The sequence below is a fragment of the Gymnoscopelus microlampas genome (assembly GCF_963454915.1).
Source record: "Gymnoscopelus microlampas genome assembly, chromosome: 9".
NCBI lineage: Eukaryota > Metazoa > Chordata > Actinopteri > Myctophiformes > Myctophidae > Gymnoscopelus > Gymnoscopelus microlampas.
This window is the reverse complement of record NC_139946.1, coordinates 44,292,418-44,356,521: the sequence shown is the minus strand read 5'-3', so window position 1 is coordinate 44,356,521 and position 64,104 is coordinate 44,292,418. Positions and strand designations below refer to the sequence as shown.

The 64,104-nt window shown below is 41.6% G+C and overlaps 3 protein-coding genes and 1 long non-coding RNA gene across 5 annotated transcripts in view; 1 reads left to right on the top strand and 3 right to left on the bottom strand.

The window, feature by feature from the left end:
• The first annotated feature begins 4,399 nt into the window (after positions 1-4,399).
• Positions 4,400-30,496, top strand: aspm (assembly factor for spindle microtubules). Of its 2 annotated transcripts, none has more exons than XM_084066342.1 (26): positions 4,400-4,779; positions 6,771-6,914; positions 7,054-8,605; positions 8,852-8,926; positions 9,083-9,184; positions 9,292-9,444; positions 10,146-10,385; positions 10,885-10,952; positions 11,089-11,230; positions 11,948-12,078; positions 12,543-12,718; positions 13,555-13,700; positions 14,246-14,331; positions 14,516-14,728; positions 15,576-15,780; positions 16,879-17,021; positions 18,124-18,252; positions 19,365-19,559; positions 20,060-25,777; positions 25,912-26,061; positions 26,342-26,533; positions 27,108-27,300; positions 27,463-27,617; positions 28,541-28,717; positions 29,190-29,359; positions 30,193-30,496. In XM_084066342.1, the coding sequence occupies exons 1-26, from the start codon at positions 4,492-4,494 to the stop codon at positions 30,293-30,295; spliced, it is 11,046 nt and encodes a 3,681-aa protein (XP_083922468.1). In that variant the 5' UTR covers positions 4,400-4,491; the 3' UTR covers positions 30,296-30,496. The 2 variants fall into 2 exon arrangements, with proteins under 2 accessions (XP_083922468.1, XP_083922467.1); XM_084066341.1 differs by having other exon boundaries at positions 16,873-17,021.
• An 18,780-nt stretch (positions 30,497-49,276) lies between these two features.
• On the bottom strand, positions 49,277-60,073 carry LOC311052264 (complement factor H-like). The gene is made up of 11 exons (XM_084067150.1): positions 60,062-60,073; positions 59,803-59,967; positions 59,456-59,635; positions 57,689-57,856; positions 55,947-56,120; positions 55,666-55,851; positions 54,005-54,202; positions 53,006-53,188; positions 50,927-51,109; positions 50,542-50,718; positions 49,277-49,508 (listed from the first exon to the last, which is right to left on the bottom strand). Exons 2-11 carry the CDS (start codon positions 59,909-59,911, stop codon positions 49,303-49,305), a joined length of 1,764 nt encoding a protein of 587 aa, XP_083923276.1. The 5' UTR covers positions 59,912-59,967; positions 60,062-60,073; the 3' UTR covers positions 49,277-49,302.
• Positions 60,074-60,417: 344 nt separating this feature from the next.
• Positions 60,418-61,754, bottom strand: LOC311051231. Its single transcript, XR_014601394.1, has 3 exons — positions 61,633-61,754; positions 60,726-60,914; positions 60,418-60,581 (listed from the first exon to the last, which is right to left on the bottom strand). It is a non-coding gene; the product is annotated as an uncharacterized lncRNA (long non-coding RNA).
• A 43-nt stretch (positions 61,755-61,797) lies between these two features.
• Positions 61,798-64,104, bottom strand: part of LOC311051548 (complement factor H-like) — a gene marked incomplete at its 3' end in the record, with an annotated part of 4,653 nt that continues 2,346 nt past the window's right edge. Inside the window, exons 3-5 of the mRNA XM_084066123.1 lie at positions 62,985-63,090; positions 62,518-62,584; positions 61,798-61,815 (exon numbers count right to left, since the gene is read on the bottom strand). Coding sequence (XP_083922249.1) covers positions 61,798-61,815; positions 62,518-62,584; positions 62,985-63,090 — 191 coding nt within the window. The remainder of the gene's footprint in view (positions 61,816-62,517; positions 62,585-62,984; positions 63,091-64,104) is intronic.

Below are 64,104 nucleotides of genomic sequence, written 5' to 3'. Positions count from 1 at the left end.
TCATTTTTTGGGTGAACTCCTCCTTTAATATAATTTCCCCACAAGATTGTATTTGAAAATAGCCAATCTACAAGCTCACAGCGACGCGTTGTGAGCTTGTAGATCTGCTATTTTCAAATAGCTGATGTATTATCTTAAAGTGCTAACGTGGCCCATAGTTGCTTCTTTTGGGCTGGTTTTCCTAGACTTGGTTGCTTGTTTCTCTCACAGAATCTGGCAACACCGCACGTGACGGGTAACCTTGCGTCACCAGTCTGTCTTTACGTGGCTGGTAATTTATGCGTCGTCGCCACCAAACGGCAACAGCAGACCTATAAGCTCACAGTGCGTCGCCTCCAGGCCGCGGTGTGAGCTTGTAGGTCGGCTGTTTTCAGCCCGCGAAACCGTCGTGCGACGAAGTATAAACCGGGCTTTCAGAGCACAGTCGGGGGGAGGGGGGCATAGTTAGGGGGGGAGGCAAACAAAACATCCGTTTGTGCGACATGTGGCCTTTAGGCTAATTTGTACTTTTAAGAGCAGTATTTTGAAAGTTCTCCAAGATGATTGTATTTTATATATTATTATATATATATTATATGTATTTTATTTTTAATATATTTTTTTGTTTAACTTTGCACGCAGCCAAAAACAGTTCTTCCATAAGATACATGAGAATGTTTAATTCTGCAACCTAAAGGCTAAAGTATTGTACTCTGTAAGATAAGTAGGCCTAAGTATAACTTTTAAAGTAAAATGTTTTTTTTTGCTTTACTGGAGTATTTCCAATTTTCAGTACTTTTACTTCTACTCCACTACATCTCAGAGGCAAATATTATACTTTTACTCCTCTACAAGTATTTGAAAACTTTAGTTACTAGTTACTTTGTAGATTGTGATTATTATTACATAGCATACATTAACCACTTCAGCCATATACATTTCGGCCATTTGGAAATATCAGATCTACAAGCTCACAATGCCTTGCGATGTAAGCTTGTAGATCTATTTTCAAAAGTTTTTTTAATACATTTTAGACTTATGAAATGGGCCATTCTGCAAAATGAGTACTTTTACTTTTGTACTTTAAGTACATTTTGATACCAATACTTGGGGACAAGTATTGGGGGACAGTCACAGGAATGTGGGAGGAGGGCATTCTTGTAAAAGCAGAAAGGCGCACAGCAGAGGAGAGGAGAGCATGGAGAAAAGAACCACAGCGGGGGATAGAAGAGGGATAGAGGGATGAGTACGAGGATCATGAGAGTAGAAGAGGGGAAGGATGGGTATCCCAGGCCTACTGCCATAGACATGCAAATGCTCACAGAGGAGAGTGATTGACTGCTTTAACAATACAATTGTCCTGTACTAGTAGTCCTGTTGAGAGAGCAGATGGATGCATGCCAAGATTGGGCCTCAAAGTCAGTGGCATTGATGTAAGAAAAATAATAAGATTAAATGGAAAAATAAATAAATAGAAGACACAAACAAGGCAAGACAGTACATAGCCTACTATTTAGTTTTGGGGGTTTGTTTTATTTATTTGCACACATAGCAGGAGCAAAGCAACATAGTCAGCAACAACGAGATAAAAACAGACTGTGCAGCTGAGATTGACAAACCCTATGGGGTCAACACTTCCTGTTGAATGGAATTGAATGCCTGACGACAGGAAGTGATTCTCATAATTCCCTAGGAAACTTGTGGATACGTTTGGTTGCAGTGTCATTATGGTGATGTCAGTCATATCCATATAATTATGGAGCAAGCGGTCATAGACTCACTTTGTCCCAACATTTAGAGTATTCTGAATATTGCAATAACAGGAGTTTTGTGAAACATTTTCCTTTCAATACAGACCCAATATTGTTTTATTACACATGTATTTGACTATTCGTAATCGACTGTCAATGCAGCATAAAGTGCCCCTCCATAAAGTGCCGTGACCCGGACTCAAACCGGGGCTCCTGCGGCCACAACGCAGAGTACTACCCCTATACTATCACGGCGAGCTACCCACAGGCGTACAATTGTGCACTGAATATTACCTATATAAACTACTTACTTAATCATATTACAAAAAGTAAAAACCAAAACATCCAAGACTGACATCATGGACTCAATGATGTCAGAACTATAGGCATGTTAGTTGTCTCCATATATAGAAGTCTATGATGTCAAACTTGGGTAGGCCGGTTGTCTCCATATACTGTATGGGGAGGGATGTCATTGTCCATATATGGGAAGGTTGAGATTGAATAGGTCACTAAAGGTCGGGACTGAATAGGTCATTTATTCCCCTATATGAGTATGCTCTGAATGTTCTCTACACTTCACCTTAATTCATAACAAAAATGCAATACAAATACAAAAGTAGTCAGAAAAAACAATATAATTAGCAACCTATTAAAACATAGAATACACATTACACAGTATAAATGTACAATTCAATTCCACCTTTATTTCAGACTCAAGGTCCATATCACTATACCAAATGACAAAATACACAACCAATAAATGAGATAAAAAAACAAAACGAAACATGAAAAACATCAAATCAGTCCAACCTACAGCCAGCCCACATAATATGCGCACAGTCATAGAGGCTGTTGCGCCAATGTCTCCAAATCATGGAAGAGAACCGATTAGAACTCTTCACAGGGTTGATTAAAATTGGAAGGGAGGGAACATTTTCATTTCAATACAGACCCAATATTGTTTTATTACGCATGTATTTGACTATTCGTAATCGACTGTCAATGCAGCATAAAGTGGCCCTTCATAAACTGCTGTGACCCAGACTCGAACCGGGCTTCCTGCGGACACAACGCAGAGTAAGAACCCCTATACTATCACACCGAGCTACACCAAGGGGTACAATTCTCTAAGGAATATTACCTTTATAAACTACTCACTTAATCATATTACAAAATTTAAAAGCCAACATGTTTCGACCAAACTGGTCTCCATCATGTCAAGACTATCTCATAGGCCTACTTTCTTGCCATGGTGAAGAACAGTTTGGTCGAAACATGTTGGGTTTTAAATGTTGTAATACATTATTAAATCACTGATACAGAATTGCTATTAAGCATAGGAAATAGGCTATATTTCTGAAAAATGGGGAAATTAGTGTTTAATAGGTAAGGACTATGATAATGTTTTGTAGCTATGAGGGAGGCCTCAAAATGTGTAAGAAAGTTGGGACATTGATATAGTATGACATTTTTTTAAACAAAAACAACAACATCATAATTGTAATATAGTAGTAGGCTATTAGCCTAGTAGTAATACTACTACTTCTACTACTAATCATAATAATGTAGTCCTACTTTATGCCAGATGCAACTAGCTATATAAATCCTACCAACACCAACACCACACATCCCTGTCCATCTCCTGAACAATGCTGCCCTCAGCTGGTCATGAAAGGCAATTGTAGAAAGTCAGCTCAACAACACATTACAGTAGATTATTAGACCATAGCTATGTTTTTAGATTAGATTAATGTACTGAAGTGGATCACTTTGGTATATTTAACTTTCAATGGCAGTAGGCTAATAGGCATAACTGTTGAGGTGGACATTAATTAACGGAATATATATTTCTGAAGCATTATTATGGTCCCATTTGATGTCAACTGATTCTGAATTATTTCATAATAGCTCAAATAGGGATAGCTGCAGTGCCTCACTTTGTCCCAACATTTAGCATATTCTATTTTCAGTACTTTTACTTTTGGTAGGCCTACTTTAAGTACATTTTGATACAAAATTACAAATACTTTTGTACTTTTACTCAAGTAAATTTTGAACACCAGACCTTTACTTGTAACCGAGTACTTCTACATTGCAGTATTGATACTGTTACTTAAGTAAAACATTTGAGTACTTTTTCCACCACTGTAAGTAACTCAATAGACCCCTTAACAGACGACGTCATACTGGCTGCGTGCAGCCAGTATGCGCGCAACGAAACCCATTATATCAGGTCTCGTTAGGACGCGTCTCACTAGCCAACACACACAAGAGGGGGTTGGGGTGTGCTGAAACCAGTGCACCCCGAAACAGGTTGGGAATTGATTGCGTGAAACAATCACCTGTGCGTCCAGGCTCAATGTTAGTAAACAAATAATTATTACACCTCCCAGCAACACACACACCCACCCACGCAACGATCAAGCACGCAGTAGACGCAAACAGCAACGTAGTGACGTAGACGTTACTTTAAACGCATTGAGAGTTTCCGATAGGCTGATAAATGAATGTTGTGTACGCCGTTCAAGTCGTTCTGTGTTCCCATTGGCCAAACGGAACATACACAGCCGCTCCTCCAGTGTGATTGGCTGACTTCACAACGGTCTCGAATTCAAACCGTGAAGGAGCCTGGTGAACGGTCGCATGGTTTAAACGGGACCAAACAACACAGTCACTCAGTCATAGTGTTTCGTCAGTCAGATATGTAGCGTGTGCTACAGACTACTTTCGTGCGTTTTTAAACATTGTTCGATAAGAAATGGCTCTCGGTGAGAGTTCCACGAGGACTCGGAACGGATATCTGGACATTATCAGTCCAATAAGGAAAGACCGCAGCAGCGACAAAGAGAATGATGTTCCAGTGCTGAGTTTGCTGCAGTTCTCCAAGGCTCCGTTCGTCACGTTCGGCTGTGTGAGGCTGGGCTCATCCAGGTCTGCCTTTCTCAGGGTCGACAATCCTACCGAGGACGATGTGGCCCAGGTTAGGGTGGAGAAGATACCGTCCTCCAAGGGCTTCTCTGTGGATCACAGCTCTTTTACCATTCAGGTAACGTTAAGAGGAAACCTGGGTTGGATGGAGACAGTGGAGTCAGTGTTCGTTCGTTCGTTATTACATTGCTCGATGCCAGCCGTTGCCATTTCCGCTTATTATAAGCAACATTGGGCTTCCTTTTCTGTGAAGTTGCTTGTAGATATTGTTTTTTTGATTGATTGAATACTTTATTAGTAGTTTGCAAAAAAAAGCACAGGAAAGTACAGTTCAATACTATGTCAGTTTAGGATTTCAAACTGGGGCGTGTTTCTTATTTTAGGCGTGCTTCCTAAATGTCGTTAAACAGTGGTTTTAAAATATTCTCTTGTCAAGGACCCCCCAAATGAATGTATTTGTCCACCGACCCCCCCCCCCCCCCCCCATCTTAAAGCATTTAGTGTCCCATGTACCAGATAAGTGTTAAAATGTTAAATATATAGTTTAACATGTATTAAATATAAATATGTTTTTGACATTTTTAAACAACAACATCATAATTGTAATAGGCTATAGTAGCCTAGTAGTAATACTACTGCTACTACTACTACTACTACTAGTCATAATACAATATTCTACTATATTTAATATATATTATTTTTTCCCCCCAAAGATATTTTTGGTGAAATTAGCAGACCATGGCTAATCCTAGTTCTTAGTCTTAAACCTGTATTTTTAAAATATTCATGTCCTTAGCATGCTGTTTTCAAGTCGGTATCTAGCCCTGAAACATAGTGGGTATCTACAGTAACTGGCAAGCGAGTGCCAATATGTGTTATTGATGTACTCAGTTATGACTTGTAACACGTATATATAGCAAACTAACTATTTAAAACAACTGGCTAACTATACAACTGGCAAAATGACCCCAGAGACCAATAATAAATATTTACACACAAAAGATTGTGATTTATTCCCTCCCAGTGCCTAAAATAAGTGAAGAAGTCTAATTTCATTGTGTTTACAACTTTTTTTAGGATCAGTTACCATTTTGGTGTAATAATAACTAGACCTTGATGAGATCATGCAATATTGCATTGAGCAATAGTAGTGGGAGCTGGGAAATGTGTTAAAATAACAATTTGTGACATAAGGTGATAAGTTGTTTTTGTTTTGATGTTTGAGAAATACAGCCAAGGCAGGCCTTTTACCCCCCCCCTACCTGTTGTCAGTCAACACATAATGCTGATAGTAAAATACCTGGCTGGCACTAAGAGCTCTTTATACATATCGTTATGGTTCAAATAAATGCTGTGTGTAGTGGTGGTGTGTTTAGGGGTGCAACAGTAAATCGAATTAATTGATTTAATCGAGTATATCGATGATCAATAATTTGATAAAATATCGATCCCACTTTTGGGCATGTCATTAGCCGAACATGTCATAAATAATTGCAGATCTACAAGCTCACAATACTTTGCATTGAAAAGTGTTGTGAGCTTGTAGATCTGCTATTTTTGCTTGACACCAATGTGCAACAAAGTATAAATGGGACCCAGTGGTTAATTAATTTGTTCATATACACACACACACGCACGCACGCGCGCGCGCGCGCGCGCGCGCGCACACACACACACACACACACACACACACACACACACACACACACACACACACACACACACACACACACACACACACACACACACACACACACACACACACACACACACACACACACACACACACACACACAGCTCACAAGTGACGTTGTGGTACAAAACTGTATGTAAGATTCTCTCAGCTATTACAAATTTACCTCTATAACTAATGACCGCTGGACTTATTGGACCTTTAACTGAGATTATACAAGTAACTTGAGCTCACTAAGGCAACTTAACTTCATAATAGTAGGAAGGAACCACAGCTGAGTTGCTCCACAGCTATAGAGTGAGATAAACTAGTGACTGGCCAACCCTTTCCCAGTGAGTGAGACCTCATTACATTTGTGTTCTAGAAACTACAATTTGGCAATAACAACACCATACCTGTTTGTTTTATTTTGGCAGCCTGGAAGCCATTTCATTCTGACAATAACCTGGACACCATCTGAAGAAGGTGGAGTTCGAGAGCTGGTCATCTTCAATGCAAATGGCGTCCTCAGACATCAAGCTGTTGTGCTTGGGAGAGCAGAGGCACCAAAAAAGAAAAAGGTAAAACAAAATGCTTAAAAGCAGGAGACATTTTGGCATGTGAAAAGTCCATTGATTTTAATCACACATTGCCATATTGCCATTACCTGGAGCATGTAATTTAAAACGGTATCTCATAATTATCTCTACTGTGTTTCAGAAAAGTTTATGGGATTCAATCAAAAACAAGAGGGCAGGTGACCAATCAGTCACTCCTAGAGGACAGAAAACGGGGACCACCTTGAAGATTGCAGCCAATAAGACCTTCCAAGTTCCCCGGAACCAGCAATACATGCGTGGAAAACCCAGGAGCCCACTTTCTTTGCTCAATGAGGGAAAGACAGTGCGAGCGAGGTCCCTCTCCAAGTACAGCCCAATTGAAGACAACTCTGGGCAATCGGCGCAGCCGAGGGCTTCTAAGCCCGCTCGGAGGCGAAAGTCCCCGGTCCTGTCAGACCAGGACAACGTTGAGAATAACTCTCCTGTTGTTCTGCTTGTCCCTGTTGCCAATCCCATGGAGCCTACCAACAGTTCAGCTGAGCCTCATGAATTGGTAAGCACACCTGAGCACAGAGTGATCACCAGAGTGCTGAACAGGACACTTTCACCCATTGGAACACCAGAGAGCTTTAAAAACCTAATGCCCCGCATACGGTCACTTGAAAGCCCTCTTGATGCCGTGGCTACGGAAAGTGAACTTGTTTCACCCCAAACTCAAATTCTGTCTGTCAGAGATGCTCTGGCCATCATCGACTCTGACCTGATTCATCTCAATGCCAGTCCTCCCAATGCAAACTCCAGTTATTCAGATTCATTAGAATCCTTGAGTGGAAGTTATGGCGGTGGCTCCGAAAACGATGCCCTTACGTCTTTGCCTGACAGCCCCGTGGAGTCAGAGTCCAGTAAGCCACGACTTACTTTCTTTGTGAACAAAAAGCCAGGCACGACTAGCCAGGTTGTTGATCCAGAGATCCAGGTTGGTGATAACCTAAGAGTCAAGAAGTGTTCTTTTACCTCGGCCACCGTGACAAAGGTCAAAGCCCCGGTTGCAACAGACGAGAGAATAGTAAAGAAGTCAAGACGAAAGCTCTTGGAGAGAACCCTTGAGCTGACTGATGACTGCGGTCACTGTGAATCCAGCCCAGCCACCCCCGACCTCCCTGTCATAGAATGTGACAGCAGCAGAACTGAGGAATCACCCAGCCCTCTACGTGAAAACAGACGCCCGCTATGGAAGTCAGAATTCAGCGGCATGACTTCAGCCTATGATGGTTTGCCTGCTCCCGCAACCTTCCAAGTCACATGCTCCCCGACCATGGCACCCGGCCCTATCGCCTTTCCAGTCAGTTCTTCAGTCCTCTCAGTCCCATCTGACAATACATTCACCGTCACATCTCCTCCATCCACGGTCCCATCCTCTCCTCTTCCCTGTGATGCGCTTAAGCAATCTTTAATAACCACTCCGCCACATCTTATGTTTGCTCCTCTGTCCGTCCATGAAGACTTGACATTCCCAATCCACAGCCTGACTGTGTTGGACATGGCGGTGAGGAACAAGAAGAGGAAGAGTGATGAGTTCTTGCAGGGGGAGAAGGTTGAGAATGTTGAGAAAACCGAGAGAGGTAAAAGGAGAAGAGTGGCGGCTGTTATGAAGGAGAAATCGGTGCAAGAAAAGAGGAGCGTACCAAAGAGACAGGAGACGAGAACAGCAGGTGAGGAAATGTGGAATGGATTTGAAAGACGGTGCCTAAATAATGATTTTATACGCTGTTGGTGTTCATGATCTCCATTGAATCTTGAAATCCCTGATTTCAGATGTTCGATTTGTTAAATGTCTTGTTAGAAGAATTGAGACCCTTATTACAAGAGTACTGAGTGGTATAGCTATAGTTGGCAAAACTATTTTATTTTGCAGTCCCATGATGAGTTTTGCATTCTGTTTTTTGTTGTTGTTGCAGGTTCAGTGCGTTCAGTGCGCTCTGTAAAGACCGCACAGCCAGTGGCCCCTACCCAAGCCAAGAACCTGTCACAAGGTGTGTGTGAGGCTCAAATCTGTGATGTTAAGATATCAATTGTTCCATAGTATGAATCTATTTTATATTAGCATGAACATCATTTTTTTGTTTCATGACAAAGATATGAAGGACAGATAATTATATTGGAAAATGTTTTTCTGATTGCGTTCATAGCTTCACATTCTTTGAAGTCATTTGGTGTGCGGCCTGTGAAGACAGCAAGAATTGTTGCAGTGGCACAGTCTAAGCTGACCTTCATTAAGCCTGCACAAACAGGTATTTGATGTTTATTATGGGCAAAATTATTATTACATCAGTGTGTTTTTTTGTGTGTGGATTGTGATTTAAAAAAAATAAAATGTTCTTGCATGATTTTCTTACAGTCATACCAAGACACCCAATGCCATTTGCAGCCAAGAATATGTTCTATGATGAGAGGTGGATTGAGAAGCAGGAGAGAGGATTCACTTGGTGGATTAATTATGTCCTCACCCCAGACGACTTCAAAGTAAACACTGAAGTTGCTAAAGGGAAAGGTAACATTAAATCAACATGTCTATTTTTACTTTGTTTGACAGTCTTTGGCCCATAGGATTGGTTTCACAAGCTCTGTTCCTATTCCAGTTGTGATTTCTGTTTTTCCTTGCCCTTTATTGAGGCCATTTAGTGCTGTCACGATCACATTTGTACTGACTATTTGATGTAGCCCTGTATCTGTACTTCAGAGCGACCTTATGTGCCATGCATTTGGAACTGGCTTTGGGTGGTGTACACATGGACATGCGTGCGGCCTCCAATTTTAATTCCAGCCACTGATCAACCAATGATTCGCGTGACTTTCATGGAAACCTGACCTGTTTAAATATGCCGTTTGCTGAGTTCATCCAGTGAAAATGTTGATATAAATATTAACAGCCTTTTGTCAGCTTGATACTTCATTTAAAAACTGTCTTAACTGTCAAATTTGCTATTTGGAAATCTAAAATGGTATCACTTTTTTTTTTGGGTGGGATTTTTGGTGCAGGTTGTAAATGAAGTATCATGCTTGCTTACTCGAGGCATTTTATCCTCATTAAATTAAGAAGCCCTTAACCATTTCCAACACAACATATATATATACTGAAGTTCAGCTGAGCCTCATGAATTGGTACACACACACAAGTAATCGTGTGTGTGTGTAGCTTTATAGATCTCAGAGCTCTAACCTTTCCCTCTCTCTTGTCTTCATCTCCTGCAGTGAATGCTGTGTCTCTTGCCATGAGCAGCGATGAGGCGTTCAATGTGCCCAAAGCTCCTACCAAAGAGGAAATGTCGTTCAGCACATACACCGCTCGGCGAAGGCTGAACCGCCTCCGTCGTGCAGCTTGCCAGTTGTTCACATCGGAGGCCATGGTCAAAGCCATCCAGAAGCTGGAACAGGAAGTGGAGGCCAAGAGGCTGTTGATAAGAAAAGACCGCCACCTCTGGAAGGACATCGGTAAGTGGATGAAGTATAGGGCTGAGTGATCACGATTATTTCAAACATTTGCCTCGATTAATGAACACATTTCTTTTTATCTACAAGCTCACAACGCGTCCCATCTCGACGCATTGTAAGCTTGTAGATCGGCTATTTTCACCATTTTGTACGCCATCATTGTACAACAAAGTATAATGCAGGGTTAAGTGGCTATTCAGACTAATCGTTTTAGTCGATTTATAAAAGATTTAGCAGGATTCTTTCGTGTCGATTCATTGATATGAAAAAAATAGTCGGTTATTGTTTCTAAATATCCGTTTTGATATATTTCCTGTTAATTGCCCAGCCATAAGATGAACATTACTTTATTCATTTACTTTGTGGTCTTATAATTCATTCTATTTGAGCAGACTCCATTTTAATTGGGTGTGTTTGACAAGCACTGCAGTAGACTGAAGCCCCATTTTAAGGCCTGTGTAACTAAGGTTGTAATGTTCTGTGTTTGTGTCTTTCATAGGTGAACGGCAAAAAGTTCTTAATTGGCTGCTGGCGTACAATCCTCTGTGGTTGAGGATTGGAATTGAGGTATTCGCACACAGCAATGTTGTCGTGTTTTACTTCTGTTCTCTGAACTGTGTTTCAAACAAGGTTTTCTCCCTTTTTAATATGTTTAATGTTCATTGACATGATTCTCATCATTTGCATCTTGGCACACCTTCAGACTATCTTTGGGGAGCTGATCTCACTGGAGAATAACGGTGATGTCTTGGGTCTGGCCGTGTTCATCCTCAAACGACTGCTGTGGAATCCAGACCTTGCTGCTCAATACAGACATGCCAAAGTGCCTAACCTTTACAAAGATGGTAATTTGGAAACGATTGTATATGTACTGTCTGTGTAGAGTGAAAGAGCTGATACAAGCACTGTAAAAGTATACTAAGATCTTTTCAGTAGTGGAAAAAGTACTCAAATTCTTTACTTAAGTAAAAGTACCAATGCTGCAATATAGAAATACTCTTGTTACAAGTAAAAGTCCAGCATTAAAAATGTACTTGAGTAAAAGTATTGGCATCAAAATGTACTTAAATTATGAAAAGTAAAAGTACTAAAATGTTTGAAAATAGCAGATCTATAAGCTCACAACGCGTCGCGATGCGTTGTGAGCTTGTAGATCGGCTGTTTTCAAATAGCCTAGGTATAAAATAGGGCTTAAGTGGTTAATGTATGTTTCATAATATCATAATTTATATCTGAAAAGTAACTAGTAACTAAAGCTTTCAAATAATTGTAGTGGAGTAAAAGTACAATATTTGCCTCTGAGATGTAGTGGAGTAGAAGTAAAAGTACAGAAAATGGGAAATACTCCAGTAGAGTAAAAAGAAAAACCTCAAAATTCTACTTAAGTACAATACTTGAGTAAATGTACTTAGTTACTGTACACCACTGGAGATTTTTACATTGTTACTCTAGTTCATATATAGCCCAATTCAATAAACTCCTCAAAGGCACCGCTTCCTTCACACAGGGTGTGATTTTTACATTTTGGCTTCATTGATGCTCATTTTACTTTCCTTGGTTAGGCCACGAGGAGGCGCTGTCCCGCTTCAGTCTGAAGAAGCTGCTCCTGTTGGTGTGTTTCCTGGACAAGGCCAAAGAGTCTCGACTGATTGAACATGACCCCTGTCTGTTCTGCATGGACGCAGAGTTCAAGGTAGAGCAGCACCCCCCACACGCAAGCTGACAACATAAATGTTTTTTTGCAATCGGCCCAAACCTTTGTAACCACAACATGAACATGTGGTTAAAAAGTGAAGCTGCACCACATGACCAAAATGCTACCTTTAACCAATTAAAACCGGGAAAGCAGCATCTGCGTCATTTTAGACTTTAGCGTTGGCTGTTCAAAAATAGCAGATATACAAGCTCACAGTGTGTCACTTCGTGCCGAGCTTCTACATCTCATATTTTTGAACATTTTTTTTAATATTTTGAAAGTGAAATCCTTTACATGATTGACAGATCAGAATGGGTCAAAGCTAATGATGTTTGGTAAGGTTGCAATCTCCTCATAGCTAGGTAGGAAGGGATGGTTTGAATACTGTTTCACATGCTTTTTTTCCCATGCTGCTTCGTTTTGCTAATCCCCACTAATGTGTGTTACTGTTGCTGCTACAGACGAGCAAAGACCTGCTCCTGGCTTTCTCCAGGGACTTCCTGAGTGGAGAGGGGATCCTTCCTCGGCATCTCGGTTACCTGGGATTACCAGTGTCCCATGGTCAGACACCCCTGGATGAGTTCGACTTTGCTGTGAGGAACTTGGCGGTTGACTTGAAATGTGGAATTCGTCTAGTGTAAGTGAAATGTACTGTCATGTCATAGAGTCTCTTTGGGGCAAAGTTTCACACATGGAATTAGAAGATTATGTAGATTAGAGAACACTATTCTTCATTGCTTTCCACAAATACTGTGGCTCTCTCTTCCAATGATTATAGTAGCCTTCCATTGTGTTTTGGTTGTATGAAAACGGTAGGGTATGAGAAATTGTATTGATACAAAGCCATATACAGGGAAAACGTCTGTAGTACGGTGCTCTTTAGTCTTGTGCAGGAATAAATAAATGATGTATGTTAATATTGACTAGTCTGAAGTTGAGGTTGGCAGATGAAAGTCTGGACTGCAAACTGCATGCAAACTCTACACTAGCCATACTTCACAATAACGGCTATGCTTCAGTGCCTGAGCAACCGTAGGTTTCATTAGTATAGTTAATAACACAGACAATGAGAAAATAACATTTGATTCACACTTTAATTCAATAAATAGATTAATATAGCTGTCAATATAACTGAACTAGTGAGGGTGTGTGGTTTTCCACTCCGTTTTGGTGTCTTTGTGCCTGGATAAAGACTAGTATCTTCTAAGCTGTGAAATTTTACCACAGCAACTGAGTTTAGTGCTCGACTTTATTTTGACATCATGGCTTATCGCCCTTTCTGTAAAGAAAGAGAGGTCTTAATGCTCCCAAAACAATTTACGAATAGAGCGGTAATAAAAAAACGTTTCGGCCTCTAAGGCCGTCGTCAGGTATCACCCTCTCTGTCCATATCTCACTCACCTCACCCAGGGCTGGTTATGAAAGAGCATTGTGTTGTTTGTAGTTTCACTTTCATGTGGGCTTTACCTCTAGGCGTGTGATGGAGCTGTTCATCAAGGATTGGAGTCTATCACGTAAGCTGCGTCTTCCTGCCATCAGCCGCCTACAAAAGGTCCACAACATGGAAATTGCACTGCAGGTGCTCAAAGACAGAGGTGTTGACCTTAAGGACGAATATGGTAATTGGCATATTTTACTCCTTTCATAGAGAGTAAATGTATTCGTTTTATTGTCATGGTATTTGTATTTATTTATTTTTGCCACATCTCTGGATAGCGCTCATTGACTGCATCTGTCACTTCTGTGTGAACACTTGTCATTTGTCTGTAAACACCATTTGTTTAATTTGAAACAGCTGTTGTTTGCCTACCAAGACAAATCTGCATAATGAAAAGAGTGACTTGCTATACACAGTTATTAAAAAAAATAAAAACAAATCACACATTGTTCAAAGAGGGTATTTGTGTGCAAGACTACAAGTGTGCCTCAGTATAATTGTACATTATTATGGATTATGTCACACAGTTTAAAACAGTTCGGAATTTTTACTTTAATCTTACACTGAAAATAAACTTAAAAAAAATTAAAGCAACATTTAAAATACATAAAATTGAATAGACAAGAGTCATTAGAATTTTCCATTGAAGGGAAGGAAATGCAAGCAATATACCAACTGGGAATAAAACGATGCTATCATTGATTGTCACAAAATGTGTATTTGCAGGATCTGCCATTGATTCCAGAGATATTGTGGATGGACACAGGGAAAAGACATTGAGCCTCCTCTGGAAAATCATCTTTGCTTTTCAGGTGTGTACCCAATTCTGCCCACGGGTATTTAAAACAAATGGATTACACATGTAAAATCCCACTATCCATTTCAGTTTGGGTAGAAGAGATGTTCCTCTCACTCCTCTAAGGCACATCTCCGGTACAATGTAGCAGCTATAGCTACTAGTCATTTATCATATGTGTCCTCACATTCCTGCTTTAGGTGGAGGTGATTTTGGATGAGGAACAGCTGAGGGAGGAGATCGATTTCCTGAAGAGAACCTGGAGCACTAAACAGAGGCTGGCCTCTCTGAGGGCTGATAAGGGCCTAACGTTGAGCAGTCCAAAGGTCAGGACGCCATACAAACACAGCAGCACCAAGATCGCCCTTCTGATGGACTGGGTTAATGCTGTCTGTGACTTCTATGGCCTGAAGGTGAGAAGAATGATGACTCTTGGCTCATAGTGAGCATGCTGTGCACACACTTTAGAAAAGGGGTGATTTTTCTTGCTGTAGACCTTTTAATATGCTTTTGTACTGTATGTTTTGATGTATCCTCTAAATCAGGGATGCACAAACCTTTTCAGCAGTGACCCAGTCACCCAGTAATTGATCCAAGCTTATTATGCGATTGACAATTTATGTTTACTGCTGATAACAGCCATGTTTCTATCAGTTATTTATTAATAATATTGATATTATTATTCATTGTTTTATTTTTAATTAAACCTTTATTTAACCAGGTAGACCGCTTGAGATATAGAATCCCTTTATGAGTGTGAACTGGCCAAGATAGCAGCATAACGTACACATGACATAAAAGGAATAAGGCATTTGTTCACTCTAAGTGATTGAGGTTTCTCCCGTAGTGTACTTAGGAAAAAACAAGCAACATACATTTTGACCAAATACAAGGTCTTCAGGCAAACTAATGTGAAGGTTTTTAATGCATACCAAAGTCTGTTCTTAAAAGTAAAATTGCAGATGATGTGGCCTGGTGTGTTATGTTCCAACTTTAATACACTCTGTAGGTAGAAAACCTACATATTATATACTTGTATTAAAAAACCCAGGAAAGCATCTGTGTCATTTTAGATTTTTGCGTTGGCTACTCAAAAATAGCAGATATACAAGCTTGTACATCTGCTATTTTTGAACATTTTTGAACAATCTTTAAGTGTGAGAACTAGTACTGATTTGTAGACTCGGCCTCAGGTCTTAATGTGGTAAAAACAATACAAAACGACAAACTTATGTAACTTGTTTGTTCCCGTCTGTGCAGGCAGAGAACTTCACGGTGTCATTCTCAGATGGCCGTGTCCTCTGCCACCTGATCCACCACTACCACCCCAACCAGCTGCCGGCGGAGGCTGTCAGTCAGTGCACCACTCAGACCGTGGAGTGCTCCCACCGGGGGCGAGTAGAACTCGACTCCTCAGGCAGTGACTCGGACAGCTCTTTTGACTCCAGGCAGATGGGCCAAGATGGTAAATGTTTATAGCAGTGGTTTTCAACCTTTTTCATGCCAAGGACCCCTAAATGGATATATATTTGGCTGCGGACCCCCATCTGAAAATGTTTTGTGCCAGGGACCCCCAGAAGCAAAGATTTGAGTTAAAAAGTTTGCTTTAAAAAAATATATATATTCAAAGATAAGCACATTTTCAAGATTTTTCAAAAATACCAGATCTATAAGCACTCGATGCCGCACTATGAGCTTGTAGATCTGCTATTTTTGAATAGCCAAAGCTAAGTGGTTAAAATGATTGTGACGCTATGTTAACTCATTTTGCTGGGGACCCCCTGGTACCCCCCCAAGGACCACTGGTGGTCCCCGGACCACTGGTTTATAGGGTTAGAATTTACTTTATTGTCACGTCATTGGTTTACAGGTGTAAAGAAGTGGGTTACATTCGTTTTGCGTGAGCGCCATCATTGTTGTTTTCCAGAAAGGGAGAAGCAGACAAAGGAGGGGGAAAGAGAGCAAGAAAAATTCAATAAAATCAAACATTTAATATTTTCAGTATGTCAAAGGGAACACAAAAAGATCTCTCTCTCTCTAATTATCTATTCATTACATGGGATGTTCTCTGAACTAACTAACATAGTATGACTGTTCAGTGGTGAATGAATATGTTGATATAATCTGTTTCCCTCCCTTAGAGAGAGATATGACAAAGCAGTACGGTAAATTAAGCCTTTGTAGAGTTTATCAAGCTTACTGATACTGACTTGGAGACAATAGTCCAATAGTTGGTGTGTAGCAGGTGTCAACTACCAGTTTGCAGTTAATGGTATTGGTGATAATAATTGATCACGAGACTGTGAGCTCCTCTGAAATCAGTGCTTTAACCTGGAAGGATTACAATGCAAGAGAGAGACTCTGCTTCCTTGCTAAGCAGTACCTTTACAAACCACACCTTGACACTGGGATACAGCCAGTTACATCGTAGTTTGATACACATTGAACATGCTGTATGTGTGTGTGTGTGTGACTTGCAAATTGTCTTTACCAATTGACTACTGGGGAAAAGGGATATCCTTACCACCAATGTTTTATTTTCTTGTGTTCTACTCAGGTCCAGAATCTCCCTCTTTGGGCTACAAAGAGCTCCTGGAAAATGAGAAAAACAACTTCAAATTGATAAATTCTGCCGTCACTTTCCTGGGTGGAGTACCTGCCATGATAAACACAGCTGACATGTCCAACACCATCCCCAACGAGAAGGTGAGAGTGGCTCAAGACTGCCAAGACCATATCAAAGTCAATCACTATTTGCAACATACAATACAATACATGTGCCCAAAGTTTAATTGGGGCAGAAGCACATTAAGAAGCAATATGGTAATTGGTAACCCAAATACCACAGTACATACCTGGGAGAACACAAGGCTGTTCCCCCGGTCTGCTTGCCATGCTCACCAGTCGGAAAAGAAAATGAGAAGCTTCATTATATTTTGAGCATAATTAAACACACAGGGGTGACCGTTGCCATTTGGTACACCGTTTCAGAAACCAGTTTGAGCACAATGGGCTTATGCATCTTATCAGCGTGTCCACTCCAACCCTGACCTTTAAGCACCATGGACAGCAATGGTGTCGCAAAATGCAAGCCATCCAAGTTTGAAAACCGAATTGATTATTACGCTTTCCTTTTACTAAGAGTTGTAGGCATTGGCTTTTTTTAATAAGACAGGCAATAACAGGCTAAAGCACCCAGGTCGTCGTATGCGTAATGTGGGCATTACGCATACACATGCATTGTATGGACCGGGCAACGGCGAGCATGATGATGCGTGGCATCAGCGACACTGGGGTGCAAATGAAATAGGAGAGAAGGCTAGCTGATGCTCTTTCTTTTTAAGCCTGCAGCATTTAAAATCTGCCTGCTCTGCTCACATGCTCTGGTGCAGGAGCACAGTGAACATATGTGATATTATGAAGGAGTTGTGTGAGTCACGTTTAAAAGACACAGTTTGTAATCTATGAACCAGCAACTAAGTTTGGGATGAGAGGGCACAGATTACACTGATACCTATGGTGATGTACTTACGGTATGCAATGGAAGTGCAGACGAGGGGACGAGGGTCATGAGTAGAACTTAATTAGATATTTAGGGCATACAGTATTGGTATAGATATTGCAGGGGTTTCGTCTCAAAAGTAGGTGAAGGTTATACAGTTGAAGGGTCCCTGTTTACCATGGTAATTAAACATAAAACAAAATATGAATAACATTAAAGATTTTTTTTCATGACGTGATACATTTTGTTTATGTGAATAATTGAGTGGCATTGCTTCCTTATCACCACATCCGTGTTGTTTTCCAGGTTGTGATGTCGTACCTGTCGTTCCTGTGTGTGCGTCTCTTGGATCTGCGCAATGAGACCAGAGCTGCTCGGGTCATCCAGGACGCCTGGCGAAAGTACAGGCTGAAGAAGGATCAGGAACTTTACCAGGTCAGTTAATCACGTTGATGTGTTCAAAGAACAATAAGAAACACCCTCATTTCCCCATACTGGAGAATACACCACAAAAAGAAACAAAGGCTTTTGATGTTTACCTGCTATCCTAGTTGCTTTGTAGCAATGCACTATGACTTGTTTTCTTAGCACTCTGATAACTCACTTACTCATAACAATTTAACCCAGTGGGTTTCAACCCTTTTCATATCAAGGTCCATTATTTATTCGGCATTTGAGCCATGGACCACCATTTGATGAGATTTAGCCTCTCAGACCCAAAACTTAGAATATTTTGTTGTCGTTTGATAAGATTTTGTCCAAATTTCCATGCTGTATTGATGTTGGTACCATAGGAGAGATAACAGGCAAACTTTGATCAAAATAACAATTCTTTAATTACGTAATGCAGATGTTTAGCAATAATTTAACTCTTGAGAGCGTAAATTGAAACCAAATGGACCCGTAAGGGTCGCTCTCAAGGGTTAAAGATCTATAAGGGTCCATTTGGTTATACCAACTCTCCATCATTTAGCTGGGGACCACCTGGAACCCCCTCAAGGACCACTGGTTGATAACTGATATAACCTATTAATGGTTCATGGTGCTTACTCTTATCAGGGTTAGGGTTGAATTTAGCCTGGGATGCCTAAATTGGAAACATAATCTGAACACTTTCAGGAAAGAAGTGTTTGTTGCCTTTAATTCTGTTGGAGGAGATGTACTATTTTTCTTAGTTCTAAAGTTTTTCTTTTGGTTAATGTATATTGTTACAGCTAACGGTATTGATTTTCAGTAAGTGGTGAATGTTAATAATCATAGACATGGTTTGGCTGCATATATAGTGCATTATGTGTAATATGTGCCCCTTCACTGTTAACGTATCTCCTTAACAATAGTGTGCCGAGGTTTGTAGTCCTAAAACCCAGAATAAACCTGAAGACTTTCTTTTTTTATGGGTTTTTGTTTAGATGCCTGAAATAAGGTCTGTGGTTTACACAGTCTTTGATTTTCACATTTTGTTCTATGACATAAAATACATCAGTAATGGACCGTTCGCTAAAGCCCCACCTAATCTTGCCTCCATCTTGTTCCTTGACCTCATACAGGAAAGAAACGTGGCTGCAGTAAAGATCCAAGTGGTGGTCAGAAGCTTTCTCCATAGGCAGAAAGCTAAAAGGCACTATTCTGCTGCCATTGCCATCCAGGCAAGATGGAGGGGTTATGCGGCCCGCAATGCTCTGAGGCTGAAGGAGGAGGCTCAACGCCAGGCTCTGAGATGCAATGCAGCCACGGTCATCCAGGTAGGTTTTTATATTCACATTTTGAAGGTAAAGAAGAATGTTTTGAGATGTAGGAGTATCCAAAGAGACATTTATCTTCACCCAACAAATCTTTTTAAACCACACATGAATAAAGTATACATTTTTGTTCAGGCTTGTGTAATTCAGTTGATCTCAACCTGGTGGTCGAGACCCCATATGATTTGTTTTGGGGGGGGTCCCCATATGACAATTTCAGCACTTTTAAGACCTTTTTAATACCTAAAAGAAAAAGACCATTACTGCATCAAAAGTAATCAACAAACTATACTATAAAAACTGGTCAAATATTTGCCAAATTGTCAAATAATATAAGAAAGAGGATAGCCGATCTACAAGCTCACAAAGCCTCGCAGCGTGAGGCATTGGGAGCTTGTAGATCTACCTTTTTCACAATCTTTTTAACTTTGAGTATCAACTATAAGCTAATCGTGAATAAGTTCAATAGCTCATACTCTACAATAATTATTTGTCCACTGCAGGCTCAGTGGAGGATGTACACCGCTAGGAGGGCCTACCAGCACCTCAACTATAGTGCCATTGTTGTTCAAGCTCATTGGCGGATGAGGAGGGCGTCCTCTGCCTATGCCAGAATGCTGTGGGCTGCGGCAGTTATTCAGAAATACACACGAGCATGGACCACAGCGAGAAGAGAGCGGCAGCAATACATCTCACTAAGAACGTCAGTCCTCCAGCTCCAGAGGAACTACCGGAGACGGAAGGCCCAGCGACTGGAGAGGTTGAACCAAGCGGCCACGGTGATACAAACCGCGTTCTGGAAATGGCACAAGGAAAGGACGGCGCGCAGAACTGCTGCTGCCCTGAAGATTCAGTCTTGGTACCGAATGCACACGTGTCTCCTTCGTTATGCAAAACTCAAGAGGAGTGCTCTCGTCATTCAGGCTCACTACAGAGGTCACACGCAGAGGCGCTGCTTTCAAAGGTTGAGGCTTCGACAACATTCTGCCATCGTCATCCAGAGTGCCCTCAGAGGGCATGTTGTCAGAAAAAGGCTAACTGTGATGAGACAAGCTTCTGTCGTGATCCAACGCTGGTTCAGGGCCTCTGTGAAAAGAGATATCGACAGGAAGAATTTTGTTAAGGCGAGAGTTGCTGCTACCGCCATACAGGCAGCATATCGTGGCCATGTTGCACGGAGACTACTGAAAGAGCAGCACCAGGCAGCGACAGTTATCCAGACGGCTTTCAGGAAGTTTGCAGCTCAAAGGCGCTACCTGTCCTTGAAAACGGCAGCCATGGCCATCCAGAAATGGTATAGAGCGATGGCATTGGCTCAGAAGAAAAGGAAGGAGTATGAGGTTCTCAGGCACGCTGCACTCTCTATACAAGCTGTTTGGAGGGGGAGAGCCGACAGGAAGAAGTTAAAGAAACGGCACCAAAGTGCCACACTCATACAGGCCCATTACCGTCGGCACAAAGCACATACACAGTATAAGTCAAGAAAAGCAGCAGCCATAGTGATGCAGAGGCAGTTCAGAGCTTACACGGCTGGCAAGGTGATGAGGGCAGACTACCTGCGGGTGAAGGGAGCTGCTGTCATTCTCCAAGCAGGGTTCCGAGGCATGAAAGTTAGAAGAGAGCTGAGGGGAAAACGGCAGGCTGCTACTGTTATTCAGTCTGCGGTGAGAATGACGAGATGCAGAAAACGATACTTGCTCCTCCAGAGTGCAACCATCATCATCCAAAGCCGATACAGGGCTCTCCTGGAGGGCAAAGAACAACAACGGGAGTACAGACGGCTAAGGCATGCCACCATGAAGATACAAGCCGCCTACCGAGGTTTCAGAGTTCGAGAAGATCTAAAGCAGAAGAAAGACGCTGCCACTGTCATTCAAGCTCACTTCCGAATGCACAAAGTGCGCGTGGCCTACCTTGCCACCAAGTGTGCTGCTGTTGTTGTGCAGGAGCGCTACAGGGCCCAAAGGCTTAGAAACGAGCAGATGCAGAGGTACAGAACCATGAGGTCTGCTACTGTCGTAATCCAGGCTGCATACCGTGGTCACAGAGCGAGACTTGAGGTGGCGGAGATGCACAGAGCCGCCATTGTCATTCAGAGAAGGTTCCATACTCTAAAGGACCGAAAGCGCTTTTTAGCGATCAAGGGTGCTGCCGTTTTCTGTCAGCAAAAATACAGAGCAATTAACCTGGTAAAAAAAGACCTGTTGAATTATCTGTTGATGCGCAGCGCAATAATATCCATCCAGGCAGCCTACAGAGGGATGGTCGTCAGGCGGCAGATGCATACCGAACGCATGGCAGCAATAACCATTCAGTCCCACATCCGAAAGTACCTGCAGAGAGCCCACTACAAGAAACTGCAGTGGGCTGCAAACACAATGCAAGCACGTTTCAGGGCCAATAAGCTGATGAGAGAGGAGGTGCATGCTCTAAATACTAAGAAGAATGCAGCTGTTATCTTACAAGCTGCTTTCCGTGGTATGAAGAGCAGGCAACAACACAAACAAAAGCACCATGCAGCTACTGTTATCCAGAGAACCTACAGAACCCACTGTGAACACAGACGCTATCTCACCTTGAAGTCCTCCGTCATCACTATTCAGCAACGTTATCGAGCCACTCTGGCAGCCACGCAGCAAATGCATCAATACCAGAGAATGAGAGATGCTGCTGTCTGTCTTCAGGCAGCATACAGAGGTCACAGGGCAAGACTGGAGGTTGCTGTTCGGCATCAAGCAGCTACTGTCATCCAATCTGCATTCAGAAGTCACAGAGAGCAAATCAAATTCCAGGCCATGCGCCTGTCTGCCATCCTCATCCAGAGATACTATAGGTCCTGCATTCTTCAAAGACACGAGCGAGAGCGATTCCTGGAAATGAAACGCTCTGCCATCATCCTTCAGGCTGCGTTAAGAGGTCATCTTGTGCGATGTGAGCTCAACAATATGCACAGGGCAGCAACTGTCCTTCAGGCCAACTTCAAGAGGCATAAGCAACAGTCTGCCTTTAGGAGGCAATGCTGGGCTGCAAGTGCAATTCAGGAGTGGTTTAGAGCTCAGAAACTGAGAAGCATCCAGGTGAAAAATTACCAACGAGTCAGAATGGCTACCACCACATTACAAGCGGCCTTCCGTGGCATGAAGTCCAGGCAGATAATCAAACAAAAGCACCATGCAGCTACTGTTATCCAGAGAACCTACAGAACCCACTGTGAACACAGACGCTATCTCACCTTGAAGTCCTCCGTCATCACTATTCAGCAACGTTATCGAGCCACTCTGGCAGCCAAGCAGCAAATGCATCAATACCAGAGAATGAGAGCTGCTGCTGTCTGTCTTCAGGCAACATACAGAGGTCACAGGGCAAGACGGGAGGTTGCTCGTTGCCATAAAGCAGCTACTGTCATCCAATCTGCATTCAGAAGTCACAGAGAGCAAATCAAATTCCAGGCCATGCGTCTGTCTGCCATCCTCATCCAGAGATACTATAGGGCCTTCATTCTTCAAAAACGAGAGAGGGAGCAATTCCTGAAAACTAAACACTCTGCCATCATCCTTCAGGCTGCGTTAAGAGGTCATCTTGTGCGACGTGAGCTCAACAATATGCACAGGGCAGCAACTGTCCTTCAGAGAAGGTTCCATACCCTAAAGGACCGAAAACACTTCTTGGCGATCAAGGGTGCTACCGTTTTCTGTCAGCAAAAATACAGAGCAATTAACCTGGCAAAAAAAGACCGGCTGAATTATCTGTTGATGCGCAGGGCAATAATATCCATCCAGGCAGCCTACAGAGGGATGGTCGTCAGGCGGAAGATGCATACCGAACGCATGGCAGCAATAACCATTCAGTCCCACATCCGAAAGTACCTGCAGAGAGCCCACTACAAGAAACTGCAGTGGGCTGCAAACACAATGCAAGCACGTTTCAGGGCCAATAAGACAATGAAAGAGGAGGTGCATGCTCTAAATACTAAGAAGAATGCAGCTGTTATCTTACAAGCTGCTTTCCGTGGTATGAAGAGCAGGCAACAACACAAACAAAAGCACCATGCAGCTACTGTTATCCAGAGAACCTACAGAACCCACTGTGAACACAGACGCTATCTCACCTTGAAGTCCTCCGTCATCACTATTCAGAAACGTTATCGAGCCACTCTGGCAGCCAAGCAGCAAATGCAACAATACCAGAGAATGAGAGATGCTGCTGTCTGTCTTCAGGCAGCATACAGAGGTCACAGGGCAAGACGGGAGGTTGCTGTTCGGCATCAAGCGGCTACTGTCATCCAATCTGCATTCAGAAAGCACAGAGAGCAAATCAAATTCCAGGCCATGCGCCTGTCTGCCATCCTCATCCAGAGATACTATAGGGCCTGCATTCTTCAAAGACACGAGCAAGAGCGATTCCTGAAAATGAAACGCTCTGCCATCATCCTTCAGGCTGCGTTAAGAGGTCATGTTGTGCGATGTGAGCTCAACAATATGCACAGGGCAGCAACTGTCCTTCAGGCCAACTTCAAGAGGCATAAGCAACAGTCTGCCTTTAGGAGGCAATGCTGGGCAGCAAGTGCAATTCAGGAGTGGTTTAGAGCTCAGAAACTGAGAAGCATCCAAGTGAAAAATTACCAACGAGTCAGAATGGCTACCACCACATTACAAGCGGCCTTCCGTGGTATGAAGAGCAGGCAGAGAATCAGACAAAAGCACCATGCAGCTACTGTTATCCAGAGAACCTACAGAACCCACTGTGAACACAGACGCTATCTCACCTTGAAGTCCTCCGTCATCACTATTCAGCAACGTTATCGAGCCACTCTGGCAGCCAAGCAGCAAATGCACCAATACCAGAGAATGAGAGATGCTGCTGTCTGTCTTCAGGCAGCATACAGAGGTCACAGGGCAAGACGGGAGGTTGCTGTTCGGCATCAAGCGGCTACTGTCATCCAATCTGCATTCAGAAGTCACAGAGAGCAAATCAAATTCCAGGCCATGCGCCTGTCTGCCATCCTCATCCAGAGATACTATAGGGCCTGCATTCTTCAAAGACGAGAGAGAAAGCAATTCCTGAAAACTAAACACTCTGCCATCATCCTTCAGGCTGCATTAAGAGGACATCTTGTGCGATGTGAGCTCAACAATATGCACAGGGCAGCAACTGTCCTTCAGAGAAGGTTCCATACCCTAAAGGACCGAAAACACTTCTTGGCGATCAAGGGTGCTGCTGTTTTCTGTCAGCAAAAATACAGAGCAATTAACCTGGTAAAAAATGACCGGTTGAATTATCTGATGATGCGCAGCGCAATAATATCCATCCAGGCAGCCTACAGAGGGATGGTTGTCAGGCGGAAGATGCATACCCAACGCATGGCAGCAATAACCATTCAGTCCCACATCCGAAAGTACCTGCAGAGAGCCCACTACAAGAAACTGCAGTGGGCTGCAAGCACAATGCAAGCACGTTTCAGGGCCAATAAGCTGATGAGAGAGGAGGTACACGCTCTAAATACTAAGAAGAATGCAGCTGTTATCTTACAAGCTGCTTTCCGTGGTATGAAGAGTAGGCAACAACACAAACAAAAGCGCCATGCAGCTACTGTTATCCAGAGAACCTACAGAACCCACTGTGAACACAGACGCTATCTCACCTTGAAGTCCTCCGTCATCACTATTCAGCAACGTTATCGAGCCACTCTGGCAGCCAAGCAGCAAATGCAACAATACCAGAGAATGAGAGCTGCTGCTGTCTGTCTCCAGGCAGCATACAGAGGTCACAGGGCAAGACGGGAGGTTGTTGTTCGGCATCAAGCAGCTACTGTCATCCAATCTGCATTCAGAAAGCACAGAGAGCAAATCAAATTCCAGGCCATGCGTCTGTCTGCCATGCTCATCCAGAGATACTATAGGTCCTGCATTCTTCAAAGACGAGAGAGAGAACGATTCTTGAAAATGAAACGCTCTGCCATCATCCTTCAGGCTGCGTTAAGAGGCCATCAGGCGAGAAGAGAGATAGCCCGACAAAATCAAGCCGCCACCTTGATACAGTCCTGCTGGCGATGCTCGGTCCAGAGGCGTACTTTCAAGAGGCAGAGGGAGGCAACTGTGGTTCTACAGCGGAAGGTCCGGGCAGTCTGGCTAGCTAGGACAGAGCGTGACAACTACAACCGCATGAGAAGTGCCGCCATTACGCTACAGTTCTACTGTCGACGCTGGATTACAAGACGTCAGGTAACAGTAGCAGTCACCCATATTACACTGAATTACTTTATTTTTCTAAATTCTACTTTAAATGAAAACTGGTTCTATGACTTTGACTTGTGTATTTTTTACTAATTACATGTAACTGTACTATGGTTTTCTAGGTACAAGAGGCAGGCGAGGCACAGAAGAGGCTACGTTTTGCTGCAGCGGCCTTCCACCACCTCAGTGCCATAAGGATCCAGAGATCCCTGAGAGCCCACTGGGCCCTGCAGTCTGCAAAGAAACAGATCCACTCGGTCATCGCCGTACAGGTATGTCTATATTTAAATAGGAGTTCAGCTCAGTTTCAGTATAAAGGCGGTTACACACCGGCGAATATACAAAAAATTCGGACTCGTTCCGAATAATTAAAAGACGCTTTTTCGCTTCGTTTTTTCCCGCTCCATGTAAGCTTGCATTGACTTTATAAGGTTTAAAAAAAAAACATATTATTCGCATGAAAAAAAACGCCCCGGTGTGTAAGGACCTTAAGAGTTGCTCCGCGACGATTCCAACTCTCAAGACTTCAACTTATTTTCCTTGTCTCGCCAGCGATGGGTGCGAGCGAGGCAGGAGAGGACACGTTTCCTGGCGAAGAGGAGGAAAGTAGTGATCGCTCAGAGAGCTGTCAGGCGCTGGTTAGCCCATCGCCGCCATGCTGCCGCCGTCATCCAGCGTGCCGCCAAGACATTCCTTCTCCTCAAGCGTCAGAGGAGGCTCCAGAGTGGCATTATCAAAGCTCAGGTACTACACTAGGGATGCCATTACATTTTTGTCATTACTTCCAACCTCTCCCCACGTGCTCATTGCTCAAGTGCCAGGAGGATGAGCTGACTTTAGCTACCATTTACCATAATTGCTTCATGTGTTCATTAAAAGAATATAAACCTTTAAATGAATTTAATTAGAAATATACAGAGTGGCATTTGCTTTGAAACAGATGTAATACAGGTTGCACACAGAAGTGCATAACAACGTTTGAAGCAGCACATATTCTGTAGCTTGTAGTAGAATAGTGTATTTTCAAGGGATATAATCATAGTGTCTGATAGATTTCACTGTAAAGAAAACACAAGATGTCTCTCATAATACTCTTGTGTTCAATGCATATTACTTATTTGCTATTAATTACAGATTGTTTTGGCAATTACACTGCCTTTAGATTTTTGAACAGTTCAAATAATTGAAGTCTAAATGATTTGATACATTTAATTGAATATGCTCCCTTTACTAGTAAATCGCAGCAAAATATGTTGTGCAAAGTAGTTAGAAATGTTCCCTTGGCTTTTCTCTTTATTCTATTCTACCTTTTCTCAAGGCTCTGTGGAGAGGGCATCGCTCCCGCATGCTTCATGACAATCCCAAAGTGGTGAAAGTGAGACACTGCCTACAACGCGTGTCCACTGGGGTCCGAGAAGAAGACAAATTGCGCAACAAGACATCCATAGCGTTGGAATACCTCCTTAAATATAAAGACTTTGCTCACATTCTGGAAGCCCTACAGAACCTGGGTAAGGCCTAGCCATCTGCTTTACTGGCAATCCGCTAAAGAGATTAAGTTGTGTAAATGTATTGCAGGACACCATCCAAAATAATCCTGGTTAAACCTCCATGTTCTGGGTTTTTGTACTATTTTTTATTTTATGTATGTTGTATGTATTTCATCTGTACAGAGACGGCGACCAGACTGTCACCGGAGTGCTGTGAACGCCTGGTGGAGAGTGGAGCCACAGTGAACATCTTCATCCTCATCCGCTCCTGCAACAGGAGTATACCGTGCATGGAAATTATTGCTCACTCCATCCAGATCCTCCTCAACCTCACCAAGGTACCTGGAACAAGGCTTTATTACATACATACACACTTTTGATTACAAATGGCTTGTAATAAGTGCTGGAAACATTAGTGTGGTACCTAGTTCGGGGAAAACTACTGCTTTAGTACACTAATTAAGAGTGTTTGTCATGGCTTGTAACATCAGCTTGCATAAAAGTCACACTTCCAATCATTGGAAGAATGTATTCACATTTTACCTAGAATATCATGTTCCAGCTCCAGGTGACCTTTATTTTAGTCTGTTCATTCCACTGTTCTGTTGTTGGCTGGATGTGACATTAAAGGGATTTTTTGTGCATCAGCGCATTCTGTCCATTGTGAAACACTATATTCCCCTTCTCAAAATGGCCATCTCAACAGAAAAGTGACATCCCCAATGTTCAATGACTAGATAGACGAAGAAGAAACATATTCAGAGCTTCCTCTCTGCTCTGTTACACTTCCTTCAGACATTCAGTTCCACTTTAATGAAGCCTGTGTGAAGTTTCACATAGGACAGACATTCTGGCACTCTATATTACTATTCTCTACATGCAGTGAGCAGTTGTCCTTTTCTTTTTAACCCAGTTTGCAACAACTTTTATAGTGTCGCTGTCAGGTGGAAACCTTGTATGTCAAAAAACATTACTTTTCAATTAATAAAATAATGATAATCTGTGTTCCACAGAACCCAATGTAGTTAATATGTCATAGTATGAATTTTCCAAAATGGAGAAAATGTCAATTCAACTATTTTGTCTACTTTTGCGTGATACTGTCATACGCTAAAGTATAAAATAGGGCATTCATTTATAAGAAAACACAAAAATATATATCTATAAAAGTATGAATATGATTCTACCAGACAGCGACAATATGTTAACCCTTAAAACATGATGCAATGTACTAATTTTCAACCTTCACCTTCTACCTCAGTACCATAAGACCACAGAGGCAGTGTACGCAGTGGAGAACTCTGTAGAGACACTGCTGGACCTGTTGCAGAGATACCGGGAGAAGGCTGGTGATAAGGTGGCGGACAAGGGAGGCAGTATTTTTACCAAGGCCTGCTTCCTCCTGGCTCTCCTCCTTCAGGACCGGCAACGGGCTCAGGTCTGTAGCAGCCATCCAGTCCATCCATGTACAGCAGTGCTTCTCAACCTTTTTCATGTCAAGCATCCCCAAATTAATGTTATTTGGCCATGGACCCCCATCTGAAATTATTTTGTGCCAGGGCAGGGACCACCAGACAAGATTATTGTTGATCAAGTGTTTCAAAAATATTGTTCAAATGTTTTCACGATAATGAAAAAAAAAGCGCTCACTATATGGCGGCTATTTTCAATTAGCCGATGTATATAGCGTTATAAAACTGATCATATTAGCTATAGCTAATATGCTATAGCTATATTAACTTTTTCTGGGGACCTCCTGCCAGACCACTGGGTCAGCAAAGTAAAGGGCTTTAGTGATTTAAAATTGTAATCTTCAACTCGATTGAAACAAGTTACAATTATATTATGTTTGATTTTTTTGTGTTTTGTTGAATGATGTTTTTTAACGTGCGTTTTTGTGCAACTTTTAGGAGGTTAAGACGCTCCCCAAGGCTCTGGATAGGATCTCCAGCATCTACCGTCTCACAGCCCGCAAATTTAAAATGGATGCGGAAAGGACGCTCGTCAGAAACAAGATGAATGCATCCATCAACGGGAGTTTCCTGCAAGCGACGCCTCGCAAATCTCGGCCTGTGCCAAAGTAAGTGTGTGGCTGTTAGGGTTTGGATCCTGAACTGTGAGGACCTGGAATCGGTTTCTTCATATTTGGAACCTTTTCCGGAACCAGTTTTATCACACTGTCAGAGCCGGTATAAGGGCTTCACGTCTGCTATATGCAATTACAATACTAGTGGTTCTCAAACATTTTTAATTTAGAAATAAAAGACCATCATAACTCTGAGAGTGTACAAAAGGAAACAATTCGGTTCCATTTGTACGCTCTCAGAGCTACAGACTTGATAAGGTCAGATAAGGGTTCATTTGGAACCCCCTATACCGGTGGTTTTCAACCTTTTTCATGCCAAGGAAATTGATATACATTTGGACACGGACGGACCCCCATCTGAAAATGTGTTGTGCCAGGGACCCCCAGAAGAGAAGATTTGTGTTTAAAAAAATGCTAAATTCTTTTTACGAAACATTTTACGAAAATGTTCAAAAATAGTAGATCTACAAGCTCGCAGCGCGGCACGAAGTGACGCGCTGTGAGCTTGTAGATCTGCTATTTTTGAATAACCAACTTATACAATATGGATAAAGGGGTGAAAATGTATTAACATCTATTGCTGAGGAACCCCCTCAAGGACCACTGGTGGTCCCCGGACCACTGGTTGAGAACCACTGCCCTATAGGAATCGTAAAAGGGAACAATTATGGAATCGGACCGTTAGGGGGGAATCGTTAAAATCCTAAAGGACCCCAACATATAGTGCCTGTGTGCTATTAACTGTGTTCGTGTGTGCGTGTTGAACAGAAGGAATATTTTCAATGGTGAATTGATGAACCCTTTTTTTTCTCTCCTCCATTTTTCAGATTTGGACCAGACTGGGTTCTCGGAAAAAATAAGCTCAAAGATATTGTAGATCCTATTCGAGCAATCGCGATGGTGGCAGAAGCATTTTCTATTGTGCTGTAAATATGTTGTTTTTCACTGTTTTAAATTGCATAATGTTTTTTTTTTTATATGCATGCAAGTCTCCTGCAGGAGGCACGTCTGAGTCTCCAGACATAAAAACAGATGATGATGATTGTAGTACTGGGAAATATACTATGACACAGTATTGTGTTTTTACTGGTTTTAAAGGTCAATAAAGTTACGCAAGTTCTTTTTTTACTTGACTGTTCTATTATTTGCTTTTGCCTGTTTATTTATCATACAGGCATTACTGATGATTATCAAAAAATATTTTTGTGAAAGCACCAGTAGACATTACAATGTCGTCATTATTGTGATATATAATTTATATATGTATTTATATATATTTATATATAATTTATTATATGTAATATATAATGAAGGCTTTTCTGCCTTCACTTATAGTTTCATAGTAGAGATGTACAGGAAACGGGGAGAGAGACATGCAGCAAAGACTGTCGGGAACGGGACTCGACCCCACGGTGCGCTGTCAGGCTTATGACCCTAGGTGCCCAGACCTCTAAAAGTCAGGTCCAGGCCAAAAATAGAGTGATATTTGATTTAGTCTATTACCCAGTCCAGTATTACCAATTTTTGTATAATTATTTCTCTCAGGGGCTTTAGGGGTACAAAGGAGCAGAATCTTACTGCCTGCAATTATGCTAGTGCCAGCTGTATTGAGCATGCATGATGTTGAACTTTGTTATTATAGTGTGCGGTTCATTGCTGTGGCTTTTGGCAAGGTTTTGATTGACTTGTTAAATTGACTGCACAGTTCACTCAGTTTCTCTTCAAATATCAATAGCATAATGGCCTGATGTGTGTGCGTATGAGAGAGCCATCTCTTATTTATGTTCGAAGTTCAATGAAGAGTGGTGGCTTTCTTTCACTTCTGCGCCAGCACAGCTGAACGGTTGCAACGAAGAGAAGGTCTGTGGAAACGACACTTGCAGCCCCTCCAAAACCTCAACTACAAGTTGTGTGTATCTGTGGTCATCCGTGGCAAACAAACTGATCAGGGAAGAATATCCTTTATGCTATTAATAGATTATAATTGTGTGTGTGTGTGTGTGTGTGTGTGTGTATGTGTGTATGTATGTGTTGGTGATTGCTATTGACTACAGCCTATAAAATAGTATGGTTTTAGCTTTTTCTAAAGACTCATTTAATCATTCAAGAGGCTGATAATAAAATGTATGGTAGGAATATACAATAGACAAACCATCAAGCAAAAATATATATTTACTTGAGATGTAGGCTACACAAACTTTACTGGGGACTCTGTGTCTGGGTCATAATCAGTCGCTTGAGACAGATTGCCACAGTTAGCCTTCCTTCCGTGTGTGTGTGCTCTTAACAGCAAGTCAGTATGTTGCCTTGATATTTGATCATGTGCCTCTGCCGTTGGTCTTAAGGCATGGTGAAAAGGGGTGTACTGTAACAATTGAATTAACCTGGTTAACCTAATATTACACCAGGTGTTGTCTATATGAATTGATTAATTAAAATTGTTGATCATACTTATTTACTATGACAAATATCCAGCAAGATCAAAAAGTTAGTATTCTAATCAATGTGATTCTTGGCAAGAGCAGTGTGCAGGATATCACATGGCTTTTTAAACCAGTAAATCTTGGGAAAGTGCAATGGATATCAACAATGACTATTCATTTAGGTATTTTCCTTTCATTTTGAACAGAGACAAAAATTGTTGAGAATAAGAGACCATGTTTTATTCAGATTGCTGCAGAGAGTCCAGGTTTATGATGTTACAACATGATTTGTCAAATTATTGCTTATTAATTTAATTGCTGTCGGGCAGAAACCTCTTATCTCCATAGTTTAACTTGAACAAGAAGGCAGTGTTAACGTACCATCAATACACTTCTGACGCAGAGCAATGTTACTGGTCTGGCCACGGAATTTACAAATAAATGTAACGTGCATATTATGTTCTAGATACAGTTTATGTTCAAGTGAATGTCTGGATTGAATATTGTTCCGGTTCATATCTTCCTCATCCACAGTGCAGGGTTCTGTAACGGATTAAAGACAAGAGAGATACAAATTTATGCTTGACGAGCTGCTTGAAAATCACATGGTAAATAGTTTGTAATTTTTTAACATTACAGTATAAATTGGCATCTATGGTAGGTCCATGACCCCACTCCATGGACAGCATTAAAGGACCACTTCACCCATTTTCAACCTATCTTCAGTTTGTAAATACACCAAAGATGCGATAATAATCCATTTCTAATGGATAAAGCCTTGGCCTGGATGAGAGGTCATCAGGTGGTACCCAACCTTCTTAAAGTGTTTCGACCCTTAACCACAACACTCTCCAGTTGGCGGGTCAGCAGTGATTGGCCAAATCACTACCCCTCTCACCCAGGCTGCCAGCTATTTTCCTCTCTCTTATGCCAGAGCCAACAGGAGGCTCTCTCTGCCGCTTCTCCCAACCTACCAACGGCTGTTTTCCTCAAGTGGCCTCTCAGACCGACCTTTGTCATCAGATTCCACACTGATTGTGCTGGGAATCCTCGACATCCAACCTCCACCGTCAAGTCATCAGCCATGCTGTCCACCCCTTGTCCCGGCAGTCCTGGACAAGTTGTTGGTATTTGGTTGTCTTCCTCTCTGCCGCCTCCTCGCAGCCCTCCTCCCACGGGACAGTTAGTTCCACCAGCATGATTTTCTTTCCCTCTGGAGACCACATAATTATGTCTGGTCTCAGCTTGGTGGACAGTACCGCCTCTGGGAAATGGAGCTTCCTCCCCAGGTCAACCTCCATCTCCCAACCCTGGGCCGACTGCAAGAGGTTTTGCTTGGCTTGGCCTTGGCTGGATGTTTCTTTCTCCGCTCTTGCTCCAAGATCTCTGTGAGCAGTGCCAACACCTTGTCATGGCGCCACCTATATCTTCCCTGGGTCAACGCTGTCTTGCACCCTGAAAGAATGTGCGCCATGGTTCCTTTACCGCCACACAACCTGCACAGCGGGTCCTCCCTCATTCCCCACCTATGCAAATTGACTGGGGTCGGTAAGGTGTCGTACACTGCTCGGAGCAGAAACGAGATCCGAAAAGGCTCCAGCCTCCACAGTTCACTCCATGTGATGGTCCTTTTGGGAAGTTCCCACCTTGTCCAGGCACCTTGGGTTGCGAGCTCGACGGATTTCGCTCTTCTTCCTTCTTCCTCAAGGTTGCGAACCTCGTCCTGGATCCTGGTCCTCTTTTCCCTAGGAGTGGACTTCGACCACTGCTGGAAATGTGATGTTCCCAGACCCTGTCTTTTAAGGCAGAATTAATTCCATTTTCGTTTATGTTTGGAACACAGTTCTTATATGACGTGATCTAAGATTCCCGAATGGGGATTTCAACACAAAAAATAATGCCACGAACCCGTGAAACAGCGCCCTCTAGTCGCAGTGACGTCAGACTTCGGTGCTCTATCTATATAATGGTGATAATGGTCACATCGTCCAGCCCTAGGCTGGGTGCAGACTCTATGATTCCTCATTGAAATCAATATAATCTTTGAATATACAAAACGTAACAACAGATTCCAACATATTTTTTTAAGACAGAATAGTGACTTACTGAGGCATTTCACATCTCCAACCCATTGACCATTCTGGCAGGTACGAGATCGACCTTCAATGACGTAGAGGCTCTGGCAGACATATTCAACGATCTCACCATAGTCATACTCGGATCTTGGCGTGTCTTTGACGTCTCCGTCGTCAAGATGTGGTGGTGCTCCACAGCTGTTGGTCTCTACAGTATGACGACATATGTTCAAAAACATTTTTTTTTAACGTTACAGAACTTTGGGTTTAGCGAAGCAAGAAACACGTTCAACATACACAGAATATGTGTTATTTTACCCTCTGTACGATGCACGATCAATAATTCCAAAAATGCCCAAATGTACGATAATTTCGCCATATCACAAAAAAGTGTGTGAATTTACTAAATTCCCTGGCTGTTGATTCGCGATCCGATTTGGCTTTTCAAAATAAGATTTGGCTTTTCAAAATAAGGAGTCTCAAACAAGGTTGTTTCCTACACTAAATACGTTTTTTTGTGAAATTACATATTTACATGTGTGATTTCTCTTTTTTGGCTGTGTACGATCTTTCAAATACGATCATTTTAAGCCTCCGGTACGATAATTCAATATTCCCCATCTGGCAACACTGAATATACACATTATTTTGGTGAAGTTCTTCCTTGTTTGAGCTAGCTCACACACACACACACACACACACACACACACACACACACACACACACACACACACAGTTTTCCAACCAGTGATGAGACCAGATATCAAAAGAACAGATTTTACCTGAACAAATTGGAACTTTATCACTCCAGTTTCCATCTGCTAGACATTGGATGTCTTCATTCCCTTGAAGATACAGTATACCGGAGCACCGAAACTGTAACTCGTCCCCTTTCCATAATAGTGAGGTTTGGGGTTGGTTTGTTATAACCAAATTGGCAGGCAGTTGTGGAACTTCACAAGGAACTGTTTTGGGGGAAATAGTCATCAATAAAAAGTCGGTCAATAAGTATATGGTTAAGATTAAGGGACACAACGTCTAATTTATGTTATGTCCAGAACACACCATGATAAATTCTGAGATTAAATACAACCCCTTTGAGCTTCACATCTTACATTTGTGCCCAGATAACGTGCTGTTTAACATTCAAAACTGGAGCTGGACACAGATTTGCATGTTGCATTTTTGTGCCACTGCACGTTACACATTGTCTAAATGGGGCCTGTAGAATTCATTGTCTAACTCCACAGGTGAGACTACACAATATTAAGTTGGAGAGGGATGCAGTATTTGGCAAAAATTTAAGTGAAATTTGATTTGTGATTGAATATGATGATTTCACTATTATAATGACCAATGAGTGGGAGAGCCTAGTGCAAATTTGGTGCCTCCTACCATTGCCTGATAACTCAGGCACATTTGTCTATCACTATTGCTTTATTGCTAAGACTATACTGTACCTTCACAAGAAGGGAATGCCTCGTTCCACTGTCCAGTTCCTTCACATGTCAGCTCCGATATACCATTCAGTCGTTTAGGAGGGGAACAGCTGAATGTTATAGTGTGGTTAACATGTATAGGGCCATTGTTTACTGGCAGATCTTGAATATCAATCTCTCCATCTGCAGGCGGTTGGGGGCAGGTCACATCTAAAAAACATGAAAGACAGTTAACCAGCTATACAAATATGGCTACACCTCAGCATGTCTAGAAATGTGGACAAATCACATGGACTATGGAGCTGCCTTGTGGAGAGAGAGAGAGAGAGAGAGAGAGAGAGAGAGAGAGAGAGAGAGAGAGAGAGAGAGAGAGACACACACACACACACACACACACACACACACACACACACACACACACACACAGACAGAAACAGACAGACATACACACACACGTAAACAGACAGACATACACACGTTAATACAGGCAGCCCACGCTGCCTGTATTAGCAAATGTACTCATTTTTTGATCGGCCATTGGAATGTTGGCCTTAACATTAGGTGCGGTGTGGCGCATTGTGTGTCACAATGCTATCTTAGGTACAGGTCACTTAAAAAGTGATTACAAAGCGACCACAATACGATTGCTACAGAAGATGACACAATTTAGTGTTGTCACACCTGACCCTAGATTTAACACATTTTCCGTTTGACACAGATAAAGCACAAAGTCTTATTCATAATATGTTTTCCAAATAGTACAATTGATGGTAACTTACCTTCACATTTAGAACCTTGATGATACCAGCCATCAAGAAAGCACCTTAATTTGAAGAATCCCACAAAGCCAGCATGACAACTCACTCTGACTAGTGCTCCATGGGGATAGGACGCGTCCAGACCAGATGTGTCCAAATTTGAGTCATAATAGGAACTGCTTAAAAAGTCTGCAAGTTTACAATCTGAACAATACAAATAGGGGGAAAAATCATATTGTGTGCACATTTTACACATTTCTACAGTTTTAATGACAAAACAGAATATTAAATATAAAATAGTAAAAACACATTTATTCTGATTTAGAGAAAGATCTTACCTTCAGCAGTCACTATGTTCAGGGTATGCACCCATATGAAAAGGAGACAGCTTTGCGTTATCACATGCATTTTTGCACATTAAAACTCTAAACTGTGAGAACAGTGGACTTACAAGGAAAATGATTGCTCAGTGATTTACACGAAACTGTCCTATTCCCTCCTCCACAAGGCAGGGATTAAACGTTGAAGTGACCCGCACACTGCATTGCCTTATATGACTTACTGGTACAGACAGAGGTTGTGAACCATGATGAACTCGGCAGTTTGGATTGGCTGAGAGAGTGGAATGTTTCAACACACAGGACTTTATTTTTTGTCTCATAATTCATTATAAATATTATCCAAATAAACAAAATAATAAAACGGCAAATCAGACACAAGTTAACGTAATTCAATATTGCCAGTGGGATTTTTCTCTACAATTAAATTGCAGTCACTGAGGTATTTCATCATCACGTGCATTCCGATTTTGATGTTTATTTTTGACTGACTAAACAGTATTCCCGTAAAGGTTCTTCTTCTGGTAATCATTTGCAGAAATCAATAAAGCAAACATTTCAGTTTGTGCTTTGCCCATAAAACAGAGTACCCTTTCCTAATGTGAATTCATTCAAAAAGTAGAAAAAGTGCTCCTCTGTGCACAGGTCTCCGCCAGGTCAGGTACAGTAGGTTATTGTGGCCTCCTCGTGGCGCTATAATAGGCCAATGTGAAAAGGGTGGCATTTCTTCCTCGGTCTAGTGGGAATGTGCGTGCATTTATGATTTGAGGCATTTTGTTGCAAAAATGTGTTTTGCTAAATTAGACCTGCTGGTGGCGCTATAACAGGACAATGTGAAAAGGGTGGCATTTCTCCACCACGTGGAGACACAAACAGGATCTGTGTCAGAACCTCAGAGGGAAAAAAAAATCACCCGAGAGGTAACTTTGCATGTCGCAGCCACGCTGAAAACACCAAAATGCACGTCTTTCCCACCTCCCCAACTGGCCACAGAACATTTGTATACACCAGTAAGACTCCCTAATCGGGAGATAAGCGACCGTAGGTCACATGTATACAGAAGAGGGCTGTAACGGCGATTGGTTCCTAGTTGTGTGGGCAATGTATAGTTTTGTTTGGTGGTCTAAGAAATGTGGTGGCAGGCATGTTGATGACATGAGTGTAGACATACTGTGTAGTGTGTAGCAATTTGCGTGTTTTTAGGGGCAAAACTGTAGGAGTAGTGGGCAAAAATGTGTTGTGAAAAGCGGCCTGAAGGTGGCGCTAGAAGAGGGCCATGTGAGAAATTAGGGGTGGGGTGTCCGCGTTGCCTTGGCGGACAAATAGGTACCGGCCGCGGCTCTCCCAGACGCTCCTAGCCCGAGTTACGGCATTTTATGTGAGCTGCAGTGGCAGGGGGTCCTCCACTGGGGGCGCCACCACTTTTGCATCCGTTCTGGAGCACCAGGAGTGGGTGGTCCCCGGGAATGCCGGGGTCCCCCGGGAATGCCGAGTTTGGCAGGTAAGGAGTGTGTGTGCAAAATCTGGCATGGATCGGGGCAACGGGTGCGGAGATATGAGCAGGGCAAAAGTGTGACGGGACGTGTGTGACGGAGGGACGGGGTGACGGACGGACACCTGGAGCAGGTTTCTATAGTAAATGCGACCTACGGTCGCATTTACTCCTTACCTGCCAAACTACACCCTCCAAGGACCCCCGGAGCTCCAGGGACCCCCAGCTGCCTCGGGGACCCCCAAGTGTAAAAAATGAGCACATGTGGACAAATTACCAAATGACCACCCCAACGGGGCTGCTCACGGGGCATTCCCGGGGACCACCCACTCCTGGTGCTCCAGAACGGATGCAAAAGTGGTGGCGCCCCCAGTGGAGGACCCCCTGCCACTGCAGCTCACATAAAATGCCGTAACTCGGGCTAGGAGCGTCCGGGAGAGCCGCGGCCGGTACCTATTCGTCCGCCAAGGCAACGCGGACACCCCACCCCTAATTTCTCACATGGCCCTCTTCTAGCGCCACCTTCAGGCCGCTTTTCACAACACATTTTTGCCCACTACTCCTACAGTTTTGCCCCTAAAAACACGCAAATTGCTACACACTACACAGTATGTGTACACTCATGTCATCAACATGCCTGCCACCACATTTCTTAGACCACCAAACAAAACTATACATTGCCCACACAACTAGGAACCAATCGCCGTTACAGCCCTCTTCTGTATACATGTGACCTACGGTCGCTTATCTCCCGATTAGGGAGTCTTACTGGTAATCACTTGTCAGACGGTTGGTAAACACACAAAGGGGATCACTGTTCGTCGTCCAGAGAAAAACATTTTATACCGGAACTGTCGCTCCCTTTGCTAGAGCCCGTTGACACCACTGTGTCTCGCCAAATCCAGGGCAAAATAAATGAATCGAGTTACAAAGATTTGCAGGAAACCAATTGACAGGAAGTGGACCGAGGCGGAAATCTTCGGATGCGGTAACCCTTTGAACACCCTGGTGGACAGCGGTGGTCAGGGAAGCCGTCCGACTGAAGAAGGAGGCCTATCGGTATCGGGGTATGTTATCCCGGGGGGGCAGGCAGTTGCAAGGTACCGACAGGACCGAAGGGCAGCAGCCATGCACGGCTGTGACTGAGTCTAAGCAGCGGGTGTGGGAGGAGTTCGGGGGAATCTTTCAGGCGGCACCAAAGTTGTTCCTGAAGACCATACGACACCTCAGGAGGGGAAAGCGAGGAACCATCCAAGCTGTGTACAGCAAGTATGGGACTCTGCTGACTTCAAGTGAGGAAGTCGTAACACTTTGAGGAACTCCTAAACCCAATGACATCAGACCCACCCTCCCTGACAGGAGCAGAGCGGAATGCCTCCCGAGCGTCTCCCTAGGGAGGTCCTAGCTGCATGTGCCACTGGGTGGAGACCTCGTGGGACCTCGTGGGACCTTGTGTGTGTGTGTGTGTGTGTGTGTGTGTGTGTGTGTGTGTGTGTGTGTGTGTGTGTGTGTGTGTGTGTGTGTGTGTGTGTGTGTGTGTGTGTGTGTGTGTGTGTGTGTGTGTGTGTGTGCTCTTGATAACAAGTCAGTACTGTTTGTTGCCTTGCTATTTGATCATGTGCTTCTGCCCTTGTTCTTACTGCATGGTGAAAAGGGGTGAACTGTAACAATTAAATTAACCTGGTTAACTTAATTTTACACCAGGTGTTGTCTATATGAATTAATTGAAGGGCATAGCATTGTTGATCATACTTATTTACTATGACAAATATCCAGCCAGATCAAAAAGTTAGTAGGCCTATTCTAATAGATGTGATTCTTGGCAAGAGCAGTGTGCAGGATATCACATGGCTTTTTAAACCAGTAAATCTTGGAAAAGTGCAATGGATATCAACAATGACTATTCATTTTGATATTTTCCTTTCATTTTGAACAGAGACAAAAAGACAGAGTTGAGAAAAAAGACCATGTTTTATCTAGATTGCTGCAGGTGAGGTTACTGCAGAGAGTCCAAGTTTATTACATTACAGCAGACGTCATTTAGCAGACACTTTTATCCAAAGCGACTTACAATAAGTGAATTCAACATAGGTAGGGAAGAAAACTACTAATCACCAGAAGTCTTAAGTGCATTCTCTTCTAAAACAAGCAACTAAGAGTATACATAGCGCTAAGGTAAAAGTGGAATGTATCAGCTACCTACTTTCTTAAACAGATGAGACAAGGAGATGAGACAAGTTTATAATGTTACAACATGATTTGTCAAATTCTTACTTATTCATTTTCGTTGGTGTCGGGCAGATACCTCTTATTCTAACGTTTTGTGTTTTTTTCATAAATTATTGCCCTACTTTATCATACTACAGCGTCACACAAAACGATCAAAAGTAGCAGATTCTGAATTTGAATCGTGAAAAGTAACAGTTTTGGACATATGAGGTTTCCACCCGACAGAGACGATTTGCTTATTTGTTCAGTCTTACTATCTAGTTGGCTAAGAACAAACAGGCAGTGTTATCGTACCATCAGTACACTTCTGACGCAGATTAATGTTACTGGTCTGGCCATGGAATTTACATAGAAATGTAAGGTGTGTATCATGTGGTGCATGCAATTTATTATTACCACGTGGTCTATATCGAAATATAATATTGTTCTGGTCTAAATCTTCCATATCCACAGTGCAGGGTTCTGTAACGGATGAAACACAAGAGAGATGACATTAATGCATGACGAGCTGCTTGACAATCACATGGTAAACAATCATTTTGAAATCATTTTAGACATTAGGCTACACTATAAAATTGGCATCTATGGTAGGTCCATGATCCCACTCCATGGACAGCATTAAAGGACCACTTCACCCATTTTTAACCTATCTTCACATAATTGGTCCGCACTAATGATCAAGATGGTTTGATCATTCCAAACGAGATGTCAAACTTTTTGTTTTATTGATGCAAGAACAACAGAGCACAGAAGTCCTGACGCCACTCGCTAATTCATATAATATTTGATTATACAAAATGTAATAACAGATTCCAACATCATATTTTAAGAAAGAATAGTGACTTACTGAGGCATTTCACATCTCCAACCCATTGACCATTCTGGCAGGTACGAGATCCACCTTCAATGATGTAGGAGCTCTGGCAGACATATTCAACGATCTCACCGTAGTTATACTCGTTTTTTTGCGTGTTTTTGATGTCTCCGTTGTCAAGATGTGGTGGTGCTCCACAGCTGTTGGTTTCTACAGTATGAGGACATCATGTTCAAAAACATCATTTTTACTGTTACAGTACTTTGGGTTTAGCAAAGCAAGAAACACGTTCAATATACACGTTTTTTTGGTTGGAGTTCATCCTGGTTTTACGCACGCACGCACGCACGCAGGCAGGCAGGCAGGCAGGCAGGCAGGCAGGCAGGCAGGCAGGCAGGCAGGCAGGCAGGCAGACAGACAGACAGACAGGCAGACAGACAGACAGACAGACAGACAGACAGACAGACAGACAGACAGACACACAGACACACATTATGTTTTCCAACCAGACAAACAGTGATCTGACCAGATATCAAAAGAAAGGATTTTACCTGAACAAATTGGAACTTTATCACTCCAGTTTCCATCTGCTAGACATTCAATCTGTTCACTCCCTTGAAGATACAGTCTACCGGAGCACCGAAACTGTAACTCGTCGCCTTTCCATAATAGTGAGGTTTGGGGTTGGTTTCTTATGTGCAAATTGGCAGGCAGTTGTGGAACTTTACAAGGAACTGTTTTGGGGGAAATAGCCATCAATAAAAAAATAATGTATTTACAGTATATGAACAGTACGGAAAAGAAGAGAAGATGTGATCTGGAGCTATAAGATGTATATAAGCTATATAAGAAATAAGATATATATATATATATATATATATATATATATATATATATATATATATATATATATATATATATATATTTGGTGTATGTTGTCTTATGTGTCTTGTATGTACTTAATTGTCAAAAATCAATACAAAATATTGAACGAGATATAAGAGCGGGCCATGTATACAGCCCTGGAGGACCCCGGTCAATAAGTATAAGGTTAAGATTAATGGGACACAACGTCTAATTTATGTTATGCCCAGAACACACCATGATTAATTCAGAGATTAAATACAACCCCTTTGAGCTTCACATCTTACATTTGTGCCCAGATAACGTGCTGTTTAACTATAGCAAAACTGGAGCTGGACACAGATTTGCATGTTGCATTTTCGACCATGTGCCACTGCACGTTATTCATTGTCTAAATGGGGCCTGTAGTATTCATTGTCTAACTCCACAGGTGAGACTATACAATATTAAGTTGGAGAGGGATGCAGTATATGGCAAACATTTAAGTGAAATTTGATTTGTGATTGAATATGATGATTTCACTATTATAATGATCAATGAGTGGGAGAGCCTAGTGCAAATTTGGTGCCTCCTACCATTTCCTGATAACTCAGGCACATTTGTCTATCACTATTGCTTTATTGCTAAGACTATACTGTACCTTCACAAGAAGGGAATACATCGTTCCACTGTCCAGTTCCTTCACATGTCAGCTCCGATATACCATTCAGTCGTTTAGGAGGGGAACAGCTGAATGTTATAGTGTGGTGAACATGTATAGGGCCATTGTTTACTGGCAGATCTTGAATATCAATCTCTCCATCTGCAGGCGGTCGGGGGCAGGTCACATCTAAGACATCGCACAAAAAAACATGAAAAACAGTTAACCAGCTATACAAATATGGCTACACACACACTCAGCATGTCTGTAAATGTGTATAAATCACATGGACTATGCTGCCTTGTAGAGAGAGAGAGAGAGAGAGAGAGAGAGCGAGAGAGACCGAGCGAGCGAGCAGCCCACGCTGCCTGTATTATCAAATGTACTTGTGCTCATTTTTGGATCGCCCATTGGAATGTTGGCCTTAAAATTAGGTGCGGTGTGGCGCATTGTGTGCCGCAGTGCTATCTTAGGTACAGGTCACTTAAAAAGTAATTAAAAAGCGATCACAATACGATTGCTACAGAAGATGACGCAACTATTTAGTGTTGTCACACCTGACCCTAGATTTAACACATTTTCCATTTGACACAGATAAAGCAGCAAGTCTTATTCATAATATGTTTTCCAAATAGTAGAATTGATGGTAACTTACCTTCACATTTAGAACCTTGATGATACCAGCCATCAAGAAAGCACCTTAATTTGAAGAATCCCACAAAGCCAGCATGACAACTCACTCTGACTAGTGCTCCAGGGGGATAGGACGCGTCCAGACCAGATGTGTCCAAATTTGAGTCATAATAGGAACCGCTTAAAAAGTCTGCAAGTTTACAATCTGCACAATAAAAGAGAAATATAAATCATATTGTGTGCCAATTTGACACATTTCTACAGTTTTAATGACAAAACTGTCTTACCTTCAGCAGTCACTACGTTCAGGGTATGCACCCATATGAAAAGGAGACAGCTTTGCGTTATCACACGCATTTTTGCACGTTTAAACTCTAAACTGTGAGAACAGTGGACTTTACAAGGAAAATGGTTGCTCAGTGATTTACACAAACTGTGCTATTCCCTCTTCCACAAGGCAGGGATTAAATGTGGAAGTGACCACACACTGCTTTATATGACTTATTGGTACAGACAGAGGTGGTGAGCCATGATGAAGTCACCAGTTTGTATTGGCTGAGAGAGTGGAATTTTTCAACGTAATTCAATATTGCTAATTATCCAGTGAGATTTGTCTCTACAATTAAATTGCAGTCACAGAGGTATGTCATCATCATGTGCATTCCAATTTTGATGTTTATTTTTGACTGACTAAAGAGTATTCCCGTAGGTTCTTCTGGTAGTCATTTGCAGTAATCAATTAAGCACACAAAACAGTTTGTGCTTTGCCCATAAGACAGAGCACCCTTTCCCAATGTGAATTAATTCAAAAACTAGAAAAAGTGCTCCTCGGAGCACAGGTCTCCGCCAGGTCAGGTACGTTATTGTGGCCTCCTGGTGGCGTTATAATAGGCCAATATGAAAAGGGTGCCATTTCTTCTTAGGCCTTTCATGGCAATCGGACACTGCATTCATGATTTGAGGCATTTTGTTCAAAAAAAATGTTAAATTAGACCTGCTGGTGGCACTATAACAGGCCAATGCGAAAAGGGTGGCATTTCTTCCTCGGCCTAGTGGGAATGTACGTGTGACATTTCACGGAAATCGCAAGCTGCGTTCATGATTTGAGGCATTTTGTTCAAAACGGACCAATCCTGCAAACTTTGGAAGCCAACCTTAGCCAATGAGGATGGAATCTGGGAAATCGGACAGATCCGGTTGATCACATGACTATAGAGATACTATGTACCAATTTGCATGACGTTTGGATAACATCTGTAGGAGTAATATAAAAAAATGGGTTTTGCACAAATCGGCCTCCTGGTGGCTATATAACAGGCCCATGTGAAAAATTTGGGGCAGAGGTTCTGAATTGGCATCCAAGGAGTGTGTGTGCACAATTTCGTAGTGACCGGGACAACGGTGCCGGAGATTAGTTGCTCACAGACAGAAAGACACACGGACGGACGGACGGACGGACGGACGGACGGACAGGGTGCAAAACATACTCTGTCGCCATGCCTTTCGGCCTGGCGGAGACAATAAACACAAAAAATGCATCTTAAGAAACAGTTCAATCACCAGCCTGGCTCCACCTACTAGTTAGTCACTCACTCAGCCACCACTCAGTCATCATTCACACCAGCTGGTACTCAATCAGTCACTATTCACTACTCATTCACAAACACACCAATGAGGGAAGAAACACATACACAGGGCAACACCACACAGAGAAAATACATATATGACCCTCAGGGTTATAACAGTCATGTTATGAATATTATAGCAAAATCTGATTATTAAGTATGCTAATAAGTGTACTTGGTATCAGAGCACCCTAGGCCGAAGATCAATGATCGATTTTATAATCGTATCAGCTGATCTGAGGCCGTATGTTCTGTACACTAGGGTGAAGAGAGGGGCTGAACTGTCAACTGATCACCATCTGGTGGTGTGTTGGTTCAGATGGTGGGGGAAGCCTCAGGACAGACCTGGCAAACCCAAGCGTGTAGTGCGGGTGAACTGGGAACGCTTGGAGGTGACCTCTGTCCGGAAGGAATTTAACTCCCACCTCTGGAGGGACTTCTCTGACATCCCTGTGGAGGTTGGGGACATTGAACAGGAATGGGCAATGTTCAAAGCCACGCTGAAGCTGCGGCTGTGAGCTGTGGTCTTAGGTTCCTCAAGGAGCGGTAACCCTCGGTGGACAGCGGTGGTCAGGGAAGCCGTCCGACTGAAGGAGGCCTATCGGGGTATGTTATCCCGGGGGACTCCTGAGGCAGTTGCAAGGTACCAACCAAGGGGCAAGGCTTGGATATTTACGATGAGGCCAACACGGAAGCTTATGAATGGCCAGAGTGAGGCACTGTTTTACCCTGCGTCGACCTGCAGTGTCAGAAAGAATTTATTTTAACGCAAGTGAATGGGTTTTTGACAAACTTTAGACTAGATTTTCTTACCGTAATAAAAATTGTCATAAATTCTATATGCTTCCAGTCGCTAGTTTAAAGTCTCCTTTCAATCATCATGATATGCGTTTTGCTAAATTATGGTCACATTTATTCTAAAATTGACGATAAAGTAGGCTATGCTCCAGGAGGGGCGGGATGATTTGATTGACAACCTACACAACCAATAGCATTCATTCCCCGCCCTACTCTTGATTGACAAGCTACCCAACCAATAGCATTTTTGGGGGTTGTTTTCCGGTTCCCTGGTCACGTGTCTGGTCTCAACCAATAGCGTTTGAGTTCCGGCGTGGCCAACTGTATATATTAACGATGGAGGAATGCACGTTTCTGAACTATCGGCTTCATTTTCGTTCTGTAGAAAGCAGGGGAGTGGCTTTGTCCATTCTTTTTTACAGTCTATGGTACCAACATGCCGGAAGGGCAGCAGCCACGGCTGTGACTGAGGCTAAGCAGCGGGTGTGGGTGGAGTTCGGGGAATCCATTACCATGACTTTCGGGCGGCACCAAAGTTGTTCTGGCATACCATACGACACCTCAGGAGGGGAAAGCGAGGAACCATCCAAGCTGTGTACAGCAAGGATGGGACTCTGCTGACTTCAAGTGAGAAAGTAGGAAGGAGGTGAGGGCAGTGGAAGGAACTCTTTGAGGAACTCCTAAACCCAATGACATCAGACCCACCCTCCCTGACAGGAGCAGAGCCTGAGGATGATGATTGGTTGATACGTCTTTTCAACATTGCGTGGAAGTCTGGGACAGTGCTGAGGGAGTGGCGCACGCACGTACGCACGTGTGGCGATATGGAACATATCTGGCCACATGCCATAGCCATATTCTTAATGTTGAATGTTTACCATTGACCCCTCATTGTATGTGTTATTGTATTTTTATTTTATTGTCCTATACGTTCAGTTCAAGCAACACTAGTTCATGCAACACTAGTCTGTAGTGCAGTACCACTTTGCGTCAGGAGATGGCAGTGTGTCTCAATTGAGCTGTGTCTTGTTCTGAAGCTCAACTGCGTTTTATTTTGAAAGGGAATAACAAGCAGGATGTTGTAATGTCCTGTCATTGTAAACCAGGCAGACACATGAGAAGGAGCCTGTATCTGACACATGTGTTGTATTTTCTGCATTTCAGGTGGGCTAGTGCAAAAACCATCCACACTGTATGAACTGTTTAATTGTCAATGTAAAGTTTTTGTTTGTTTGTTAGAAATAAGTCAGATTTATACTTTGGGGAAACTTATCAGCCTGTTAGCTACATATTAGCACATGTTGTTGCTGTGGCCATACTGATTACTGCAGGAGGCCTGCTATTAAGCTAAAGCTAATATGTGTGTGCTATAACTCCACTGGATGAAGCTAAATGTAATTTACTGTAGAGGTGGATTCTGAGGGTATTACTGAAGGTATTCCTTGTGGTTATTGCTAATACTGTAGTACTGATATGACTTTCTTTTGTGCTATTGTGATTCTGATGGATGCATTTATTATTTTGGTGCCTAAATTGTAATGGTAATTGTTGAATCTGAATTGATTATTGTTGTTAATGCACTGCTAGTGAGTAATGTGAAATTATTGTGGTTATGTACTGTTGAGATAAGATTTGGTAATTTCCTGTCATTGTAAACCAGGCAGACACATGAGAAGGAGCCTGTATCTGATACATGTGTTGTATTTTATGCATTTCAGAAAAACTATATAAAAACAAAGTATGTGACACCAGAAACAAGCCTGTTATTCTGAGGATTCTACACACACACACACACACACACACACACACACACACACACACACACACACACACACACACACACTGTATGGGTTTTGTTTAGATGCCTGAAATAAGGTCTGTGGTTAACAACATAGTCTTAAAAGATTTTCACGTTTTGTTCTATGACATAAAATACATTGGTAATGGTACTGTTCGCTAAGCCCATTTTAACTCTTGTGTTCAATGCAATCAGAAAGTCGGTGACAATACTATTATAACTCATTTGCTATTAATTAATTAATCAATCTGCCAAGCACAATTAGCGCATTTAGATTTTTTTTTTTTCTAAATTTTTATCCGCTTGTTGATTTTTGAACGGTTCAAATAATTGAAATCTAATGAGAAATGATTTGATACATTTAATTGAATATGCTCCCTTCAGGGAGTAAATCTCAGCGAAATATGTGCAAAGTAGTGCAAAGAAATGTTCCCTTTTCTCTTTATTCTATTTCTATTCCTCTACCTTTCTCAAGGCTCTGTGGAGAGGGCATCGCTCCCGCATGATTCATGAATCATGACAATCCCAAAGTGATGGAAGTGAGACGCTGCCTACAACGACTGTCCGAGAACTACTTCAGCCCTACTAAACCTGGGTAAGGCCTTGCCATCCGCTTTACTGGAAATCTGCTGAAGGGATGGAGTTGTGTAAATGTTTGTCTTCAGACTTCTGACTCAATGTTTGCAATGAACTTTAAACTTCCGACATAATATCTGATTAAGCGCTCGATTATTCTGATGTTGGCATTTATAAAAAATAAAAAGTATGCCATCGTTCCTGGTTGGTCCAAAACTGTTACTTTTCAGGAAATGGAAAAAAGAACTAGAGTTCCAATGTAATTATTATGTACTATTCACAAGCTCTTTGTAATGCTTCTCATTGGTTAAATATTTATAAAAGCCACAGACTTAACCGCTTTCAACCTGGTGGCTGGCAGCCCTATTTTGGGATGCCAACCAATATGTTAAAACGCACCCTGAGAGAAGCTCTCTCACCTAGTTCCATCTCACTGACTTTACAAAAGGGTGACGTGACATCTGCACAGCACTGTGAGCCGGGGATAATGAAAAGAATATCCCCTTTTTTTTGTTTCCTACATAAAAAAAATATATGTATATTATATATATATATATATATATATATATATATATATATATATATATATATATATATATATATTTCAAAATATTAATACAAGTTTAAACCCAAAAATCACAATTAAAAACGATTCCAACATTTTGCAGGTATTTCATAAATACATTTTTTTGTATTCTATAAAAATAAAATACACATTTTTTGTTTAAGAAATAGAGAAAATAGCAGATTTGCAAGCTCACAACGTAGTGCGAAGTGGCGCCTTGTGAGCTTGTAGATCTGCAGTTTTCACTAGTTTGGGTCCCAGGCAAACATATACATTTCTCATTTGTGTGTGTGTGTGTGTGTGTGTGTGTGTGTGTGTGTGTGTGTGTGTGTGTGCATGCTCTTGATAACAAGTCCGTATGTAGTCTTGCTGTTTGATCATGTGCTTATGCCCTTGTTCTTAATGCATGGTGAAAAGGGGTGTACTGTAACAATTAAATGAACCTGGTTAACTTCTATGAATTGATTGAAGGGTGTAGCATTGTATAGCAATGGATATCACCAATGACTATTCATTTTGGTATATTTTCCTTTAATTTTGGACAGAGACAAAAAGACAGAGTTAGACAGAGAAAGAGACCATGTTTTATTTAAAATGCTGCAGGTGAGGGCACTGCAGAGAGTCCATTTATAATGTTACAACATCATTTGTCACATTCTTACTTATTCATTTTCGTTGGTGTCGGGCAGAAAACTCTTATCTCCATATTCTAACCTTTTGTGTTATTTCGTAAATTACTTGATCATACTACAGCGTCACACAAAAGCGCCAAAAGTAGCAGCTCCGAGCTTGTAGATCTGTTACTTTCGCTATTTTTTAATTTGAATCCTGAAAAGTTTTGGACCACCACAGACGATATGCTTATTTGTCTTAATTTAGAGTTGGATAAGAACAAGAAGGCAGTGTTATCTCACCATCAATACACTTCTGACGCAGATTAATGTCACTGGTCTGGCCTGTGTATTTACACCTAAAGTTAAGTCCTGTATCATGTTCTGAATACAATTTTTTTTCATTTGAATGTCTGAATAAAATATTGTTCCGGTTCATAACTTCCTCATTCACAGTGCAGGGTTCTGTAACGGATTAAAGACAAGAGAGATGACATTAATGCATGACAAGCTGCTTGACAATCACATGGTAAATAGTCATTTTGAAATCATTTGGGACATTACAGTATGAATTGGCATCTATGGTAGGTCCATGATCCCACTCCATGGACATAATTAAAGGACCACTTCACCCATTTTCAACCTACAGTATCTTCACATAATTGGTCCGCACTAATGATCAATATGGTTTGGTCATTTCAAACAAGATGTCAAACTTTTTATTTAATTGATGCAAGAACGATGGCTTCTATTTTAGAAAACTAACTTTCCAGGAAGAGAAAGGCTGTAGTTTTGTAATTCGCTTGGAATCCAAATCGATGATCATGTCATCGGTAGGCAGGTTTTTGAACTGTCCACAGCCCACCTCTAAGATGCAGAGTGAGTAGACGGGAATTGGAGATGTCCTAATCAGCATTAGTGAGGACCGATTATATGAAGATAAGGTTGAAAGTGGGTGAAGTGCTCCTTTAAGTAATTGATGATTCAATGACAGATGATCTTTAGACTATGGGGCGTCTCATCGTGCATGTATTTTTTTTCCAGGCATTGTTATACTAAATGTTTTATAGTAAAGGCAGCAACATGAACCAATCTTCATGAACTATTCCAAAATGTTCTTCTAATTCCATGTAGGCTGGGTTAGGGCTGGGCAATTAACCGAAAATATATCAAAACCAATATTTAGAACCAATAATCGACTTAAACGTAACAAAGTTGATTAACCACATAACCCTGTATTATACTCTGTTGTACAATTGTGGCGTACACATTTTTTTGAAAATAGCAGATCTACAAGTGTCGCATTGCGGCACGTCATGAGCTTGTGAGCGTTGTGAGCTTCCCTATTGAGCTTGAAATATAATGTTGATATTGATTTGAAGTCTCATAGTCCAGCCCTAGGCTGGGTGCAGACTCATTGAAATCAATAGCATCTTTGATCATACAAAACGTAACAACAGATTTCAACATCATTTTTAAAGAAAGAATAGTGACTTACTGAGGCATTTCACTTCTCCAACCCATTGACCATCCTGGCAGGTACGAGATCCACCTTTCAATATGTGGTAGCTCTGGCAGACATATTGAACCGTGTCACCGTAGTTATACTCGGATCTTGACGTGCCTTTGATGTCTCCGTTGTCAAGAGGTGGTGGTGCTTCACATTTGTTGGTTTCTACAGTATGAGGACATATGTTCAAAAACATAATTTTTTACCTTGGGTTTAGTGAAGCAAGAAACACTTTCAATATACATGTTCTTTAGGTGAAGTTCTTCCTGGTTTGAGCACACACTCACCACACACACACACACACACACACACACACATGTTTTCCAACCAGACAAACAGTGATGAGACCAGATATCAAAACAAAGGATTTTACCTGAACAAATTGGAACTTTATTACTCCAGTTTCCATCTGCTAGACATTCGATGTGTTCACTCCCTTGAAGATACAGTCTACCGGAGCACCGAAACTGTAACTCGTCGCCTTTCCATAATAGTGAGGGTTGGGGTTGGTTTCTTATGTGCAAATTGGTAGGCAGTTCTGGAACTTTACAAGGAACTGTTTTGGGGGAAATGGTCATCAATAAAAAAATACGAATTATTTACAGTATATGAACAGTACGGAAGAGAAGAGGTGATCTGGAGCTATAAGATATAAGACATGACCACAAGACTAACTGATCTAACCGAACCACTCCAGGTCAGCTCTTCTCATCCTTGCAGTTCAGTTGTTATGTATGACACAAGATACAAGACAGACATGACCACAGCAGAATAAGGTCTGCTCAATGCTCAATAGAGGATTTTTGTTTTCAGATCAGGATCTTGTCATCACGTCTTTTATCTTGTGGCCAAGACATAACTACTGTAACTGAAGCTCTCCATCTCACATCTTCTCTTTTATATAACTGTGACATACCTATTATTCATTGAAACATTGGGTTTAAGCCCTAGACATGGTGATTTTTTCTGTCTTCACCAAATCTCTTCACCAACAATAGCCGATCTACAAGCCCACAACACATCTCAATGCAATGTGTTGTGAGCTTGTAGATCAGCTATGTTTGGCTAATGTTCTCCCCAGAATATGGAAGCTGGGGTTCAAGTGGTTAAAATAATGGACACATACAGTAACAATTGATGTTGCTTCAGTAGCAGTAATTATTGTAATATCAAACTTTAGACTAAAGAAACATTTTAATGTAAACAATCTTCTAATTCCATGTTTTGGCCATACATATTAGTTACATATCGGGTAATAATAAGTATTGATTCAGACCAGCACACTGGGGGTGGTCCACTTCTCTGTTCTATTTGATGGTGTGGTGAGCGGAGAGCTTTTGTTTCCCCGCATCTCCTAATATCATCATATCATTTAATGCTGCCTTTGGCAGATCAATTTCCTCAGCAGTTGCTGAATCTGTCATTTTAATAACAATGTGCCAGGTGCAGGGGCACATACATAGAGTAGCACTTAACCACAGGAACCCTATTGTGTCTGGGTATCCCAGTGGGTAGAGCTCTCACCTTTGGACCACAAGGTTATGGGTTCGATCTCGGGCACCGGCAACTCAGCGTATAAGTGGCACGGCTTGGGGGGGGGGCGGTAATTCGTGCGGTAAATACGGGGAGCTGATGGTAGGGGTGGTGCTCCACCTCAGCAATTCATTTCCCAGGGGTCTAGCGCATTGTAACACGGACAGACTTCTGTGATATCGGCTGATACAGACAATAAGCCTCTCCCGATCTACTTACTTTATTCTACCCTATTTGGCCACCTTAAGTTACACATTGTCCCCCATGACAGCCGGGGCGCCTGATGGAGGGGAAAGGAACTTGTTGGAATAACGTGTTCCTTCCACACGCTACGTCCTACCGGGGAAACTCCCGCATTGAGGGAGGCATGAGCTCGGCTCTGGGCTCCCTAGGCTGGCGGGGGGAGTGTAGCGCCCAGGCTCACTTAGATAATTGGCACCGGGTGAAAAAAGGTTACAAAATCATGGGATAAAAGAAATTATATAAAAAAAAATACACATTGTCTAAATGGGGCCTGTAGAATTCATTGTTTAACTCCACAGGTGAGACTATACAACATTAATTTGGAGAGGGATGCAGTATTTGGCAAACATTTAAGTGAAATTTGATTTGTGATTGAATATGATCACCATCAACGAGTGGGAGAGCCTAGTGCAAATGTGCTGCCTCCTACCATTGCCTGATAACTCAGGCACATTTGACTATTGCTTTAATGCTAAGACTGTACTCTACCGGCCTGGGCTGCTGGCGTAGCGGTCCAGGCACCTCGGCTCCAAAGTAGCCTGTCAGCGCGTTGCGGGTTCGAGTCCTGATCCCGACGACCTTTGCTGCATGTCACTCCCCATCTCTCTCCCCATTTTCTGTCAGGCTACTATCCTATCAATACAGGCATGAAATAGAAAAAAAAACTATACTGTACCTTCACAAGAAGGGAACCCATGGTCCCACTGTCCATTTTCATTACATCTCAGCTCTGATGTGCCATTCAGTCGTTTCGGAGCTGAACAGCTGAATGTTAGAGTTTCAAGTATAGGGCCGTGGTTTACATGTTGATGTTTAATATCAATCACTCCATCTGCAGGCGGTCGGGGGCAGGTCACATCTAAGACATCGCACAAACAAACATGGAAAGACAGTGAACCAGCTATACAAATAGGGCTATACACACTCAGCATGTCTAGAAACGTGGATAAATCACATGGACTGTATGGAGCTGCCTTGTAGAGAGAGAGAGAAAGAGAGAGAGAGAGAGAGAGAGAGAGAGAGAGAATATATTAGGTAAAAACGAGAGGAAATAAATCTATATAAGCTAAGAGAAGAAGAGGCAGTCAATTCAAAGAGATTTCTGACATTTCAATGTATTGTCACAGTTATTCAAGATTGTGTTCCTTATCAACAACACAGTCTGAAAGCCCCACTAGTGCTTCTTCCAACATCTTTGAGAGATGATTTTGAGAGATCTCGTTTGGGACCAACGTTTTTTTTTTGACACAGTTTTCATGACAAATGGCCCATTATATTTTGAGATGTTTTGGACATTTGCACACAGTAAGTTTCTTAGCAATCTGGCTGCCGATTCGATTTTGAGATATCACAAACAGACATTTTGTCCTAAGGGCAAGAAACAAGACCACGGGGTTCATCTTATGGGGAGCATGAATGTGCACAGCAAATTCCATGGCAATCCAGTGGGTAGTTTTTTAGACCTAATTGTTCAGGACCAAAGTGGACCAACATTGCCATCCTTGGAGCCCCAGCACTAGCAGGGCTGAAACGTAAAATTAGATTTTTGATTGAATATGATGATTTCACCAGTGATCGACAAGTGTCCACAGATCAACAGTTCCTTCACTTGACTGATAACTCGGGCACATTTGGCCATTACAATATCTGCACTGCATTGATCCGAAGACTATACCTTCACAAGAAGGAATTGGAGGGTTCCACTCTTCGTCTTCACCACATGTCAGCACTGACGTTCCATTCAGTTTTTTCCCACGGGTGTCACAGCTGAATGTTAGATTTTGGTCAACAGGTATGCGGCCATTGTTGTCTGGCAGACCATGGATAGTGATGTCATTGCCTTCAGCCAGTTCGGGCCTGGGGCAGCTCTTAGCTTCAATGCACAAACAAACATGGAAGGACAGTTAACCATCTGTACACACAAATGCAGATAAAGCATGTCTAGAAGCAGCCAGAACGCATGGATAAATCACATGTACTATGGAACTGTCCTGTGTCTCGAGGGAGAGTGTGTGTGTATGAGAGAGACAGAGGGAGAGAAAATATTAGTTAAAAACTGACAAAATCTCTACATATGCAGTACAAGTTAAGAGAAGAAGCAGGAATGGCAAAGGGATTTCTGGCATTAGCATTTAATTAATTTTCACAGTTCATGTATTCCTCATCAACTACATTAAGAGCCCTATTTAGGGGAAACAGGAGAAACGCAGGAGGGGGTGTTGTGACAGACATTTGGTATTTTCAAGAGAAGGGTGGAGTACCCACAATGAAGTGGCGAGGTAGGGCGGGTTCACCGTGAGGGGTGGGGTGCCGCGGTAATCGGCAGGTAATGAGACAATTACGGGACACAGGTGCAGCAAGCCGCTTAATGGATGGACACACAGGGTTGAGATTACATGTTTTTTACCGTCCTATTTTATTTGCATTAACAAACGTTGCTGTGATTCATGCTATACTATTAATAAATGGGAACATCACCCGCCAGCAGTTTTGGCTATTTGATTATTGAATGCGTTAAAAACAGTTTCCCTGTGCCAAGCCGAGTGGCTAATTGTTTGTTCAAGATAGTCACTATAAGGGGTAAAAAGCAAAAAAACAAACAAGCAAAAAAAACTCCAAAACAACACTCACAGTGTGATCGCAAAAGTCTTTTATCGATTTGTATAATGCTGTGTTTAAATCCACCGCTTCATCTTGAAGAAATTGTACTTTTTAAGTCACTTCTGGGTTCAAACATCAAGATATGCATGAGCGAAGAACGTGCTAGAGCGTACCCGTGTGGTTCAACCGCAGATCATTTACACGCACGCTAGCGTCCAGACGCTTGCGTCTTTCCTGCATAAAAACGCCTCGGAAGTGTTTAAAAAAGTGTTTATTTTCTTCTTCTATGGTTATATTTTGGAAAGGTTATCACCGTGGCTGGATAGAAGACACATGAGATCTGCAGAAATGGCCAATTCACCCATCCACTCTATGCCTCACACGCAAATCTGCCTGCCCCACTACTGGACCCTAGAGGTTGTAGATTTTGGGATATCTTGTTTAGGACCAGAGTGAAAATGTTGGCCCAAGGGTGGTGCTAACTAGAGGAAAGGCCAGTCAGAAACCCAGCCAGTAGTTTTAAAGAGATATCATGTTTGAGACCAAAGTGTTGGACAGAGTTTTGTCAGTGCTCTTACGCAATGATCTATGAAAAACAAGTCATGGGCCGGTTTCCAGATATTCATCATGATGACACACAACAGAAACAGCATGTTTACAAAAGCTTAACAATCATTGCATCATGTGCTATAACAAGCCTAATGTTGAATGCTGTTTGAAATAGCAAATACTCACCTCTACAATTAAATTGTTTTGGCTCCCATTCACCATTTCTGCATTTAATGTTGTCCTTCCCTTCCAGTTTTTTTTCAAGGCGGCATTTATATATTACCTTCGTTTCAGACAAGTATTCTTTCTGATAATCAGACATGACAATTGCGTCTTCAACTTTTGGTGGTGGTCCGCAACGTTTTTTAACGGCTGCAAGAGATGAAAATACATTTAAGATCACACTTATCCAACAGTAAAATTTAAAATATTATTAGAAATCAGAAGTTTTAATGTGGATGTCTTACGTTTACAAATTGCTGTGGCGTCGTTCAAGTCCCATTCTCCATTCTCACAAGTTATTTCACTTATGTCTGGTGAGTGGTATCCCTTGTCACAAACAATTGGAATGCGTTGGTCATCAGTTTGAGGTCTCATTTTAGCATGAAGAATCTGAGGAATTTCCCCACATGTATTCTTATCTAGAAAGATAAGATACATATAAGATTAAGTTGTCATATCATGGTGAAAAAAGGTCAACAAATATGATCAAAATAGCTTGAAAGTATTTTGAATTGGAACCAAGTTTGAAACCTGTTTCTGTAGAGAAATACTAATTAATTATGGTCCCCATCAGTGGTGTAAAGTACAATTCTGAGGTACTTTATACTTTACTGGAGTATTTCAAATTGTCTATACTTTTACTTCTACTCCACTACACCTCAGAGGCAAATATTGTACTTTTAATCCACTACAATTATCTGAACACTTTAGTTACTAGTTACTTTGCAGAAATAAATATATTATTACATTATAAATCCTACATTAACCACTTTAGCCCTATTTTATACCTAGGATATTTGTAAATAGCCGATCTACAAGCACACAACACGTCGCAATCTGTCACGACGTGTTGCCAGCTGGGAGATCTGCTATTTTCAAACAGTTTAGTACGTTTGATACTTTAAGTACGTTTTGATACCAATACTTTTGTACTTTTTTTCCGGACTTTCACTTGTAACAGAGTACTTCTACATTGCAGTATTGAGTGCTTTTCCCACCACTGGTCCCCATTAGCCACACCAGAAAGATGAACAGAAAGTGTTATGTGTGATAGCCTGTAAGACTCATTTGGACAGAACTATGGAATGAAAACTAACAAATTGAAATGGAAGATTATACAAAATGAAGTCAACTGAATCATTAATAATGATTAATACACCATACAAATAGAATTATGTAAATCTCGGGAAACACATAATGGTGTGGTTGCAATGTGGATGTCAGACTGGGCCAGGCTGTGTCAGTCATCTATGATGTCAGTTGTCTATATCAGGGCTATGACATATGACTCCAAAATTGGACAAGGTTTCAGTGCGATCACAGCCCCAGTTACTCCATTATACAATTAAGGTTCAATATTTCAAAAAGTATAAACATTTTTAAAAAAAAGTTTTGTGGAAGTACTTCTCCTACTGGCAGCGAAAAAAAACAATGTTTGGCGCAGTTGCGCCAGTGGTTTGCCGTGGCGGAAAAAGTACTCACATTTTTTTTACTTAATTAAAAGTATCAATACTGCAGTGTAGAAATTCTCTGTTACAAGTAAAAGTAAGGTATTTTACTAAAAGTAAAAAAGTGTTGGTTAAAAATGTACTTAAAGTACCAAACGTAAAAGTATTGTGCAGAATGTCCCATTCAAGTTAAAAATCTATAAAGTTTTGAAAATAGCAGATCTACAAGCTCACAGCATGAGCTAAAAAATCTCTATTTTCAAATGGCAGAAATGTATATATGGCTGAAGTGGTTAATGTATGTTTTGTGATAAACAATCTAAATCTACAAAGTAACTAGATACTAACGTTTTCAAATAATTGTAGTGGAGTAAAAGTACAATATTTGCCTCTGAGACGTAGTGGATTATAAGTAAAAGTATTGAAAATGGGAAATACTCCAGTAAAGTAAAAATTCCTCAAAAGTGTACTTCAGCTTTCGTTGATTGAATTTATAGCCTGTTTATTTAAATGAACAACAAATATGAAAGATCCCTTACCAATACATCTTGGAGTTTCACGCCACACCCCGTCATTGCATGTCGTGTTTCCCCACCAGCCTTTGTGGAAACGCTTATGGCTTGTATTGCAGGTGTAGAACATTTTTGTCTGATTTTCATCTTGAAATCCAAATCCATGTTCAACTTTAGGGTCACAAGTTCTGATAGCTAGAGGAATTCAAGGTGAGAAAAAAAATTGCAGAAGCACAGCAAAAATTGAATAATGAAAAAAAGAGACATTGAAATAAAATGTCCTGAGTCATCCAAAGAGCATCAGCGACGTTGATAATGGAAATGTGTACACGGACAAACTAGATCAGGGGTCTTCAACGTTTTCTGGCCAAGGACCCCCTAGCTGAGAGAGAGATGAAGCAGGGACCCCCTACTCTATATTGTATACAATTGTGTTTCAGATTAAAGTTTTTTTTTTTACTTACAGTAGTCTGCTCTTTTTTCCCTCTACACCTATAGCCTCTTTGCCAAAAATAGCCGATCTACGAGCTCTCAACGCCTCGCAGCGCGAGGTGTTGAGAGCTCGTAGATCTGCTATTTTCGGCTAATGTTCCCCATAGAAAAGGAATTCTAGGGTTCAAATGGTTAATGTAAAAAAACTAAATCCTATCACACAAAGATTTGGCGGACCCCCTGTAGTAGCTCTGAGGACCCCCTAGGGGTCCCGGACCCCCTGTTGAAGACCCCTGAACTAGATGGAACATGTTAGTACTACTAACTGTGCTGAGTGCAAGAATTCACTGGTTACCACTCTTGGTGGAAAAGCTAACCAAAATGGCTCAGAAATATCATGGCACCTGCATGCCCATTTCACAGCACGTTGCAACTGTTCTTCTCAACCAGTTGTTTTGGGTGAACAAACTGCCTGAGCTGCATACCATAGATAGGGCATAAAAATGTGGTAGAAACTTCCCCATGTATTTCAAAGAGCCTCATCCATTTACGGAGTGGACAGCTTGTTGCATATTAGTAGTATGTTATCGTAGAAGTAGTAGTAATAGTTCGCACAACACAGAACACAGAACCAAAACAACACGTTCATTCGTTATTCGGATTTACAGCAAATTTTACTGTGAACAGGGCCCAACTGTCTAATATCATCTCATGACCCGAATGCAAATTATTTTTATTATTATTATTATTATTCATAGCTAATGCTGTTGTAAATGGGCCCTGCTGTTGTTGTAAATGCTATTAATCTTATGCTACTTAAACGTTTTTTTAACAGTTTAACAATACTTGGGCACAATACTTAAATTGGTACAATGTAACTTTTTTAAAATGAGTAAAACGTAATTTTGTCCAGTCTGTATGGTAGAATGTTTACACAATTTATTACACGGCTTGGTTGAATGCTTGATTCTGATTGGTCAATCGCTGAATTCAGCGTTGTGTTATTTCTGTATAATGACCGATGAGCTCTATAACGGACCGCTGTCAAATCAAAGACTCTGCTGCTGCTTAATTTTCTGCTGCTGCTTGATTCTGTGCTGTATCCAACATGACAGCCATGTAAACAAACACGCAATGTCATTTACAACTAAACGTTGCTCTCAAGAATTTGATCAACACTTTGTTTTCCGAGGCAACAATGTTATTTCTTGATGAGAAAGACAATTACATGTTAGTGGGAATAATTTGGAGTAAACCAAGATTATAATAATAGTTCTCAAAACCTGATAGAATAAAATAAAATAAAACTATCATAGAACAATTACTTTGCTCCTTGTGTAGCACACTCATTCAGTACTGTACCTGCACATGCAGGGGATAATTCCCATTCTCCAGTATCTAGGCAGGTAATAATTTTAGTGCCTTCACTACCAATAGAGTAACCCTTGGGACATGTTACTGTTACTGTCTCATCAGGTGAGAATGAACGCTTGGTAGGTTCATAACGGGTTCCTCGGACTGCAGTCAGTGTACATGTCACACCTGAAATGGTTGGAAAATCAAATGTGTTATGAATTAGTTTGTTACAATAAATGACCATGATGAACATAATTATTTGCCATACTTTGCCAAATTTAACGAAGAGTAAATAAAAAAGAACTCTAATAGACCCATTCTATCAGTAGATTGTTGTATGCCATAAACCCTACCTGCACAACTCTGAATCCTACCCCAACCATCTCTTTCACAGGAAGCTTGATGAGTAACTCCATCTTGCAAACAGCGATACCTGACCCTTTGGTTTGATTTGTATTCCATCTTTAGTGGATTCTCAATCTCAGCATTTGGAATATCAGGTTTCTTACATTTAATTTCTGTAAGAAAATAAATGGTATCAAGAAGAGGTCTGCACACTAACTGGATATTTGTATGCCAGCTCACACACAGATTGTGTCACCATCACATTACCTTCACACAGGGGTTTTGGTGTCCATCCATCCCTTGTGCAGGTGGCAGTTTTACTGACAGCTCTGGCTTTGTAGCCTGTGCTACAACTATAAGATGCAGTGTCATCCAGCTTATTTCGTCCATAGCCATAGCTAAACCACCCCACGCCAGTTTCAACATATCTCGGATTGTGACATGTTATTTCTTGATGAGAAAGAGAATTAGATGTTAGTGGGAATAATTTGAAGTAAACCAAGATTATAATATTAGTAATCAAACCCTGAGAGATAGAATAACATAAAACTATCATACAACAATTACTTTGCTCCTTGTGTAGCACATACAGTCATTCAGTATACTGTACCTGCACATACAGGGGATGATTCCCATTCTCCAGTAACTAGGCAGGTAATAACTTTAGTGTCTTTACCACCAATAGAGTAACCCCTGTCACATGTTACTGTTACTGTATCATCAGGTGAGAATAAACGACTGGCATCATAATTGGTTCCTGGGACTCTAGTCAGTGTACATCTCACAGCTGAAATAGTTGGAAAATCAAAATAAGTTAAAAGTTAATTTGTTACAATCAATAAATAGGACCATGATGAACATCATTCTTTGTCATACTTCAACAATTTAACAAGGTATAATTGAAGTTACTCATTCTCAATAAGATACTCACGTTCACACAATGGTGTAGGAATCCAATCGGCTCTGTTACCTACTCTTTGACATTTTGAAGGTACAGGATGAGAACGTTTGAACTTTCTTTCACACTCAAAGTTCAGGGTTTCATCTTTCTTATACTCAGCGTCGGGATTGCCAAGCACTTCTCCATTATCAATCTGTGGTGGTGGTGTACATGTGACCTCTGTTGACGAACACACACAAAATATCAATCCACAGTATATATGGTAGTATGAGATACTGGGTATTTTTTCAAATATACAGTATGTAAGACTTATGAGTGTGTAGGCCTATACATTCAGATGTAAATGACAGGCGTTTTAATTATGGCAACTTTATTCCCCAACATAAATGATCAGCTATTTTCAAATGGCCGAAATGTATATAGGGCTGAAGTGGTTAATGTATGTTTTGTAATGATAATCAAACAACATCTACAAAGTAACTAGTAACTAAAGTTTTCAAATAATTGTAGTGGCGTAAAAGTATAATATTTGTCTCTGAGATGTAGTGGAGTAGAAGTAAAAGTATTGAAAATTGGAAATACTCCAGTAAAGTAAAAATACCTCTAAATTGAACCACATACAGTACTTGAGTAAAGGTAATTTGTTACTTTTTCCCCCCATATATAAATATTGAACCAATGAAAAGTAACAAGAGCTTGTGACTACATAATAACAATGCAAATGTACTTTAGTATTGATTACAATCAATATAATTAACATTTTAGATAGTTATGGTAGAAAGCCAATGTGTGCAATTGTATGACTGTGACAGAAGTTCAGTGTTATTTAAAAGGAATTGGACGTTTTGGCCAGCCTGGCCTGGGTTGAGGAAGAGAGGAAAGGAGAGTAAAGTTTAGACATTTCTATGGCCTAAATAACTATATCCTACTACTGTACCAATGCATGATGGAGCTGGGCCACTCCAACGTCCATTTTCATCACAGTCGATCTCTACTGATCCTTGCAGAATCAATTCACGTGACCTGCAACTAAACCGAAGTACACTGCCATAAGTTGCCTCCTCCCTGTCTCCGATTATTTGAAGGTCGTTTCTTGCATCTATCACCGGGCAATGAATGGCTGGACAGTGGCAAATGAAATGAAAAAGGAAAAACATCAACTTGCGTTACCAATGAACACTTTGTTGTAAATCTCAAACATTCTCAAACATACTGTAATCTAAGCTTGCAGCAATTTTCGCCGTGCAACACCATTGTACGATGACAGCTTAAGTCGTTAATAGCTGTAAAAGATAAGCATTGCAGACAGCAATAGGCTCTATGCACAGCAGCCATATTATCACTTCCTTCACAGGTGTTACCAATGATACTAATGAAGGCTCTGTTCCATTTCATGTAGCACAGTGGTTCTCAGACTTTTTAATTTCCACGACCACCATAACTCTGAGAGTGTACACTCTCAGAGTTACACACCCGTAAGAGGCCATTTGGGACCCCCTCAAGGAACCATGAGGGTCCCTGAACCCCAATTTTAGACCCACTGGTGTAGCAGAGTGTTTCCAGTGAGCCAACGTGCACAACATCAGCACCCTGACTCTGTTAGTATCATTGGCAACACCTGTGAATTTCTTCACAATATGGCTGCTGTGCATAGAGCCTATCAGGAGGATTGTGGAGTCAAGTCTGTCAGGTTCATTGAACCTCAAGTATCTTTGTTTGTTTCCAGGCCCCTGCCTTTGGCCTTGGATGGAAATTGATGACAAATACGCTATAGTAGATGTAATGGATGAATACATACTAATAAGCTCTTACCTTGACAGACTGGCACGACACCATCCCACCCGTGTACCATGCAGCGGCGACTACTGAGCCTGCTGACCATTTGGTAACTGAAGTGAACACAAAGACATTCTTAATGCCATTATTGGTAAAAATGTTCAAGCATTTAAAAAATAGCAGATCTACAAGCTCACGACACATTGCAATTGTGCAATGCAATTGCATTGTGAGCCTATACAGTAAATCTGCTATCTTTGAAATGTTTGTTTTGTGTGCTCGTTTATAAAACTGTAGAAATATGCCAAATTGGCACACAATATGATTTGTTTCTCTTTTTATTGTCCAGATTGGAAACTTCACCGCATAGCAATGCGTTGTGAGCTTGTAAACCTTTCATAAGTATAATTTAGGGCTTTAGTGGTTAAAATCACATAAAATACAATGTAAATGATGAGATGTAGAAACAGAAAGATGCATATTAAGCAATAGGGCAAATCAGTGGTAGCCTACCCGTTTTGGCACGTGTACTGAACTTCTGCCCCAAAGACAAAGTCATCTCCCCTCACCAGACTGAACTCTGCAAAATCAGCATCGCCAGGGTGACCACATGATTTGGCTGAAAACAAAAGACAGATGAGTTAGTGCAGCTTGAACACATTTTATTTTTGTACATAACCCTAAGAATATGATCATCTGTCTAATAGGATGGCCATAGCTGAATCGGTAGAGAGGGTCCCTGGGAAACCGAAGGTCCCCGGTTTTCCCCCTGGTCTACGTGTTGAAGTGTCCTTTGAGCAAGACCCTTAAAGTGGACGTTTCATAGGGTAAAAAAATAATAATATTTTTTTAGAGCCACTGTCTACCCAATACCCCGGTCGCCTTGTGTGTCCCTACTTTATGATAGACTGTCCCAGTGATGGGATGGCCTTTGGGCAAACCAATCACAGCGACATTTGGAGGCGACCCTCTCACCCATTGCTGGGGTGGACTTTGCCAACAAATCAGGCCAGCGTACACCACACACACAGTCATACTCGGATTTTAGCATGCTTTGCATTTTAATGTATTTATAACACACTGTCACATGGTCTTTTATGATTCTGTAATTTCACAATTGTGGTGTAAAAAACAAAAAGGAAATAATCTCTGTATGTGCTCGTCAATATACGGTGGTGTGTCATGAGACCTGCCCAGTGAGTATTTGAAGGGGTTTGTGTTTCCTCAGTCTGAGGGATGTCCTCCATCTGAGGGATGTACCACCACCATGTCACAGTGGTGGTACCTCATTAAATAGTCTGGGAGCTTGATTGAGTATGCAGTCTCAATTTTGTATACAATACATCCTCCTGCCTTTGTCCTTCACCAAGGTACTGACATACATTACAACGAGAGTTGGTCCCTGTTCTCCGCACTGTGGCTGCTTACGGCTCCTAAGTATGGACACACCATAGGCGACAGAGACACAGTGTAGATGAGTGGCTCGCGAGCCACCCATCTCACCACTTCCTGTTAAGTTCCCCATTTAACGGTAAGTTCCCCATTTGGCGGTATCACAATGAAAACTCACTTTTGAAGGTTTTCTTTTTTACCAGCATGCAATTCGGGTCTATAAAGAGACTCAGCACTAGTC

Excerpts from the sequence above, each read along its gene's own strand:
- aspm (XM_084066341.1), top strand. The coding sequence starts at position 4,492 with ATGGCTCTCGGTGAGAGTTCCACGAGGACTCGGAACGGATATCTGGAC. Across the intron at positions 10,386-10,884 it reads CCACCTCTGGAAGGACATCG|GTGAACGGCAAAAAGTTCTT; the intron begins GTAAGTGGATGA and ends TGTCTTTCATAG. Across the intron at positions 18,253-19,364 it reads AGGATCAGGAACTTTACCAG|GAAAGAAACGTGGCTGCAGT; the intron begins GTCAGTTAATCA and ends GACCTCATACAG.
- LOC311052264 (XM_084067150.1), bottom strand. The coding sequence starts at position 59,911 with ATGGAATACAAATCAAACCAAAGGGTCAGGTATCGCTGTTTGCAAGAT. Across the intron at positions 57,857-59,455 it reads ATTATCCCCTGCATGTGCAG|CTATCAGAACTTGTGACCCT; the intron begins GTACAGTACTGA and ends GAATTCCTCTAG. Across the intron at positions 51,110-53,005 it reads TGGGTTCCCTTCTTGTGAAG|TTCCTTGTAAAGTTCCAGAA; the intron begins GTACAGTATAGT and ends CCCCCAAAACAG.